General features: G+C 32.7%; 6 protein-coding genes across 7 annotated transcripts in view; 1 reads left to right on the forward strand and 5 right to left on the reverse strand.

The window, feature by feature from the left end:
* Positions 1-1,405: 1,405 nt before the first annotated feature.
* LOC110710617 lies at positions 1,406-2,277 on the forward strand. Its single transcript, XM_021888943.1, has 2 exons — positions 1,406-1,651; positions 1,795-2,277. The coding sequence occupies exons 1-2, from the start codon at positions 1,406-1,408 to the stop codon at positions 2,275-2,277; spliced, it is 729 nt and encodes a 242-aa protein (XP_021744635.1).
* Positions 2,278-18,353: 16,076 nt separating this feature from the next.
* LOC110710537 (hydroxymethylglutaryl-CoA lyase, mitochondrial-like) lies at positions 18,354-26,526 on the reverse strand. The gene is made up of 9 exons (XM_021888860.1): positions 26,402-26,526; positions 25,071-25,388; positions 24,189-24,351; positions 23,882-24,061; positions 23,578-23,658; positions 23,326-23,489; positions 20,075-20,211; positions 18,988-19,103; positions 18,354-18,720 (listed from the first exon to the last, which is right to left on the reverse strand). Exons 2-9 carry the CDS (start codon positions 25,301-25,303, stop codon positions 18,472-18,474), a joined length of 1,323 nt encoding a protein of 440 aa, XP_021744552.1. The 5' UTR covers positions 25,304-25,388; positions 26,402-26,526; the 3' UTR covers positions 18,354-18,471.
* Positions 26,527-27,136: 610 nt separating this feature from the next.
* Positions 27,137-36,845, reverse strand: LOC110710511. Its single transcript, XM_021888831.1, has 6 exons — positions 35,748-36,845; positions 35,135-35,227; positions 34,706-34,939; positions 34,402-34,504; positions 29,694-29,923; positions 27,137-27,943 (listed from the first exon to the last, which is right to left on the reverse strand). The coding sequence occupies exons 1-6, from the start codon at positions 36,068-36,070 to the stop codon at positions 27,733-27,735; spliced, it is 1,194 nt and encodes a 397-aa protein (XP_021744523.1). The 5' UTR covers positions 36,071-36,845; the 3' UTR covers positions 27,137-27,732.
* Positions 36,846-38,982: 2,137 nt separating this feature from the next.
* LOC110710674 (CDPK-related kinase 7-like) lies at positions 38,983-45,111 on the reverse strand. The gene is made up of 11 exons (XM_021889002.1): positions 43,735-45,111; positions 42,927-43,057; positions 42,375-42,416; positions 42,174-42,282; positions 41,661-41,739; positions 41,283-41,579; positions 41,047-41,162; positions 40,820-40,927; positions 40,486-40,548; positions 40,211-40,378; positions 38,983-39,668 (listed from the first exon to the last, which is right to left on the reverse strand). Exons 1-11 carry the CDS (start codon positions 44,212-44,214, stop codon positions 39,531-39,533), a joined length of 1,731 nt encoding a protein of 576 aa, XP_021744694.1. The 5' UTR covers positions 44,215-45,111; the 3' UTR covers positions 38,983-39,530.
* Positions 45,112-56,690: 11,579 nt separating this feature from the next.
* Positions 56,691-65,450, reverse strand: LOC110710652 (dol-P-Glc:Glc(2)Man(9)GlcNAc(2)-PP-Dol alpha-1,2-glucosyltransferase-like). Of its 2 annotated transcripts, XM_021888977.1 has the most exons (8): positions 63,238-65,450; positions 63,026-63,114; positions 61,647-61,980; positions 61,282-61,558; positions 58,243-58,380; positions 57,904-58,108; positions 57,230-57,372; positions 56,691-57,054 (listed from the first exon to the last, which is right to left on the reverse strand). In XM_021888977.1, exons 1-8 carry the CDS (start codon positions 63,325-63,327, stop codon positions 56,795-56,797), a joined length of 1,536 nt encoding a protein of 511 aa, XP_021744669.1. In that variant the 5' UTR covers positions 63,328-65,450; the 3' UTR covers positions 56,691-56,794. The 2 variants fall into 2 exon arrangements, with proteins under 2 accessions (XP_021744669.1, XP_021744670.1); XM_021888978.1 differs by lacking the exon at positions 63,238-65,450 and having other exon boundaries at positions 61,647-61,939; positions 63,026-63,109.
* A 3,757-nt stretch (positions 65,451-69,207) lies between these two features.
* The window catches only part of LOC110710653 (transcription factor bHLH106-like), a 3,476-nt gene continuing 594 nt past the window's right edge, over positions 69,208-72,089 (reverse strand). The window contains exon 2 of the mRNA XM_021888979.1: positions 69,208-69,982. Within this exon, the coding sequence (XP_021744671.1) occupies positions 69,479-69,982 (504 nt within the window). The 3' untranslated portion in view covers positions 69,208-69,478. The remainder of the gene's footprint in view (positions 69,983-72,089) is intronic.

Consider the following 72,089-nt stretch of genomic DNA (forward strand, 5'->3'; position numbering starts at 1 on the left):
TGTTCTAATTCTTAAATCAGATGTTCTAAACATATTACTCACACAAATGTTCTAAATTATTACTCATATGTTCAGAATTTTAGTTTGAGTCACATGTTCTAAATTTTAACTCGCATGTTCTAAATTTTTACTCACATGTTCTAAATTTTAAATCAGTTCTCATATAAGTATGAATTCTCACATATGAACCTATTCTTACTGGATCCCTCATATATATATATATATATATATATATATATATATATATATATATATATATATATATATATATATATATATATATATATATATATATATATATATATATATATATATATATATATATATATATATGAGAACTAAGGTGAATAATAGAAACTAAGAACCAATCTCAGCCATTGATCACACTCAATCTGATGTCTCATGTTTCACCCGCATTCATTAATGGCATTTTCATAATTTTGCGGTTTTTGTAACTTTTTTCCAGTTTTTTAACTTTTAAGGCAATTTCATTTACTTTATGACTGATTTCATTTACTTTTACTAACTTTTTATTTACTTTTTAGAAATAAAACTGGAAAACACTTTGCAAAATTGAAATATTACGAAAATGTCATTAATGACACAGGAAGCATGTGAGTCATCCAATTAACCTGATTTAAGGGCCTAGATTAGTTCATAGTTCTTATTATAGCCTTGGTTCTCATTATAACTTGGTCTATATATATGTAGGAATTAACCTGATTTAAGGGTCTAGATTAGTTCCTAGTAAAAAATGTAGGAATTACTAGCTAGTGTAGTACTCTAATCAAGTAATTAGTACTCCGTAATACTTAAAATGACATGATCGACCGTTGCTTAAATTGTTTAAGCCACTCAGTCTATTAAATTATTTGAATCATTATCAAGATTATTAGCGTAGGTATTTGACTAATGTGCACATGAATACATGATAGATATGACCAAAGAATGCAGGTGGGCTAGGTTTCCAGCGAACATTGCCTCTTAACAAGGCATTCATTGCAAAGTTAGGGTGGAAAATTATCTCCGAACCTAATAGTCTATGGGTTAAAATCATTAGAGATAAATATCTATGTAATAAATCCTTCTTGAATGCACTCCAAATGTTAAAGATTCTCATATTTGGAGGAAAATCCTTGCCCAACGGGAAATTTTAAGAAAAGGAATTCGATGGAAGGTTGTAAATGGAATGGATATATACTTTTGGATTGATAATTGGGTAACCAACCAAAGCTTACTTGAACTACTTTGTATGGATCCTAATCAAGTTGAGTTAGACACAAAAGTTTCGGACTTCATTCTACCCAACAAACAATGGGATAGACATAAGCTATGATACTTTCTCCCAGACAATATCGTTTCTCAAATATTAGGAATTCCATTACCCAACAACACGATGCTAGATATGCCGGTGTGGGGTCTTACTTCGTCTGGCACATTTACAGTTGAATCCGCCACATGGCTTGCCCATAATCTTGACCTTGATGATAAATGGGAAAATCTTTGGATATGGAAATTAGATATCCCCCCTAAGCTCCAAATCTTCTTGTGGCAAATTCTTCATAATAGTCTAAGCGTTCGAGATACACTTTACAAAAGAAATGTAATTCCTTTTAGTGATTGTGGTCTATGTAATGTTCATAGTGAAACAGTGAACCATCTCTTTCTCTCTTGCATTCATTCTAAAGATGTTTGGAACCATACCTTAGTTAGGAATTGGTTGGATAGTAGAGTTCCCAACATTGATTTAGTTGAAGCACTTTTATGCTTAAAAAAACACAAACTATCTATTAGGAAATTTATCTTCCTTATTTGGAGTATTGGAAAGAGCGAAATTCTATAATTTTCAGCCAAGAATCCTTTGATATTCCTAGAATTTTCCACCGAGCGCAATTTGCGTTCAATGAGTGGCACTACAGAATTCTCACCGATACCTTTTCTTCATCGGGATCTCCTATTCGGAGATCCTCATCTTCTCCTTATCATTCTTCAACAAACACCATCATGGTTTTCTGGGAGGCCCCACCAACAAATTTCTACAAACTCAATTTTGACGGTTCAATACTCAACAAGTCAGCAGCAGCAGGGATTCTCATCAGAGACAGTAGTGGGGCAGTTTTAGGAGCTCGCGCTTTCAACCTCGGCACCACCAAGGTTTTCATAATAGAGGCCATCGCTCTTCATAAAGGCATTCTTCTAGCTCTTGAGCGTGGGATCAAAAATATCATAATTGAAGGTGATAATCTTTTGGTAATCAACTCCGTTAATGGCATCTAGTCAACACCATGGCAAATTGATTATATTATTAAAGACATTTGTTCACTTCTAAGCAATTTTGATAACTGGAGCATTCGTCACATCTTTCGGGAGGCAAATCAAGCAGCGGACTGGATAGCAAATGTTGGTCATTTAGTTAGTACGTAATAGTATGGATATAGTTCCTTGTAATAATTCTTCTTTATTTCCCATCCTTTCTTCCGACGCATTAGGAATTCCCCTCGTGAGGAGGGTTTCCTAATGTTTACTTTTTTCTTACCATTGTAAAAAAAAAAAAAAAAAAAAAAAAATTGTTGCTGGATAGTTCTTTAACCTATATTATACACCAACATAATATAAATTGTTACTTACATAAATTATATGTGAATATAATTATAATATAAAACATTGTTTAGACTTTAGAAGATTCGTCAAATTTATCTTTGATTTCTTAGGAAATTAATTCCAATATTGCAATAGTATTTATAAATATTGTTTAGGTTGATGAAGGATAATTGCATGGTTAATATCCTCAGAGTAATTCTTGATAAGGTTTAATTTTGTGTAGAGTTTTTTCGAACTTAAATTTATACCACACCTAGCTATATTTTGTTTAACTCGATCGATCTACTATATTTCAACATGGTCCAAAGCCCAAAGCCTTGGTTTGACCGAGTTATCGTCCTTAAATGTGGGCTAACACATACAATTCATTGTCTCTGCTGAATTGATTGCAATTTTTCAGTCATCTAACCCGACCTGATCCATGACCAATCCTCTTGGAGGATAATTTATTTCTTGACTGTATGGGAGCTGAGGCATCTTTGAGGTAAAAAGGAGAATGTGGGTAGAAAAAAAGTAGTAGTCGTCCATAACATTATGGCTATTCATTTCCATACAAGTTGCACCACTACTAAAAAAGGGCATTACTCAATTCAACTTTGTTTATTTAGGAGGAGGTGGAACGATGGACTTTCCTATATATTTCCATTCTATTTACTACTGTTTAAATGCATACATACTATACTATAAGGTGGTCCTAAATAAAAAGGGAATATGCTTCTTTAAGACCACTATTTTGTAGAGATTTCCTGAGTTCAAACCATTATCCACAACCAATTTTGTACCCACATTGACTGGATGTTGCTGAACCTTAATGAATCACTTCCTCCGTGTTATTATAGTTGACACGTTTTGACTTTCGTCACTATTTATATAAGCTACTTTAAATTCATTTCATTATTTATTACTTAAGAAATAGATTATTTCAAGTTATACGTTGATAGCAAATGCGCCTAACAGAAATGTGTCAATTGATATGAAACACAGGACTTGAGATATTTATTATTACATGCTCAATTAAATTCTTCTTTGTTACTCATTAATTAACAAGTTTATTAAAATTGTAAACATGGCATTAGAAGGGAAAAGGCTAAGGTTAATTAAATGATTAGATCTCTCAAAAAATTATTAGAAAATTTAAATGATTAGATTATACATAATGAGATATCTATGAAATGTATTCGAGACTTCGATGAGAAGTAATAAATGACTCAATATGTCAATATTTCAAACGACATATTATTACAAATGAAAAAAGATTAATTAAAAGGTTAGATTGATCTCTTGAAAAGATTAATAAAATTATTAAAAAATTAGTGATAAATACAATATGTAAATGAAATTATATTATGAAATGTAATTCATGACTAGCTTTAAAGTGAGAAAGTAATAAGTGGGTCAAAATGTTCGTATCACATCGATCTTAAGACTTGCAAAACAGTAAAAAAATAAAATAAAATTTCATATTCATATTTCCTTTTAAAGGCATTAAGAAAAAGTAAACAAAAACACCATCATTTCTCTTAAGAAAAATCACCGCCCCATGGTGCAAAATCTTACTAAATTCCACTTCTTTTACGTCCCCACCAATTCTTAAGTATTTTAGCAATTTCACTAATTTTCTTTTGGAAATTTTGCAATTATAATTACTTTTTTGTAAGAAATCTTCATATTCAAGATCAATGTGAAATAAATTCTATGGTATCATTCGATCTTTATATTATAACTCATTACGTGTACATAAATAATTATGATTAATTATGTATATTGCCACAACAATTTCTTAGATGTAGTTTTTGGAATTAGTACATACGTGTGGTCATTATTGGACTGAATTTCATTTGCACCAATTGCACCAAAAAATAATAATGTGCATAGTCAAAAAAGGATATATTCATGATCAAGTGCACATCATAGTTTATGATAGAGTGGTCGTGTTTTTGCTAATTAAAGTAAAAACAAGTGATATATAGTAAATATAAATGACTTTAACTTAAATTAAACATTAATAACATTAATCAACACGTGATGACTGAATTCCATATATATCAATCGCACCAAAAAAAATCATCTATGTAGTCAAGAAAGGATATATTCATGATCAAGTGCACATCATCGTTCATGATAGCAGAGAGGCCAGGTCATGCTAATACTAATTAAATTGAAAGAAGTGATATATAATAAATATAAACGACATTAACTTTGTTGGGAGTAATGCAAGTCGAAAGATTCAAGTCGATCGATTGTATTAAGCTATTTGATGATAAGCCTCTTATCCTGCTTTGCCCTGGCAGGGCGGACTTCCTAACAAACTTAAATAAAACATTAATAACATTAATCAACACGTAATGACTTTATCACGCATTACGTACAAATAGCCTAGGCCATAACTTTATGTATAAGAAATGCATGTTTGCCGTGTTATATACTTCATAAGTTCATAACCATTTAACAACAAAAAGATTTATGATAGAGTATGCATTCATAAGGAGATAATGTTTTGACTAATCAAACTTAGTCGACTTTTAGCCAAATAGTATCATTTTTTGTTTCAAGTTGTAACAATTTCAACTGTTAAAGATTTAAAGTAATTGCTTTAACTACTAAATGACATATGAGATACCAAAGTCAAAAGTTCATGCTATTATAAGATGTCTGGTGAGTCGTTCTATTTTATTTTTGGTTTAATGCAATGAAAGAGTGAAGACAGAATTATATTCCCACCCTTCTAAAAATAAATTCACACTGTTTGTTTTTTTTGGGTGCAAATTTGACACTGTTTGTAATTGTAAGGTAAAGCTTTGAATTTTATTTGCACTATTAAATTAAAAGAAAAAGAGCATTGAATTTCCTGAAATTTGAAAAATAAAATAAAATAGTGAAAGAAAGACAATAATTTTATTATTTTAAGACAAAGATTTTAGTGAAGCAGTTGTATGTAGTAGTAATGAAGTACGAGTATAGTAATGAATTCTTTTAGACAATAAGATAAAACAATTCATTTCCTTCTTTTTCTCACCCTTATTATTAAACCTGATTTTTTGCAACTTTTTGAGGAAATAAAGGTTAAGCTCCTTTTAGGCAATGTTCCCTTTTGGATTATCCACTATTAAGCATGATTATTATTTTTAATTATTGGTACTCTAAATAAAACAATATTCCCTTAGACTTTAAGCCACGTTAGCCACCCAAGCCTAGTTAGCTCCAAAAAGAGCACCCTCGCCCATCAAAGAAATGTTATTTTTTTCCATTCCTTTTTTACCACTATCTCCGTCACTTAGGGCCTATTCTGATTGACTGAATTGGACTAAATTTATTGGAGCTGAACTGAATAATTTATGAGAGAAGGAAATTAAGAATTGAACTGAATATTTTATGAGAGAAGAAAATTATGAACTGAACTGAACTTATTGGAGCTAAACTAAATTGAATTGAAAAAAAATCTAAAGAGAATAGACCCTTAATATAGATAACATCTGTTATTTTTATCAAGTATTGAGATAATAAGTTACTAAAAGTCAAACTGATTCTTTAACCAACCTTAGAGTCATCCTCATATATAAGAGATACAAACGTGTGGTATGGATACCTGATCACTTAGGGTGTGTTTAATTCACCTGATTTTCATTGATGTGAAGTTATCTTAATTTATTTGAACTTATCTAAATTTATCCGAACTTATTAAACCTTATTAAATTTATTTTAGTTGTAATTTGTACTTGGATAACCACTTATTAAACCTGAACTGAACTTATCTGAACTTATTACACCTAAAATAAGTTAAAATAAAGTGAACATAACACACCCTAGTTTCCAATCTCCTTCTAACAAACATGTGTTGTTGGAAAAAAAAATCGCCTATGCAATTCAACTTGGATTTAGTAAGAATATTGATGTATGTTAATACAGAGGTAGGAGGAGAACAAGTTTGTCATTTAACTAATTTTTCTTCTAATATTTAGATAGTTGCATTCAAAACTATTGAATTTATTTCAATTAGTTAAAAGTAACTACGGAGTACTTAAAATGAGAACTTTGACGTACTTCTCAACTTTATCGAGAGATTGATAATCTCCCAACAAATGTAGAGCCCGAAGAGCAAAATAAACTGTAAATGTAAGATGGGTTGAAAAGTACCTTGACGTTTTAGACAAGATAACCACAACCCCCCCCCCCCTTTCCAAAATTTTGTGTAGAATTTTATTCCTCTAAACCTACCCTAATTCGAGTAAATTCAATCTATAATTGATCAAATCTTTATTACTTTCCCAATTTTTTTTTGAAAAAAAAATCTTTACTTTCTTCGTTCCAAAATATCTTGGACGTTGAGACGGGCACATAGTTTAAGAAAACTTTGAGAGAGACAATTTAATACATTTGTTTAATGTGAAAAAATTTCTTTTGATTTTTTATGCATTTGAAATTGTTTTCCAAAAAAAAAGGGCTACGGAAGAGTAAAGGAAAATAATTTTTAATTAATTTTCCCATACTATATTTAGTAATGTATCAAAAATTTTAAGTTGGACGAAAATGAAAAAGTATCAATTATTCTAAAACGGGGGAGTATCATCTACGGAGTACTCTGTATTATATGTTGGTTTATATCTAAGCTAAAACATGTCATTTTCAAACAACAATGAAAGCAAATTAGTACAATTACCTCAATGTAAATGCATTATATCAAAAGATGCTTATGTTAAAACCAAGAATATACAAGTCATAATGATTATAATAATCTTAATTATAGTACATAAATTTTACAAAAAAAGAAAGAAGATGTTGACCAACTAACCCCTAAGTCATAAACCCCAAAAAAGCAATGAAAAACCCCTCCTATTAAATGAATAAAAATGATTGACCTCACATGAACCAAGTTTTCAACAATTGAACCACCACTTAAACCTATTTTTTTAGCCCACCAACAACAACACCCAACAAAAAATAGCTCCTCCCCCTTTCTACATGTTATAATTATAATACTCCCACTCCACCTCCCAAAGTTAGAAATAACTTTCAACTCTCACTCAAAGTACCACCATTTTCTCTCTCCTCTCTTTTGTTTTCCCAAAAAAAAAAAAAAAAAAAAAAAAAAATCAGAATTCAGAACCAAAAGAAGTTTCCAACAACAGCCTTCATTTAAAATTGTAAGATGCACCAAAACCTATGTATTTTCAATTTTGACTCTTTCTCCTCCAATTGACTCCTTACAATCTTCTCTTCTTCTTCTACTAAAAGTTCCCAAAACCCCAAAACTTTTTCCCCCCTCTCTAACATTAATGTAAACCAACCCCAAACAAACCAAACCAAACCAAACTGCAAAAATACGATTATTATTATTATTATTTTCTCTTTCACAAGAAAAACAAATCAAAACCCCGTTTCCGAGTTTCGAAACCGGGATACCCCTTTATGAGAGTTTCCGTGCGCGGTACATACATAAAATCAACCTTCCACTCGTACTCGCACACTTATGGTTTAGGGAAAAAATAACCAAGTATGGGAGGTCATCGCAGTAGAATGAGAAAACAACAACTAGCATGTTTATCGTTGTTATTACTCATAATATTGATCTTCAAAACTCCTACATTTGCTTTCGGGTATGGTAGATTCAACAGATTCAAATCCGGGCCTTCTTCGTCTTCTCCTCAAGTCATCGATTTTCATGGAAAACAACATAAAGCTCAACAAAGTAATAATGATAAAAATGGTGGTGATGATATTTTTGGAGCTGATAAGAGAAAAGTTCATACAGGTCCAAATCCACTTCATAATAGATAAGTTTAGTTTTTTTATTTTTATTTTTATAATTAGTTGAAAAAAAAGAAGGAAAAAACAAAATTATGATATTTTGAAACTAAATTTCCTGATTATGTTAATTAGGAGTGTATATGAAAATTTTGATCTTTTGTTGATGAGAAGTTTGCTTTTTTTGGAAATTTTATATAGTATTTATTTGTTTAAAAATTTGAGATATGGATGAAATTATATTTTTCAGAGAATAATTGTGATCATTAATATGGAATTAATGACATTAATAATGGGTTGTTGGTGTAATGAATATTTTGTCTCTCTTTTTATTTTATTTTTTATTTTTATTTTTTTTCAGGTTGGTTGTTGTGAGTGTGAGTAGAAGTATAATCTTTTCTAGCTAAACATAGCTACTAATGTTGAAATTAAAGGATGATTAATATATATATTAAAAAAAATAAAATAAAATTACGAGTATCATTTTTCAATCTCTTTTGATTATTGTTTTCTCATTGTTTTATGCATGCATACTTAAATAGTTTGTTAACTAGGATTTAAAGGTTTTATACTCGTACTAGAATAGCTATACATTTAATAACACCAAGCGATGCGTGCTTTTTTATGCTATCTTGACAATTCTAGCGAAATAGAACTAACCATATCTCACATGACTATATTTATTGAATAGATTAACGTATTAACAAATGTTATCTCTGTGATGTTCTCGAATTCATGAAAACATAATTCATAAATTAATTGTGAAATCTGTAATGTAAACTGTGCTTCTTCTTCTCATTAATTGTGGAATCAATAAATTGTCAGAAACTACAGGATAGATGTCTCCTCGCATAAATTTAGATGAAAGGAAGAAAAACTTTAAAAATGGAGGTGTATTTCAAAAGTAATGATTCAAAAACAGGAAATTAAAATAAAAAGTTGATGATATCATGAAATAAAGTTATGTAACAGTAATAATATAATTATTACAGATAAACATTGATGTAAAACAATTAGCATATAATCTGATATTATTCCAACATCTTAAGTCAATAATTAAGTGGAAATAATCAAGCCAGCTATATATTCTTTTTTTTTTTCAAATAAAAGAATAATAATCTTTCTTTTTTGAGGTTTATTTCCATTTTAATGGGTTAATTAAATTACTTAAATGAGGTGACAGTCATTTTTAAGCAAGTAAAAAAATCTAAAGTGTTAGTAAAAAAGTGTAAAAACAAAGAGATGAAAACAGAGATGATATTATTAAAGAACCGAAAAAGTAATAAAGGAAATAAACTTTTGAAAAACTGAATCCAAAAGTAGGATCCAAGTATTATAAATGGAAACAAAAAATATTTGCCTTCATAGATGAAACTTTAGCTACACGGCATATCAATTGGTAGATGCTTCATCTTTCGGCCATATATATTTTCATTCTTTTATACTCGTATCGACTTGTTCAATTTACTACGGAGTATAATTATTGTTCGTGTTTGTTTGATTTACATAAAATTAATATACAACACGTGAAACTTAAATTAGGGTCTTTTTTGATTTACTGAGCTGAACTGAATTGTTTATGAGAGAAGAAAATTGGGAACTAAACTGAACTGAGCTGAAATTAAGTTGAAGAGAACAGACCCTTAATGTCAAACAATCGACTGAATACTGCAAAGTCTTTTACTCGTCAATTGTTAGTACACACGCATGATTTTTTGTACCAATGAAAATATACAAGCAAAGTTTGTAGAGTCACTTTTTAAAAGTGGAGAAAGTATTTATGTTGGTAAGGGCGTCTTAATTTTGGATTTCCCAATCTATAGGGCAAAAAACAACTTTGGTCATGATCACTAGGACCACTATTCTAAATGAATGCCCTTTGCTTTTATTACTCCAACAACCCACCGATTATAGGATTTAGAGAGGTCTACGTATAAATGTATAAGAATGTAGGTTTACGCCCATACTTTTAAGGAATGTATGCCTTTAATGTTGAGTTTTATCACGTGATTAATTAAATCAATTAATCTAATTATAAAAAAGAACAGATAATAATTAAAAACAAGTCAAAAGGCAAGTTCATGATTCTACTAAAATTTATGCAATTTTAATTAATATTCTCTCTTTTAAAAAAAAATAGTCAATTGATGTTCTTAACATTGATGAAAAGGCCAGGAAAAAGTAGTTTTTATGTTGCCAATTATGTCAATTGAGCTCTGTAGAGTAAAGATTGTTTTACAGCTTTTATTCTGGCTAACACTATCTCATAATTTAATTGGCACTAGAAATGTTTACGTGTTTCACGAAATATATATATATCAAACTTGTAAAGAAAAATAATGATAAAAAGTCATTTGTATTTTTAAAAAAAGAAACAAAAGAATCCATAAAATTTGAGGATTAAAAAGGTTTGAAGGGTTGAGCAAGTAAGAAAGTTATTTTCTCCTCTATACATTATTTCATCCATGCATTTACTACTGTTTTATATCGTTTTGATAAAGATTAATTCTTTAACATGTAATCGTAGGTGAGACCAGCCTCATTTGATCGATATATAGGTAAAATATAAAACGCTTAGCAAATTAGTTGCGAATAATTACATTATAGATACCTTCCAACAACGTGATATTCTCAACAACATAACCCATCACCTTAAAACCAATTGGTCACACTAAAATATTGTGGTAGAAATCAATCTCATATCACTAGTGGAAAAAAAAAAAAGCAAAATGACACTGGTTCAAAATGGCTTAAAGGCATCGGTTTTGAATGGTTAGTTGAACCGGTGCCTAACTGCTTGGTGCTATACAGTTCATAGAGGCACCGGTATTGTATTAAAGGTTTAAAGGCACATTTTGTGGCACTTTAGGGACAGAGGGAGTACTTCATAAGTTTTAGCGATCTAACAAAGACGGGTTGTTATCTAAATCTCAAACTTTAGCTTATAATATCCATGTGTTTCTAGCCTAAATTTCGTTGACAGAATATTGAGGACGCTGTTGTCATATGATTCCACAAGAGCAGGCAGCTAAGTAGACAAATCCAAAAACTTCCAACCATTCCAAACTCATGATATATATTCTTGAGCAACACATTTCTTGTAAACTTATATAGAAGCAGAAACCAGAAAATATTGAAGCATATGACATCAACAAACTTACACAAAACTGAAATTTTTATAGCAAAATAGGAGGCAAATAACCTACATATCTCCAAAAAAAATTTACATCTGACAAAATGACAATATTTTTTTATACAAAGGGTCCACAACCTTCGAATAAGAGCCAGCTCTCAGAAGTCACCTATCAGAAACCAGTGATAGCAACTTATAGTATGGTATGGATGTCTAGGAGTTATGTTTATTGTTTGGTAGAAATAGAAATTTGCAGGACAATCGTGTGCTCTTGTGTTACTATCATCCTTTAGAAGTTTTATTGTGTGTGCTAGGAGTGACAGACCCGTCACGGCGACTAGATTAATTCGTCAACCTTTAAGGTTATGCACTAGCGTTACGTACTGTCACACTATATAAGTCTTATCGCGCATGTGAGGAGTGATAGACCCAACACAGTGATGAGTTGATTAATTCGTCGACCTTTAAGGTTAAATAAAATGTACATGACTACATGTTTTATGCTTTGATTGGCATGATGATAAGCATATAAAAATCACTCGACAATATGTTACATCGTAGTAAACATTGACAATATATTACATCGTAGTAAACATTAGTAGTAGCTTATGGCGTGATTAAAATTATAGTATGTGTGGACCCAAATCACCCAATAAGGGGTGAAAACATGATTGATGAATCCATTTCAATAACAACTGAATCGAAATTTTATTCTCAAATTAGATGAAGGGCCTGTTCTCTTACGTTGAAATTCAGTTCAGTTCAGTTTAGTTCAACTCCTAATTTTCTTCTCTTATAAAATATACATTTCAGTTCAGTTCAGTTTAGTTCAGTTCAACTCAGTTCAGTTCAGTTCAGCTCAATTCAGTTCATTCAGCTGAGTTCAGTCAATGAGAACAGGCCCGAAAGTTACTAATTTCAACAAAGTTTAAAGTAGACTCCTAAACCTAAACGAAAGTTGAATATTATCAAACTCGTAAAGAAAATGACCAACATTAACAATTCAATCGACGGAACATAAATGGATATTACTAGTATGTAGGGCATGTGGAAAAGTTGTAGTTGGGGGTAAAAATCCAGAGGACATGCAAAAAAATCCAAATAAAATAAAAGTGCCCTAGTCCCTAAGCAATTCAAAGAAGTAATAAGTCAGAGCCATACTCTGTATCTACCACAAATCAGAGAAAAAAGACATATATAGTGTTACATCAGAACACATAATTTTCATTTAAAGCTTGCAGAACCCTATTTAATTCTTTACATTTATTTCTCAATCAAGGGAGCAAATGTTCTGTTGACAGATGCTCATTAAGAAAACTATCTCCAATGAGGCCTATTTTTTTACATTAAACATGATTATCAGCAACTTTATTAGGAAAAAAAATTAAAAAAAAATTCAAACCGATTCTATGTGCGTGGACAATGTTTTGAGAAGTATGTTTTATTCCGATGCAAAAATGTAAATAATCTGTGCAATAATTATATTCGTAAACAGTTCCTTGTTATGGTTCAGATCATTTAAATTTAGCATAATTGCGTAAGTTCCTTGCAACACTAAGATTCATGCATGTCCATTGAATTTTAGCATATTCTTATACCAAGTGCATATATGGCTATATCTAAGTCAAGAATAACCCAAGAAAATTGAACTAATTTAAATTTTTATTAATATAAATTTTTACAAAGTGCTGGTAATACGTGTATATAATTAGAAAACAAAAAATGACAAATACTATACAATTAATTTTAAGGCTACACGTAAAAAGATAATAAAAAAGCTAGAAAATATTAAACAATAATAAAATCGATCAACACCTGATTTATTTACAGGCTTATCATAACCGTTAAACAGAACACTCGTTACAAAATGTAATTATAGAACCTTAAACATAAATTGTAAAAAACGTGTTTGTTAACTTCATGAAACCAAATTCAATGACTCATCATAATTCATAATAAAGGAGAATGTGAATTTAATAAATTAGATAGAGTGGTTATATAATTACAATAATTAATTAGAAATAGAATAAAGGTCCGACCAAGTTGTAAATGCAAATAAATCAAGGCATTGAATGATAGTGAAATGAATATAATCCACAAAACCTAGTTTTGTCTCCTGAAGATAGCCAGCAAGCATCACTGCTTTTTACCCGACCAAACAACTAGCTAACCTTACTACTTCTTCTTCTTTTTTTTTAAAGGAATTTTTTTATTTTAGTATTATTTTCCCTTTAATTACTATCTCTGCCTTCTGACTGTTGCATGGAAGCCTTTAAGCTGTTCTATGCACAAATTCTAACAAATTAAATGCCCTTACATACATAAATAAAATAATGGTCTTGTATATTACTCCCTCCGTCGCTAAATTATATTCCTACTTCTCTCTATTATGTGAGGAATAAATGCTATAAATAGGAATGTAATTTAGGGATAGAGGGAGTACTCCGTATATGGTATCGTATGTACTCCCAACGGATATACGAAGTATGTATATAGTACAAAAGAAGCTAAAAGTGAAAACATTAAACATGAATCAATACTTAAATTATTATAATTTTATGCTTGTTACTTTACGTGGAAATATATTTATATCTCATACGAAATATATAAATCCCTTTGGGCAACCTATAGTATATGGCTAAACATGCGATTCAACTCGGTTATTTAAATGTTCTACTATTACTTGACATGTTTTTTACTGCACAACTTTGATCATTAATATATATTGATTTGAACCCAAAAAGAACAAAACGTATTATAATATACTACAATACATATTGATATGAATCCAAAAAGAACAAAAACATCGCATAATAAAATATATTTTTTTCCTTCTTATTTTCATTTTTTTAAAACAGTAAGATATGTGAATGATGTCAAAACCCCCGCAAAACAGCTAAAAAAGCGAAGGTGGTATTATATTGGCTACAAGGGCTACAACTGGTTAAACAATGATAAAATAATGAATGGTGTCTTACTTTGAGAATTACATAGAAAGAAAACAATGGCCTAATGAAGACAGACATACGTTTAAAGTATGAATAAACTATTTAGTGAAAACAATGGCCTTTGATTGCTGTTAAACTACTACGGAATACAAGTATATTGGAAGTTGAAGAAGTTGTTATTACAAATTGATTTAATCCAAACCGACCAAACCATCACTATTGCGTTATATTATGTGAAATTTTACACATAAAAGTGCAACATCAATCTCCACGCCTTTGGATAAAGGATGGTCCAATATACTTGCTAATAATATTAAGTAACCCTTGAAGATATGGGGTCAATTGGGAGATGATATATTTTCTAAAATATTACTCCATCCGTCCCCAAAACTACGACCATTTTGGGTTAATTTTACGGTTATTATGAAATTAAATAAAAATAAATAAAAACTTATTGAAAAGATAAATTTACACGAGGTTTGTAAAAAAATAGAGAGATAAAGTGTTAAAAAAAATGAAAACGCAAAATTTTATATGAAGAAGCTAACTTTGCACAAATATTGTTGTAAATTGATAGGTATTTTAATTTAATACAAATGGGTCAATCATTTTGGGACTAAAATTAGGCCAAAAGGGTCGAAGTTTTGAGGACGGAAAGAGTACTTGTATTGAGTTTAATAATGTTAAATTAATTAGAAATTCATAATCATTTTCCATGTTGTTCAATGGTATCTTTAGGCTATAGTTGCATTAAACAAATTGTAGTTAACAAGAATATAGGGAACATCAAACGACATCAAGATTTTTTTTTAATCAAGGACATCAAAATTTTGTATTATTGAGCTTTTGAAATGGGAACTGAGTTACAACTACTCCCTCCGCTTTTAAATACTTGCTCCATTTCTTTTGGACACGCATGCCAATGCTAAGCTTTGATCACTAATATCTTTAATTATCAGTAAGTAAATATTTTAACAATTGAAAATATATTCATTGAGTTGATTGAATCCTTTCTAAACCATTGTTCCTGTAAAAATAGATAAATAAATCTCCGTACTCCGTATAAAACAAGGGGGGTATATTTAGCAGTTTCATGAGGTACGGAATGAGTGAAAAAAACTTCAATGAGGTTAAAATCAAGAAGCAATCAGGTTGATAAGCAAAGTAAAAGTAGAAAGTGAAACTTTATAGCAAAGACTTTACATGCATACAAGATCAAATCTACAGTCAAATTCAAATCAGAAAGACTAGCCTCGAATCTCGATAGTTTATACTTGGGATTTGGTAATGTAAGAGTAACAGATTTGAAGCTCAACCAAAAGTTACTACTTTATCATATTCTACACTTCAAATATTGCATACCACAATGTATCTCGAATTCCACCATCTTTTTCTGTTTTTGGCATGTACGGAGTAGTTTTTATTAATAACTTATGGTTTAATCTGGGTTTTGATCGTATTAGGAAAATGATTACGATCTATAATGTCGTGTTCTTTTACACAATTGTTATTGTATGTATAGACCACATACAACAATTGTATGAGTAGCCTTTACCCAGCATACATAGGTTAGACACGAGTACATAAGATTTAACAATTTGTCTAGATATGTGGGAAGAAGTTCGATTTAATTACAAAGTTGACAACAAGGGTAATGAATACAAAAGGTTTTACTCCTGAATGTTGTAATAAGGTTGGATTTGAGACCATTTGAAGCCTACATGTCATTGTCGATGAGACTTAATTGACACAAAGGTATTAACGTAGTAGCTAGGGATTAAAGATCGATTTTCATATCGAGAGTATTATAGTCTTTTTTGGGGAGGTTTTAGAGCATTTCGATTTCAAAATTATTCAAGGAAAAATATGGACATACTGCCAAAATTTTACACTCACTTAATTTCACTGGTTACTGAAGTATATTCCAATTATTTTGCTTCAGAAGAATAAGATTACTTTCTTATTTCAGGAGTTAGAATCTTCAAAGTACTTCGTATTTCATATCATAAAGGTAGTTTGTTTCAAACTTAATATGGCTAAGAATCCATTATTGGGGTAGAACATCAATTTCAATAACACTGGTTTGCTTACTTCTTTTGGCTGGTTTTGTTGTTCTTTGTTGGCTTCTTGTTCGTGTGTTTATCTGGCTGTTAAGTTGTTCTCTTTTGCTCCTTCGGATTTACGTTTCTCTAATATAAAATAAAAAAAATATAATAGGCTACGGAGTAATATGTTAGCCATTTAACAACTATAAAATTCACTAAAATATCTTAAAATAGGTGAATTCAATCAATCAAAGCCTTAATCCCATAAGTGGGGTCGGCTACATAAACCAAAAATAATTATTTTGTATAGTCATCCACAAAAATCTTCCTCCTCCCAGAAAGACTTGCGTGGACCTGGTCCACAATAATATTATTGTGAACCTGAGGTTTATACATACGCAACTGACAATATATTGAACATAGTGACCCTTAGTTTTTCCATTTAACATAGTAACCTTTATTAAAAACTAGTATAACGTTGAATATTATTGTGAACTTAAAGTGCAACGTTATGACACTAATTTTAACATAATGACCTTTATTATTCATATTAACCAGTATATAAAATATTTCATTAAAAAAATTAACCTCTTATAGCCTATATATTACCAAAATCACTTTTATTTCAACCTTTTTTCTATTATAGTGACCCTTTTTTTACTAATAAAACAACCATAATTTCCTTAATGTTAGTGGTCCACAATAAATTAGTGTGAACCAGGTCCATTAAAGAATATATATCCTCCTCCTCCTCCATCATTTATCATCAAATGCCTCATGCTCATGCAAATCCATATACCCTAAAATGGGTGAATTATATATTTAAATGGAGTTCATTGCTCAAAAGAGATAAGTAATCGACTTTTGAATTATTTTATCTAGTGTTAGGTAGCTAACACTTAACCATTTAGCTTCACTCATCTACAAAGTACTCTATATAGAATTTTGGTTAATGCTTTGCTCTCTATACTCTGTCGATCATTCCATTAATTCTCATTTCCAATGTCGATGTGAATAATTTTAGGAATCTCCAGTTCATGGACTAATAATACAAAGTATTACTCGCATCTCAGTAGCTACAACAAACTAATTCCTGGCATTAACTAAACAAGCAATAACTTAGTGCTTTTTCTTCATGCAATTCCATTTTCAACGGAACCAATAATAAAGAATAATTGGCTCATCAAAGCAGTATTGGTTATTGGAAATACTAATACTCCATAACTTAATAAGACAGTCATTGTATTCTGCACTAAAAAACAGATTACTAGCTACCACTCAACTGTTATCATATCGTCCTATGCCTAAGGTTGCGTACATCCAACTCCATATCCGACTCTTGATGGGAACCCTAAAGACTACAGAGGGCATTGACTTAAGGGTCAGACCAATTTCTCGAAAAATGCTGAATATGTCCCAAATACTAATGATGCTTCAGAAGGATTTACATCAGCAAAATCTTCTACCATTTCTCACTGTTTCGACTTTCCCAGGTCCTTGGTATACTTGGATGAAATATAAGTATATAACATAAAATCTAGGATGAGGCTACTCCTCATTAGCTAGTTTGGGATATGGTTGTTACTCTAGCTCCTCTCTTGGTTTTTCCCAATACAGCTTGCATTCAAAATGGATAGCAGATTTTGAACTTAGTTTTATTATCTATGTAAAGCACAGCATATTTTCATGGAAATCAGTAACTTCAAAACCGGGAAAATAGGATGCCTATTCTTCCTACAAAGGGTGTTTCCTCCCAATCAAACATAGCTTTCATTGCATTTTATGACTCCAAAACCTCCCTACGTTCTATAAAGAACGGCAATGTCATTGTTACTGAAAACAGAATGAAAATGCAGTATGGGATATGAACAGTCAACCGGAGACTTCACGAAACACAGCACAGCAATAATAGCATGGATATATACCACATAGTTATGTATGATCCAGAGAGCAAGTCAGAAAAGATGAATAATAGTTTTACAAACAGGAATTTGTGCGTATCTTACAGCTTAGATGCATGAGCAAGTGTTTTACTCAAAGCAGTAGCAGCCTTTGAACCAGATGCACGGCTGAGATGCTTGCAGATGAAATCTCCAGCAACCAAAAGCTTTTGTAAGTCAACATGAGTCTCTACTCCAAGTCCATTCAACATATACACAACATCTTCAGTGGCTACATTACCAGATGCACCCTTGGCATATGGACAGCCACCGAGACCAGCGATAGATGAGTCCACAGCACTGATACCCATCTACAAAGAAAAAAAATGAGTTTCTTGATAGGGGTTCAAGAAATTGCACAGCTAATGCCACTATGTTCACCAAGAGTTTTCTAAATGCACGACATGACATGATAAGTTGACAACTATTTAGTTTCAAAGCAACTATGTGGGGTACGGGAGGGGGGTATAGCAGCATTAAAAAAAAATGAGATGTTAGCGCTTAGATACTTCTTAAGTACGTAGTACAATTTATATGGTTCCTAACAACAAACTAAAATACGTCAATGAATTTCTTACTTGGAGAGAGAGGAGAATATTTGAAAGAGCTTGTCCGTATGTGTCATGAAAATGGACAGCAAGCTTCTCAACTGGGACAACATCGATAACAGCTTCAAGCATTGGAATAACAGTACCTGAAATAGAAAGAAGAAAAGATTAGCAAAATGATGCCTTAAATAAAGATAAGCAAACAGAGGATGAAATAAGAGTTAGATAGAAAATGGCACGCCAGTGGATATCACAAGTCATTGTTACATACTTACATACACAACCAGAACAGCATCACCTTCAAGAAAAACAGTGTTCAAAAAAGTTTCTACTAACAGATTTGCTGGTTTTTCAGTTTCTTTATAGAATGAAATGGTTTGACAAAACATTCTAGAGGCCAAAAACCATCTAAATGACAATTTTTCTTAATTATTATTAAGGGTAACAAATACACCGGCATGTTTCAAATGCTAACTTCAGATTTGGTAGACAAACAATGAATCTGACCAAAAACACATCTAAGCTATCTGCATGAAAATGGTAATCCCTTTTTCTCACAATGCCTCCTTTTCAGGCTAAATTCTCTTTTCATGTTCTCATAACAGTGAGATAGTGAAATAAAAGGCGCTTTGGTTGAGCATTTGGCCAGTATAATTCTCAAAGAGGTATGATTCAGGAATATTATAAGAGGTTAAAAGTAATTTCCACATTAGTCTCATAACATCTCAAGTATACCAGTCCACTCCCTGATCACAATAGAATTAGACATCTGGAGTTTATAGGTGATCGATAATTACTGTAGGTGATCTGTACTTGAGAACTGAGAAGTGATAATAGATAATGGACTTTATTGGAAAACTTTGAAAAAAATATGAACTTGATTGACAGATTCATCAAAAACACTTTGAGAATTGCTTGGTAGTCAGTACCCATTCTCTTATAAACTCCAAATGTCTAAGATGCTGACAGATCAGACTACATCGCTGTAATGAAGGAGACAAGTTCTACAAACAAATCACATAAACCACAATTTCAAACCATGATGATTGATGACACAAAATATTTGATACGTGATTGAGCAAAAATCATCAAAGTGGACCTCCATATTGAAGGTTACCTGGAGTCCCAACTCCTATGGTATCACCAAGAGAGATCTCGTAACAGCCCATATTAGATACCTCTCTAGCAACATATGCTACTTGAGAGGGTGAGACTGCTCCTTCAACTGGGCACCCCACAACACATGATATATATCTGTGAGAAGATTTTCAACCGTTAGCACCATCCTAAATTAAAATACAAATAAACCCATGAAGCTATTACCAAAATACATGTTAGACAATTTTTTCATTCTAGATAGGAGAACATTTTCTTAGACAGAAAAGTATTGCAACTACATAAAATAGAGAGCTATAAACATTTCAGATTCTCAATCATCGGAGACCATCAAACGTTCTCAACCACAATCACAGGAAAATCACATACCCCGCTACAGCTTAATTTGTTTTACCGCAATTCAATATTATAGAGCACGAACATACCAAACTATGCATCTATCTTATAGAGCATGAACATACCAAACTATGCATCTATCTTATAATCAATAGTACAACAAAAAGTATGCAGGCCCACATTGCAATATCCAGAACCAATAGTTCTCTGTAAGATACACAATCAAAAGTGAAGTAAAGACAACACTGAGGTTGAAAATCTCTTTCACTCTTAACTTCTTAAGGATATCAGATGAAGAAGGATGCATATACCTGATATAGATGTTCAACAGGTTATCTTTTGCTGTTTATATTCGCTTTTTTTTTTCCTAAAGTACTTCAAAATTTTGAAGGGCATGACCAAAAGTCATAGCTTTAAAAATATGCAACGAACTAGCGTGGTGCGTATAAATTAAATGAACGGAAGGTTGTTTTGGATAGATAAAGCTTAAAGCTTGCGTACATCGTTAATGGCTTTAGGCCATCACTCTCCAAGAACTCTCTAAAATAATAACATTCTGCCTACTGTTTCCTTCTCTCCTTTTCCTATTTATACTAAGGCTAACAACTACAAACCTAATAATACTAGACTACCCATACTGCCCATACTACAATTGATAACTACTAACATACTAAACTACCCATAATACCCTCCCCTAAGTCAGTTCATTACAAAATACTACACAGGAAAACAGATTCCAGAGACGGAAATCTTTAATACAAGAATCAACCCTAGAAACAGCTCTAGCTACTCACATGCATACACAAAATGCAATGATAAATAGAACTATTGTTTGCACAATAGCCATCGTTGCAATCTTGAGATGATTTACAATATACAAAAAGACAGTGACTGTTTCCTATGCTATGATTTAAAAATAAGATCAAAGGGAGGAAGCTTTGGCACACAAATACGTCACATCCAATGAAGTAAGAAAACTTAAATGAACATAGGCAGGAAGGTAAGAGCAATTGCAAGATTTAAAACAGAATTACTTTATACTAGTTTTGTACCCCGGCGATGCCCGGGTAGTTTATGGATTTTTAAGATAAAATTAAATTTTAAACTGAAAATAGAATTCTAAATTAACTTTTTTTCTACAAAGTCAATCTATGTTATTTTGATAAATTGTATAGAAATAAACAATATTCGCCTTGTCTTAAGTGATAAAACAACAATTATATATTCAAATTCTAGTCTTGATTAACGAAAGAGTACTATGTGAATTAATTAGTAGAAAGTTTATTTAAAGTGATCAAACAACACTAATTAATCAATTAATCAAGTCCGTAATACAAAGTCAATCTTACTAAATTTGATAAAAAAAAAAGTTAGTTTAGAATTCTATTTGAAAAGAATTTTAGGATACAGTTGTAAGTTTTTTTTTTTTTTTTTTTTTTGATAAATACCAATATTTCAGAGGTACAAATTGAATTATAATTTTATTCAAAAAAATTATTAGACTATAATTCACAAAAATTATCATATAAACTTATTTTTTTTATCATAATACTTTTTGGATAGAGGATATCATCCCACCAATTGAGGATATAAAAAATCTACATTTTTTCAGTCTGGACTGACAAAATATTTCGTCAGTCCGAATTGACACAATACCTTCTCAATACATAATTGTAATGCATGTGTACCAAACTTATCACATTACCCCGGCCATGTCATAAATTTAATTTGATGTTGATCAAATAAAAAAGTTTAGGAATAATCGAGATATCAAAGGTTTATGATCATTACATACTTTACCTTTTAGATCATATGTTACCCTTCATTTACTTTTAGTTTTTATCAACATAATAAAACACGTGTAAAAAAAAATCATATTCTATCGGACACTCCATTCCATAATGTGGTCACAAACTTTAAAATAAATCGGGTATAATGGATATTGTAGATTCATTGTTAAGTCTGTTGTCCTAAAATGATTAAAAGTTACACTTAAGATCAAAAAAAGTTAGCATCATATTATTATAAATTCATCCATTTAATAAAGACTGACAATCATTTTTTAGCATCATTTTTTCCCTAAAAAAATTGTAACACTACTTAATAAACAATTCCTAATTACCTCTCGATTTCTAGAGATCTCGGGATCGGTTCTCACCCCACCTTTGTGACTTTCTAAACACACACACAAAAAAAAAAAAAAAAAAAAAAACTACCCAAATTGGTGCACTCTTTAAAGACATGGATTTTGCTAGATATGTGCAAATATAAGTTGACTCTTGCCATTGTGTATAGTAAGCTTATGTCCTAAATGTACCTTACTTCCATTGTTATTTCATTTGCCTTAACCTGACAATGAAAAACTCGATCCAATTCTAGGTAATTAAGGTAAATTTTTTGTCTTTAATATTTCATAGTATTGAATTGAGATTTTTTGTTTTTTTTTTTTAAGGGAAGTATTGAATTGAGATTTAATTATGAAATATGTTATTGAATGTTTGTCAAAAGAAATTGTACGATACTTGACGAAAAATTAAAACGCTAAATGATGTTGTCTTGTGGCCTAATTATAAATTTATTATTTGGTATTTTATCGAAAATATAACTCTAAACTAATAATCTTATTCTAAAATTCTACCCTAGTTTGATTGAAAATAGAATTCTTACCTAATTTTTTATCTTATGAAATCTAGCTAAGGTGGCGCGACACTTAAACGGTTTTTTATCATATGAAGTCTATTTAAATCTATCCAAGGTGGCGCGACACTTGGCATTACACTTGGCGAAAAGTTAGAATGCCAAGTGTCGCTATTTCGTGACCTGGCTAAAAGTTTAGCTTTATATATTAGTTATATGATGCTTAGTGACACAATAGTTTTCCAGAAAATTATAATTAATCAGAACTGCAATACGCACCCACGGACAGGTAAAGAAAGCTTTTCTGCAGCACTAGCAACATCACGGTATCGGATCAGACTCTCTTCAACAGTACAATTGATATTTGATTTTGAAAAGGACTCTGAAGCTGAAGCAAACACTGCTACTTCCTTGGCACCTGCTGCAACAGCTGCTTCTAGACCCTATTTAATTGGGATCATGAAATATCAATGTCAACCACAAGTGTCTCATCTCACTGAGATTTGCATGCACAACTGGAACAGAGGTTACCTTAAGATTAGGGGTTAATACAGGAAATTTACTGCCTTGTAAATTTTGGACAGCTTGCATTACTAACTTTGCGTCTGCTAGCTGTATCAAAGAAGTATACAATGATGAAACTGCAGTTCAGATTCCAGGGAGGAGTTTTGTATAAGATCACAGAACTGAACCCCCACCCCCCCCCCCCTCTCTCCCAACACCACCCATGGCCAGAGGCCCAGAGAATAGGAAGAACTGAAGTGCAAATCAAGTAAGAAACCCTTATAAGCAATTACTACAAATCTACAATAGTGGATCTTGAGAAATATCTTACCTGAGGAACCCATTTTGGTGACACGAAACTAGTGGCCTCAACAACAGGCAGACCGGAAGATGCAAGCATCTTTATCAACTCAATTTTCACATCAGTAGGTACTATATTTTTCTCATTTTGCAGGCCATCCCTGGGACCAACTTCTACAATCTTCACATATTTGGGTATCCTCTCCAGCAGCTGCACTGAAATAGAGTACATGTTAAGCAATAACAGAAAATAAAGAAAATATATCTCAAGGAGGTCCAATTAAGCATAAGCTTATTCTTAGAGTATCTAACAGTGTACAAACTTAGATTCTACATACCTTGTTCTCACCATTGCCCTGGGAACTGTAGTGATGAGTTTGTAAAGAACAAGCACCATTAGGACTCACAGCTGCTCTGTGTTTCCCATATACAAAAGCGGATGAGCTCAACGCACCGTCAACTGCATTTCTCCGTGATACATATGGTCTTACTATTTTACCACTGGAAGCGATGGGATAAAAAGTAAGTTAGAATATTTTGGAAATAACAGTCTCTAAAAAGAAATAATAATAATAAATAAATAAATAAAACTCAGAATAGCTTCTGGTCCCTTGCGATGCACGGGATGCTAGTTAATACAAGTAGACAAATTAAATCAAACTCTAATTACATAAAGTTATCTGTGCTAATGTGCTATTGAGGAATTGCGGAATTTATGTCATAAAAGACTTCATTTCTGCTATAGAGGATTTTCTTCGGTGGAACAGACCACAACTTTCTATCAAACAGGTTATCTGTTCAGTTCTTGGCATGCTATATGCTAGTCATTTGCTTTTATTCTTTTCAAGTCAGAACATAAGACAGCTCAATGAGTCAAGTCATCAACTAATGAAGAATAGAAAGAAAAGAAAATGTATGTTCTCACTCTTAATAAATCCTACTGAACAGAATCAGAATGAGAATTTTCTTTCTATAGTTTACCAACAATATCTTGACTTCTTACTACGTGATGGAAAACAATTTAGGGAATTGAGAATAGAAAAATACATGTGTATCAAACTACCAACTTATGGTAATGGAACCAATTTCTAGGAAAAATTATTACCATCTTTCATAATATAAATATTAAAAAAGAAAAATTCCAATGTTTGGGTGCTTAAACACACACAATACTACTCTATCCAAATATATTGAACATTTAATATAGCTTGTGTACTCACTTGTCAGCCATCGGAAGCTGCTGACCCTTCCATCTATTGCTATATGTTACATCGGCAGCTGCATCTTTCCTAGATACACAGCCTACTGTTGACAAGCCCCCTGATAAAACACCATCTATGCTTTCCCCCTTCTGAACACTGAATTGATCCTCCACGCTCATCACAAATGATGAATGGAAAGACGAAAAAGCCCTCCTCACCAAAGGTCTATTACGAACCTTTGATAAAAACATTGCAGATATAGCGACAAAAAAAGAAAACCAAACTGAATGCTGTATCAACAACCCTTCTCAAATGTATCAACACCTTTCATCATCCCTGAAGCCAAAATCAAAATGCCCATATGACAAAGATGAGCAGAATATTACAAATTTATGATTATGACCAATTCACTAAAACAACCTATCATCCTTGATATAAGACATAAGTTAGCCAGTTATAGCTGCTTCGCAATCACACTTCATTTTAACATCCACCAAATAATCATATAGAATGTATTAGTATCTAAACACAACCGGCAGACCACCATCAATGGTTGGAAAAGTTCTTATACACTGAAGAGCCTAAATTTGAAAGTTATGCTTTTGTTCTTCTTCTAAATCTTTCAGTCTTTCCATGTAATCAATATTTCCCCACCAACCCCAATTATCCTTCTACTAACAAGAAAAGCAGATTGTACAAGACCGTAAGTCATGCGTGCTCCCGTGTCACCAAAAGGATTGTGTGAAATAAGTAACATTAGAGTCCGCATTCAGCAATTTAATCACCAAAAGTCATCAGCAAAAATGGAAAATCTTTTTTTTTTTTTTTTTTTTTTTTTTTGTGTGATCAAAATCAAGTTCTACTCCTACTGAAAATCTTACTCCATAATTTTATCAAAATCACTCGATAATTCTACTAAAAGTATGGTTATGATTTATTAGTATCAAATAGTACTTGATAATTTTCATTTGCACCAAAATCTCTTCCGCTAAATACTCAATCCTCCCTGGAATTAGTCACTAATCAAAATAAATTCAGATTTTCATTGTCTAAATAGTTCATAAATTCATCACGAAAATATACTTGTATAACATTCTAATTTTATAATTGTGCACTTTCACAATCAAATCAATTTCAATAATTCTAAACAAAATCAAATTTAATTAGGAATTCTATGCAATTCAAACACAAATTAAACCTGGAGTAAGCATGTTTAACAAATAATACGAGTAATGAATTGTATCAAAATATAATCATTCTGTAATTTTGCTAATTACCCCCACACCCTAAAATAAAACTAAATAAATAATATCGAAAAAATTAAATTATAATAGAAAGAGAGAAATTACCCAGTTTCTAGAATTGCGCAAATATCACAAAGATTGAAGCTTTTGGAGAAATCAAACAAAAGGTTGAAGAATTGAAGATCAAGGCAGAGCGCGCTGAAGAAAAAATAAATTGCGGGTCAAATACTACAACATTGATCAAATTTATGCTTCAAGTAAATGGGAGCAATGGGCGGGCCAACCCGACTAATGTCGGGTCATTACGGGCCAGACTAATGTTTGATATGGCTAGGTCTCATAGAGCTGGTCAGATGGAACGGGTTGATCCACCTGGCAAACCATTAGTCCACGTTTCTTAATAACCCTAAATTTTATTAACGCATGTAAAAACTTACTTGAAATAAGCGTTCGGTAGGGCTTGAGCTCGTGACCTTAAATTTACGAGGTGAGTTCCTCCAACAACTCCACCAAGCTTGCTTGATTGTGGGAATGAGAATTAGAGGATAGGATTGACAATAAGGTGTTTAAAAATGTATAGGGTGAGCAATTCATCATACAAGTGTTTAGTATGACCTAAATTAGGTTGGGTAAATCCATTGGTAATTACTAAGTATGTAATAAAAAGTTGTTAATGTGTCACCTTAGGTTAAAAAGTCAAATTGCAATAAGTTTTACTGTCAATTAATCAATTTGTTTATTAAAAAAAAAAAAAACCTATCCCATGCTAGTTAATCTTAACTGAGTTTAACCAAGTACAAACTACAAAGTACGCATATTGATGGTGAAAATCCAATAAAATGGGTCAAACTACTAGTATTATAAATAGTTATCCAAAAAGTCTGATCTCCCCCTATATTGCCAACTTCTTTTTAACAAGCAATCAACTTAAATGATCCTCTTCACACCAAAAAAAAACTGTCCACAGCCCACAAGTGACGCGAAGAGAAGAACCAAATAGCATAAAGAGCAATTTGCTCAACAGCATAACAGATTGGTATTTGCCTCAATACACATGAAATACACCACTTCTAATTCTCTTCTTTACATGATGTCCTCCCGTTTTTTTTCCGAGCTCTTTGTTGAAAATGTTGATGATGGGCAATGGTTGCTAAGTTAGGGACAATGAACCCACCAGCTGGAGGTTTTTACATCCACTGTCTAAAACTCTAAAATCTACATAAGCTAAAAATTTACAACGCCATCACATATTGACACTAGACACATCCAAACTTCTAGAAGTGGAAACTTAAGAGCCCATTTGATAACTCTTCCTTCTCATTTGCATAGATTTATCCGTTGTCATGCACATGGCTGCGGCCCAGCAGCTTAGTTGGAGAAAGTCCTTATAGTCACAATGTCCATTCCAGGTAATACTGAGATCAATTCCTGTATCTTCAGCAATCCTCACTGACAACTTTCAACCATCCACCGGTATTTTTCTTTGGGTCATCACAAAGACTGAGATCTGAATCTTCACTCTTAAAGGTTTGGATGACAGTTTTTGCTCCCATCATAATGAGCCTCTCTATCATAAACAACTGATAGTTATTCTCTATCACAGGATCAACGATCCAACTGTAGTTTGATGAATATGCCAATTTGTACCTGCAAAAACCAAAGAACAAAATAGATAATCTTCCAAAATAAACGCAGAGTCGCTTTTTTAAAAAGGCAAAGAGATACTACATCTTAAGCACACTCTTTATTAATTAAAAAATAAATTAAATTAAAAACTTACGACCTTACGTTCAGTGATACAGAACAAAATTATAATTCTACATTTCTACTATACTAAACCAAGTAATTTGACATGTCTATATATAGAAAGTGCTAATACTAGAGATCTTTACTAAATGAGAATGAAACCTTTCACTTGGCTCCTTTTGGCTAAAAGAAAACGTTTTCTTCTTTGGGTAAACAATTTGTACCTTACTAGAAAAGTTATACATAAAAGGAAAATGGAAGTGGAAACGAAAATTAATGGGACAAGAGTCTTTTCTTTTAAAACTTTGTTTTCTTTTTTTTTTTTGGGGGGGGGGGGTAAAGAGTGGGGGGGGGGTAAAGAGTGGGGGGGGGGGGTAAAGAGTGGGGAGGGGAAACCTCCATAAGGAAAATGCTTTTTATCATAGGGAGAACTATTTTCCACCAATGGGAAAAATTTGCCGCTCTTTCAAAGACCAAACCCTCTCTAATCAAAAAGTTTATAACTGTCTTATAAACCTCTTGCACTAATCTCCACACACACACACACACACACACACAAGAGGAAAAAAAAAAAAAAGAGGGCGGAAGGGGTTGGTAGGTGGAACAACATTTACACCAAATATGTCATTAGAGGTGGTACTAGATAAAATCTTATCATAACCGAACAATACAAACTAACAACTTGGATTTCAGTCTTCTACTCTCAGTCTCATAGAAAACCACTTGCTACTAGGACTTGGGATTAGTTTGTCTGATTTCATCCACAATGAGTTGGTAATCACCAATATTATAAAAGAAATAGGAACGTCAATTATTATTTACTGGGGGAACGGGATTGTTTTTCAATAATAAAATCCATTACATGCTGACAGGATTAGGCAGGTTAACTTTAATCTGATAGGATGTGTTGGTATTTCGCATACTACCTATATTAACAAAGGTTTTGAAGCATGCTACCCTACATAATCACATAATACTATTATTTAACAAAATAAACAGACCAGATTAATGTGACAGAGGGAACAGACAGTAGCCCCGCCACTCCCAAATTTGCAAAGATTCCAAGCTTCCATAATTCACACTGGAAATCCTCAAAAGCATAAGTAGATTTTTAAGCTTTCTATCCATATAATTTCCTATCTCTCTCCTCCCATCTCCCTTTTCTTTCAATTCTTTTCCTTCATCAAGTTGGTCAAACACATAGGCTAACAAATTTTGTTAACTGCAAAACTGTAGATGTAAAAAAGAATGTGAAAAATCAGGCTGGTTAAGAGCTCTACAGGATCTCTATATTTTCCCTACGTGAAGTTTTGCAAGGTGCCATGACCATAGCAAAATGGCAATTGAGCTCAGGAAAGGGAAACCATGATGGTTAAATAAATAAATACTCATGTCAAATTAGAAATTGTAAACCACAAAGAAACTAGATTTTTCCAAAAAAAAAAAAAAAAAAAAAAAAAAAAAAAAACAACAACAACAAAGAAACTAGACTTCTCATACAAACAAAATGGTGTAAAAGGATCAATTAAAATAATCCATGCATTCCATAGAGCCCAATTATTATACTGGAGATTGAAGATTTAAAAACCATTATCTTTCAATCCACACAAGATAAGCCAGAACTCTATTGGAGAAAGCTAACGAAGGTTACCTGACACCAAGAGGTGAAAAAAATCCAGGCTCCCCCTCATTTGATGCAATGAAAAGGGTTCGTCCTGGTGGGATCCATTTTGCTATTCTTTTAAGAATACACTCTGGCTTTGTATCCCTCTCAACATGAGGATGTCGACTCCTCACAACACCAAACCTATCTTTCCTTGTTTTTAATATATCACCCCGACGGACATGCATAGCATCATAGTCACCAAGCATTGCTTTTACCTGTATTTTTCAAATGACAAGGAGTGATGGCTCCCAATTTTAAACAAATTTCCACAAATGACAAGTATAATTATTGCATAAATCCAAGGTCAAAACAGATAACTTGAATACTTTTTCATATAAAATGACACACATTTTATTATTAATGTAGAAAGATGACACAACATAACGTAGTCATATTCTTAATACTAGTATGTGATATAAAATGAAAAAATATTTGGTGTTCATCAAACGCAGACATGCACTTATGAGATTATAGAAAACCTTCTATATCCAAAATGTTAAACTAGTTCCTTCTTTCATTAGGCATCAAGATCATTTATATATAGCCTAAAGAACAGCTCTTTCCACAGTTCTCAGTGATGGACAATTAGACACTTCTGAGTTCTGACACAACTCTTTAAATTGTTATTTGACACTCGAATTTAAAAGCTAACTTGAATCTCAAAATCTTCAAACCAGTTTGTAATCAACTTTAAAAGGGAACAAAAGGGGTGGTGCCTTGTTTGATAATACAACACAAGAAAATAATTTTATATCTGCCATATACTATTGTTAAGTCATTTTCTTTCCTTACTTGAGTTATAATGGTGAATGTTTGTTGTATCTCACTTTTCTCTCCCCAGGGGCTTTACTATTTGTTTTGTAGGAAATACTATAATGCTTGAAAATGAAAAATGAGGCTATTTAAAACTGGATGTTAGTGCATTGTTGTTGCAGCACAATTAAGGTGGCATATAGTCAATTGATGACTAACTTGCAACGGGGCAGCTCTTATCCCCAAGTTGGCTTATATCAGTTGGGAGGAAGTTGCAACCCTTGCAAGGATCTCAAGAACATGCAAGTATTAATGGAGTTGTCTTTGGAGTCGCGAATATTAAGCTTAGTCAGCCAAAGACATGACTTATGGATCAAGCTTCGAGTAGTTTGCATAAACATCGCCAATGAGCAACACATTTAGTGTGTAAATTAAAGGTAACCATGACCTATTCACTACCTGAGTGATGCAGCGAATGCACCCAGTCCATGAAGCTCAACATCAGCCATGGCACTGGCATATAACTACAGCCCAACCAACCTACTCCATGAGCTGTGAATAGCTTGATTTCTGTGGGCCTATCCAATCTGGTGGCCTACTTGTGTAGTTGTTAGCCAGTTACAAGGAGGTTTAGGACATCAAGATCTTCATAATACCTTCTGCATATAGATAGACGTTGTTTCGGACTTTGTTAGGAGTTAGGACTTCTTTATACTACGGTTTTGCATGATATTCAGCAGCAAGAGGATAGATATTAAAGAGCTCAAGACCTTAATTTGGATCAGCATGACCATCAATTACAAATTTAAGTTAAAATTTACTTCCTTTTCTCACTAATTCAATGACTTCTTAGTTTTTACGTCTTTTTTTTTCATTTAGTTATTCCAGTCATGAGTGAAGAGATTAAGTGATGAGTCAAAAGGAAGCAGTACCATGGGGAAAGACCTCAAAATTAGTTTTTGGAAAATTTGTCCAGGACAACCTTTTAAAAGACAGTTTTTGTCTAGGACAACCTTTTAAATTTTTTTTAGCAAACGCAGACCCTATTATAATTTTTTTTGTTAACAACAACCAACCCCCACTTTCAGGCGTTGACCCACCGGAATCCGGCGTTGACCCTCACGTGACTTGCACGTGACCCTTATTTCTCCTAATTGCACCCCACCATCGTACCACCATCATCATTAGCCACCACCATCATCACCGACCACCATAAGAACCACCGCACCAGACCACCAACACCATGAACACCTTCAAAACCAGACCACCAACCCCAAGGCCACCATAAACACCTTCGACATCGCACCATTACAACCACCAATCTTCTTCATCTTCTTTACCGCCGCCACCACCACCACCACCACCAGCCGCATTATTCTTTGTCTCAATTAAGGATCTCTGATTGACACGAAAGAGAGAGAATTGGGTGTGCAATCTTAGAAAAAACAACGGATTTCGATCAGATCTAAAGCTAGGGTTGGTATTTTTGTGGTGGATTTCGATTTGATGCGGTCTACGGGGGAGGGTGAGTGAGGCCGGTAGGTTGAATTCCTGCCGTGAGGTGGCTTTTATTTGCTGCGAGGAGGGTGATTGTAGGGTGGGGTTTCGGGATTTGCTAATGCTTGGTGGTGGGGTTTTGGATCCAAATTTCGCTGGTGGTGTGGTTTCGGTGGTGGTGGGGTAGCGGATTTCGCTAATGGTGGGTTCAAGGTGGTGGTGGAGTTTATAGTTGTGGTGATGGTGGTGGCCTGGTGGGGGTGGTGGTTCGAGTGGAGTACAAACAGTGGTGAAGGGGTGTTAACGCCAGATTCTGGTGGGTCAACGCCTAAAAGTGGAGGTTGGTCGTCGTTAACAGAAAAAAATTATAATAGGGTCTGCCTTTGCCAAAAAAAATTTAAAAGGTTGTCCTAGACAAAAACTGTTTTTTAAAAGGTTGTCCTAGACAAATTTTCCCTTAGTTTTTAGAGAGAGGGAGGGAAAGAAATTCAAAATTCCTGTAAATCAGTGAGAGGGAGAATAGAGAAAATCATAAAGAAAAATGAGAAATTGGGATTTTTTTTTTTTTTTTTAATGTTAAATTTGGGAGGGATTTAATCCCCTTGCATGCTTCCCTAATTTAATTTCTTTTTTTTTTTCCAATTTATCAACAGAATCACTATCTCCAGTTTCCAGTTGATTACATCTTCCTCATGCCAATTCCTCATCATCAGTTTTTCTAAGAGCCAATAGGGTATTCATAAGTCCTATCTCAAAACACATTTAGAGTTCAAAACTTCAAACTAACTATGCACTGATACCACTAGTTCAATAAATTTCAAAAACGCAAAAAATCTCCTTCCTACTACGTAACGAAAGATGGATACATCATACATATTAACATAACTGAACCAAAACACTTGTGATGCCTAAAGCACTTCATCCTCTCCCTACATGAATACAAGTTGGACTATCTCAAAATATCCCTATGCAAACCTACTTCATAATATATTACTACCTTTTAAATCTGCACTAGCTAGACAGACATTCATCTCAATAAGCTATATACTACAATGAATTAAAACTTCATGTCATATCAGATGACTTCTCCGACTTTTGAACAGTCTCCCATCACCATCCCCATGTTCATTTGCATGGGTAAATGTTAACATGAATTACTGCCAGTCAAATGATTTTGGTCAACTAAGTTGTCCATGCCATGGAACACTGAAGAAAATACAGTTTGTAGAAAAAATCACCAAACAAATACGAAGGACACAAACAAAATAAATTCGAAGGAAAAGCTAAGAATTAGATTTTGGAGAGAGACAGAAAGGAATTCAAATTTCCTATAAATAGGGAAGAGATGAGAAAAGTGGAAATCAGAAAGAAAAATGAGAAATTGGTTTTGCTTTTAATTTGTTAGTTTCGAGAGGGAAACAAGCCCCATGAATGCTTCCCAACTTTAATTTTTGTATTTTTTTTTTCCAATTTATCAACAGAATTGCTATCTCCAGTTCCAGTTAATTACATCTTCCTCATGCGAGTCATGCCAATTTCTCATCATCATTTTCCCAAAAGAAACCACAGGGTATTAAAAACTCCTACCATCTCAAAACACATTTAGAGTTCAAAACTTCAAACTAACTATGCACTGATACCACTAGTTCAATTAATAGCAAAAGTGAAGAAATTCTCCTTCCTCCTACATAAAAAAGATGGATATATGATACATATAAACATACCTAAACCAAAACACTTGTGATGCTTAAAGCCCGCACAGAAGAGTCAAGACCAGGCTCCCTAATAGAATGTTCATTCTCTCCCAACATGAAACAAGTTGGACTATCTCAAAATGTCCCAATGCAAACCTACTGCATAACTTATTACTACCTCCTACATCTACACTAGCTAGACAGACATTCATCTCAATAAGCTATATATTACAATGAATTAAAACTTCATTTCATATTAGATGGCTTCTCCAACTTTTCAACATAGTCTCCCATCACCATCCCCATGTTCATTGCCACGAGTAAATGTTAACATGAATTACTGCCGGTCAAATTATTTACGTCAGTCAAGTTGGCCATGTCATGGAGGAGGGGGGGGGGGGGGAGCACTTCAACAGCATCAGAGTAAAAAATCTTGATATGCCATGCATAGCGCTCAATTCAATAATTTGGAGCATGAAAGTAAAAGGACAAAATCCTCCCAAAATTAGAAGAAAGCATGGCGATCAACAAGTTTTGATAAGATTTTCAGAGAAGGAAGATCATTTAACATTGGTTCAGACAAGCATAACAATCACTACAAAGAAGCAACACTTAAAATTTAACATATTTCAGTTCACAATGTTTGATCAAATTATAATTGCTTCAAAGCAATTAGATCACAATAAAGTTTTAACATAGCATGACCCTAGATAGTGAACAAGTTAGCTAAAAATGATACACATGCATACCTTATCTGCAGCATCTCTAAATCTCTTGGCTGCCATTGATGGAAGAAAAGTATATGGCAGCATGACTGAACTATGGTTTAACCTATCCTTGCATTCCACAAACCTGCATTTCTTCCAAGAAGCAATAATAACACAATTAAATTCCACATAGCTGCCAGCCCGCTAAAAAGGCAAATGCAGGAAAATGACAAGAAAGAACGACAAGAAGAATTCTTAAATTACAAATAAAGCTCAAAATATACAAACTAGCAATTGTTCCACATAGAAGCAATTCCGAATTTAAGTATTGGAGAAAATCATTTACCACGCGAGAGGGCTCGCAGTTCGATTTATCAGCAAGAGATTTGCATATTGAGGATCCTCCTTGAGATCCGCTCGGCTAACTCCTTTCACATGAGCCACACCTCTGCCCCCCAGTTTCATAGCAGTAGATAATACATGGTGCCAAACTTCTGAATTGTCTAGAATCACAGGTATCTTGGTGGATATAAGGTCCAAGTCGTACAAAGATTCCATTGCACAGGAGGTAGCGATCCACCTAGAAGACATCGCAAACGGATTTAGATTTGCATCAAGCAAGATTGGTTGCAGCTACCATCAAATCCTTTCCTTCTGGCTGCAAAAACAGGTCTTCCCATTTTTGAGACAATGAGGGAGGAAAATGAAGGTCTCAAAGCTAAATGTACAGAACCCTGAAATTCTGCAGGTAAAGTTATGCACCAAAGAAACTTACGCCTCATCTGAACTTGCTTGACTTGATTGATGCAATAGCCCTTTCTTGTTGTGAATTGGGTTAATACACATCCGAGCAGGCATCACAAAAGTCCTGCAGCATAAAATATGCACAAATCAAGCCATCAAAACAATCACAAAATGTTCAACAGGAAAATTAAAGATATGACACCTAGTTCATTTATAAAACATCCTAAATACATATCCCACAAGTAGAATGAAAAGAGAAATGAAAGGTAAGTAGAGTAAGCATAGGAAAAAAAAAAATCAATGACAATGAGTTTCCTCGACTTTGAGAAAGCTGAGAGTCGAAAAATTAGAACAGGAAGCAATAAGCAACACAATTTATTTAGCAACAATCAAATTACACTAATTCAGCAATCAACATACACTAATTCAGCAATCAATAAACAAGATAACACCCAACAAAAGTCTGAAACACATTCTCAATACAAAGAACAATAATCAGATCCCAACAATTCAAACTACAAAAAAAGGATCATGCATTTAATTCAACAACACCCAGAACTCAAAATCCCAAAAATCCTCAAACAAACCCAAAAAAAACCCTAATCCAGATCAAAATTCAATCAAAAAAATTCAAAAAATGATACCTTTGAAGAAACATGGCCTCTTCAAGGGCACATCGAAGGCTAGATTCCTGATGACCAAGACCAGCACAAGTATCACAATGTTTACCAGGGCAATCAACTCTGTAACCCCAGTACAAGAACTTGTGTTTACTATCAATGGAGATAGTTCCAGATTTGTTGAAAACATGGGGAGTGATTTTAGGAGAAGAGAAAGAAAACCCAGTTGTAGAAATGAAAGAAGAGAAGAGGAATAAGAATGCAATGCCTGTAATTGAAAGTGCAAGCAGTAAGATTGGTTTAGAGAGGTGTGATTTGGGTTTTGGTTGATTTTTAAGGTTTCCCATTTTTGGAGATTTTACAGGGGAGAGAGACAGTCAGTGATTGAGTGTTATAGAGTACTTGTTGCGTGAAACGAACAGTGTGAAAGATCACTGAATTTCTGGTTCGACCAATCGACCCTCGTTAATTTGGCACCAAAGTGGAAGAAGAAAAGTTAAAAATTGTTTTTTCTTTGGAAAAATTCACATGATTAATATATTCTACCCAAATTAATCTCAACTATGGATTATTATAGAATAATCCTAACTATGAAGAGTGTCTTCCGAAAATGATCCGGTGACTTGTAACCGGTTAAGTAGGTAAAGTTTTTTTTATATTTTTATTTTAAACATCACTCTCTCTCCTCCCCGTGCCCAGCTCCATAACCACCGGTCCACCACTCCTATTTTGCTCCCCTCCACCACCCAGCCACCTACGTATGTGCACCATTTTTTTGCTTGCCCTTAATGGCTCAATGTCTTCTTTGCTGCTCTCTCCTCTTAATGCCATTGTTGACCACTGTCGACCTCGGCTGCGATCACGACCTTCCCATTCTTTCCTTTCGGTGGGTGGTTTGAACAAATAACCACCATTTATCGCTTTCTTTGTTAGCCACAAAACACCGCACACCATATCTACACCACTGATCAGCGTATTGCCGTATTACTACTTTTACTCAACACGCACCGATCAAGTTCAGCTCCTCCGATCCCTCATATTTCCATTGCATTTTCATTCCCTTACTTCATCTTGCCCCTAATTTCTCTCCTCTTCATTAAAAAGTAATGATTGTTGTGTTTTTTCATTTAAAATCAATGGACAAACAACAATAATTTATATAATGAAAAATCATAAACGACAATGATAGTTTATATAAGTAGTATAGATAGGTTGTACAGTAGTTGTATGTTGTTGTATTGGAATTTTTCTCATTGCTGTCATGTTCAATCAACAATGTAAGCTCTTCTCTTTCTGTCTTCTTCCCTGAACTCAATAATTTAAAAAGGACAGGGTCGATTTTTTTTTTTTTTGTAAGATATATTATTGCAGATTGTTTTAAAAAAAAAAAGTATAAGCCAATCACAATATGCCACCTCATACAAACAACCGGTTTAATAAGTTTAAACAGGTCACAAATCAATTCTATAAGACACCTCCCATAGTTAGGGTTATTCTAGAATAACCCATAGTTGGGATTAATATGAGAAGACATCCAATAGTTGGGATTAATGGTATGAATTTTTCCTTTTTCTTTTATTTTTTTAATTAATCCGAATGAGCCAATATTACATTTACAGCATCTAATCTGTGTGGCTGGCCATAGTGTGTGGCCGACTGACACATGAATAAACCATTATTGGGTAACCTCTGACTTACTTGGCTATGTACATAATCCCTCAATTTTAACTACTCCGTAGAATAATTAGTGTGTCAATATCCCATTTGAAAGTAAAGATTGAATTGTGAAATATCTAGTTTAGTTGTTTTTGAGGATATGAATTTATTAAATTAATGTTTTTTAACTTATAAATCGACTATCGGTATCAGTTTGGTATCATTGTCAATAGGTTTTTTTTCCGTTCAATTTCTTTCTTTTATTTTGAAATAAACTTATAAACATAAATCGAGAATTTGTTTTCATTTTGACATCATCTAAAGAGGTTTATTTAAATTAACATTGATGCCAAAATTATAACCGAAGCACTATGAACGAATTCTCTATGGACTCCATCCATGCATGTTATTTGCCCTAATAACATTTTTTTCTTAAGATTTCGACCAAACTTAACCCTCACTGTTTTACCAAACTCAACCCTCACAGTTTTACCAGGCTTTATAGTTTTACCAAGCTAAATACTTCTAGAATCAAAGGCATTTAAGTCTCTTACCAAGTCAATCAAGTTTTACTAGTTGAAAATTGAATTTGGTAGGTCATAGGCCATGTATTTGATACATATAAATGGACATTCATTTTATAGTTGAGTAGATGAAAATCAAGGTAGTGTCTTAAAAATTTTCAATTTTCAAAATCATATTGGAGCTGGTTGACGTCAAAAAATCAACCTAAGAGTGCAAATTCTGAACCATCAATGAAATTTGGTGGAATTGGTGGGTAACTCATCTTGTAATTTTTAGGGCACAAGTTAAAGTTACCAACTACAATTGCTTGGGAGTAAGGGGATTCTTGTGCCTCTTCCACTTTTACTCTCAAACTTTGACCTACGTTAGCGGGGTGGTTTAACCTATGAGATGTGTTGGTTAGTCGGGTCCTTCATCTTACCTCCCCCCCAAAAAAAAAAAAAAAAAATTAAAGCTATGAAATTAACAGTCTAACCCTGTAAATAAGCTAAGGGTTTGTTCTGATTGACTGAACTGAGCTGAACTGAACTAAACTTATTAGAGTTGAACTGAACTGAACTTATTAGAGTTGAACTAAACGTCTGAACTAAACTGAAAATAATCGTATGAGAACATGCCCTAACTTGTTGTCCAATCTGTCCATCCACCATGCTGGATTATTTGTGCATAATTTACGTGAATGATAGCTAAATTAGTCCAAATCCAATTAAAGCCCAACCCAGTACAAAGAAAAATCCTAATCCAAATTCATTCAAATAAATTATAAATTCAAGTCTGAATCCAAACAAAGCTAGATCCAACGGCATTACTGAACTTATTCCCATATTAATATTCTTAATTGCTCTTCCAACATGTCCCATTTTATTCTTGACGTTACTCTTTGCTTGTGACATAATAAAGTATAATCTTTGCCATCTTATAGTTGTTAGGTTCAATAAACAAAGGATGAATCCAATTTGAAATCTATTGTGTATCTAAAACAAGAGTAGTTGAAACCAAACAATACATAATATATCATCAAATATCGTAATATAAGAATTGAAATCAGCTTGATGTTGTTCACTGTTGAGGCGACGACTAAATAAATGAGGACAATTCATGATGAAGTTATGTATATCAGTATAAGCAAAATACAATAGCAAGTCTCATTACATAATATGCCATGGATCATCTTCGGCTTATACTTCGGTCAGTCCATATTGCTACTGACTTGATCAGGCACAATTTTTTCCCCTAATTATTGAGAAAAACGTATGCATAGAGTACACAGGATGTACCTAAAAAATAACAAAACCTTGATTTTCGCTTCCAGCAGTTCACTACTCTAAAAATCTAAATTTCCATCTGTACATTTCTCTACCTTTTACGTTCCAGCACCAGCAAACACTATCCTAAGACGAAACATTTATATGATTTTGAAGGAAGCAAAGAAAAGAAAAGAAAAAGACTGAAATAATGCAGGAGCTTTCGGAGGCTCATTAGTTGTCAGATATAAGGGTTAACATTAATGTGCAGCTAAGCTTCCATGAATAGGAACCTTTCATCTGAAGAAAAGATGGTTTGCTGTGAGGAAATTTACCCGCTGAGTATTAAGAAACTCAGACCATAGAAGTTTTCTTACACCAGTTATGCCTTCTGAAATGTGCGAGAAGAGACTCCATGTAGAAGTCTAACAAACCCGAGAAAACTAAGCTTTCCATCAGAATGTCTAATCCAATCTTGAAGAACCACGTGCACGGGTACTGATGGACCAAGTCCAAGCTCCTGTTGGAATAAATAACGACATTCAGAAAAACACGAAAAAATAAAGCAAATAGTTCCTCTAGAATTCACGTCATAATTAGCTCAAAGTAGGTACACTTCTATGAAGGGTTTCATGTTTCCTAACTAGTCTATACTCAACATATAGTAAGCCGCACACAGAACAGCATAAAATGGGAAAAGATTCATATAAAAAAAAACAGTATAATGCTTTCAACTAACCAAATGACTTAAAGTTATTCACGCTCATTGTTCAAGTAATTTCTAAATATGATTGGTAAGCTTAATTCAAAATAAACTAGTTTAAGTAGGAATTTTTTTTCAAACTAAAAGTTTGTAACCTTAGTATTTACAGCTACAAGCCATACAATCATCTGGGGAAAGTACTACTAATATGATCCTAAAAGTTGCGTCAACTCAGTGGAAAGGCAACTACTATGCATGGATTAAACTCATCAAAGCACCAGACTATCATACTATTCTTAGCTAAAGCTGTTTCAAAAAGTTTCCCATGTAATGAAAGAAACGGCAAAAAAATTACATACCGAGGCCAGTTCTTCAATCATTATTGGTCTGTTACCATCCTTCTCAAACAGCTCATAAGCACGCCGTGCATGTTGCTCCCAGGTTTCCATTGCTTCTAGTTGATGCACACTTATGGCTGCGGCGCAAAATTCTTCAAAATCCATCTTTCTGTACTGGATTGAACTAACCTGCATAGCACATTAGCTACTTCACGTCATTTAATTCTTCGGAGGCAAAATCAATCAGCGTCCAAAAAGAGCACAAGAAGATACAGATGAATGGAAAAGGCACAAACCAGGTTGACATATTCAATAACTCGGGAATCCTTCATAGCATCTGTAGCATTCCTCAATACAGCCTATAAAATTAACAGCAATGTTAGGAAGACTTTAGAGCAAGGAAGCTAGAAGTGTGCTTGGATGAGAGGATTTAAAGAGAATAAAAAGGAGGGAGTACGGGTCCATATTCCATTATTTCAGTACGATATGGGAAGAGAAGGAGAGGGAAGGATGTAATTTTGATCCCTTTTTTAACAAACCAAACCCTTCCCTTCCCTCTTAATCTATCCGCTAACCCAACACTATTGATATACAAACACACCATAAAGTAATAGTTGGCGTGAAACTTACTGCCTTAAAATTTTGCATTGATATGTAGCCATTTTTGCTTGGAGATAGCATCTGAAACTGTTCCTTCATATAAGCTAGTTGAGGCACAGTTAACGTCTTTGCAAGAGCCTGTCAACAGCAAGCACTGTTATTAGATTTACAACAAAAGGAGTCTTGAGGAAATTTGTATCACAAGATCCATACTAAAGTTCCACTAACAAGAGGAAAAATCAAATGTATTAGCCTACCCCAAGAGCTGCTTTCCGCAAAGAAGATGAGCATATGTAAGCTCTTACAAGCCTGTACACTATCATATCCTGGGGGATCTTATCGTCCTGGTGATAACCAGAAAGCCATGGATGACCTAGACAAAAATAAGCAAAAGTATTTTAGCAATAGAATCGCTAGCAGTTAAGCCTAGAAAAGACAGAAACAGTACAAAAAAAAAATTATCTCTAGACAACAAATTTTTTTTAGAACTTACTAAGTGCCTGAGCAGCAGTTAATCGCTTTCGGTAATCCTTGTTTAATAATCTTTTGACAAAGTCAATTGCCTCTGGTGATAAAGAAGGCCAAGGGGCTTCATCAAAACTAGGGTCAGCCTTCAAGACAGCCCGGAATATTCCAGATTCTGTGCGAGACCAGAAGGGACGGCTTCCACATAGTAGAATATAAGCAATTACCCCAATGCTCCACATATCTGCCTCAGTCCCATAGGCTCTGTGGAGAACTTCAGGAGCTACATAATAAGCACTTCCTACGATATCATTTAATCTCTCATCTGCAAGAATATAGACAAGCATTAAGGGCCTATTCACACTGCAAGAAAGATGTGCAATTGTGCATCAAGTAGTGGAGTTACCTGGCTTTACATAGTCCGACAATCCGAAGTCAATAGCCTTAAGAGGGGCATTCTCATCTTTGGATGTAAATAGAAAATTCTGGATGAAGGATCAAGGATCAGGGTGAAAGATAAATGTTAAATTAAATCACGAGGATAATTAAATCAAATTACCCGATAAACATATACAGAAAAAGATATCCTTCAGAAACAAAATCAGAAAGGGAGGGGGGGGGACAAAATTGCTGAAGGTTGCAAATACTTCCACCATTACTCAAATTTTGTTGACTTAATTACTGTCCATAGTTCATTTCATTTGTCACTTAATTTGCCAACGCACTATTACTTGTTTAACTCCCAATGCAATAACTAATATATCTTTTGTCTCTGTGCATAACCTTAAAAGACAATTATTAAAGAATGGCAGGAGCAGTAAATAGCAATCAGAAATCATTGAAGAGAGAGCAACCGCCTAGGAAAGCAAAAGAACACTGTTATTTAGTGATTCTAGGGCAACAGCCATGAGTCAATTACCTCGGGCTTGAGGTCTCGGTGAACTACACCTTGAAGATGACAGTAGGCAGTAACACTCAAAATCTGGACCATGACAGCCTTTGCGTCTTCTTCAGAGAATTTTCCGCCTCTGATGATTATAAGCCAAATTTAGCCAATTATACTTCTAATAATACACAATAGTGAAGGTTCAAGGTTTGATGGCTTGTCAATAGTCAATACCTCGAAAGTATGCGGTCCAACAATTCTCCACCTTGACACAGCCTACAAGATTCAATAAAGGACACGGTGAGCATAATTTTGCACACACAATATGTACAGTAGCATTCGTATGCATTAAGTATATCAGAGTTGATGGACAAGGGAATGAAAAAATTCTAGGAGAGGGGCCGATAAAGAGAATAATGCAAAGAAAACCCATATCATTGGCATCAGACCCAGCAGCTTACACGACCCACTTGGGTAAAAACAGAATCCACAACTAAACACATCAATTATTCAAAGGACCATAGAAAGCAACATTCTCCAATCAAGTAAAACAGAATCCAATTTTGTATCACATCATATCCTTGGGATTATGCTAAACTATAGATGATTTTTCATTATTCGCCATGACTAGTTGATAGCACCACCACGCGTTTAAACCATATCATTGGTAGTAAGAACGCAGCCAAATTGAATTGTGTGTGTGTGTGTCCAAGAAAGAGTATAACATGACACGTTCTCGAATAGAGATAGGAGAGTGTATGATATTGAGAGCTAAAATTAACTTACTCCATCACAACATATACATTGTCATCATCTTCATAAGACTCATAGAACTGCACAAGATTCTTATGGCCAGTAAGTGCTCGTAATATTTTGACTTCTCTTCTGACATCTTCGATTGCAATAGCTGTAGTCATCTGCCAAGAATTGGACAAGTATTATTCATTAGTCCAAATATACCACTTTACACAAGGCCTTAAACAGTTTCACTCTCAAAAGACAAATTTTACTAATATCAATAAAAGGTAACTTAATCATGATATATGAGCTGTTAATGGTTGAATCAACTTAAGGCCCCATATCGTATTATAATTGTACCAATTAACAATAGTGGAGTATTCGTGCAATTGCTACAAAGCGCGAAATCATGATAGCAGGGCCCTTACTTCTCCTTTTACCCAAACTGTCTTCAGTATAAATTCCATCAAACAAGAAAATCTCAAGAAGAGCTACTGATCACACAAGAATTCAGAATCTTTTAAAACAACTATGCAAGTCATACAACACTAAAAATAAAGCAAAGGCATAAAAAGATGCCCATTAAATCATCAAACATCATCAGCATCCAACTATCCAACTACTACTAATATTTGACCAACCTAATTCAAAAGAACAGAACTACATTTACATCAGTAGCACCAAAGTGACCAAAATCAGAAGTCCAAAACACGGCGAATTAATGATTAACACAAGCAATTAGATCAATTCCTAGCTCCACATCAACTTCATATTGACACATAAACACACATATAGAAAAATATAACATGAAATAAGCAGCAAAAATGAATCAAAATTGGAATATTAAGAATACAACCTTTGCTTTGGGAATGACTTTGACAGCAACATCTAGCCCCTTCAAGCTACCTTTCTTCCCTTTACCATAACAAGTATACCCAAAATGGCCCCTCCCAACCTCTTCCCCAATCTCAAAATGATTAGCAAATTGTTTCGAAAACCCAAAATTTTTATCCAATCCAATGTCACACTCACTCCCTTCAGGGATTGAGGCCTCATTAGGCTTCACAGAACCATGTCTCCGGGCTAGCAAAGCCCGAATGTGCTTCGCCGGAGACGGTGGTGGAAAGGGGCGCTTAAAGAACCTAAGAGGGGTTGATGTTACACTTGAATTTGCTGGGGAGTTCTTAAAAGCACTTGGCAATGGACTTGGGCTGTAAAATGGGAATTTTGGGGTTTTCCCACTTCCACTGTTTTGGGGTTGAATTTCTCCATTAATTTCTCCATTTTCATACTGGGTTTCTGGGATTTTAATGGGTTTTGCATGACATAATCCCATTGAAATTGAATCACCACTAATTCAAACCCAGAAAAACAAGAAAAAAAGACCCAGATTTTTGCAGAAATCTACCCCCACAAAAATACAAAACTCTCAAAGAAGATAAAGAGGAAACATTATTGAACAAATAATTATCACTCTAACTTAGCCAATAAATCTGGGTACTAAAAAAAAACTAAAATTGAAGGGAAAACCCAGAAATTCAAAAGGGGTCAAAAATCAAGAAAAAGGGTTGAGAATTTTTAACCAAGATCAAATTTTTAGCACAATTGAAGTGAAAACTACTCAATTGAGAATAAAAAGGTAGAAACTTTATGATCAAACAAACAAATGCTAAACTAAGCAAAGAACAAAAGGAAGAATATGAGTGGAAAAGGAGAGAGAAAATTTGTGTTAAGCTGAGGGAAGAAGAGATATATACCAGAAAAATTTGAGCTTGGAAATTAGGAAAGAAAATAAAAAACCCAAATGAGTAAAAAAAAAAAAAGAAAAAAAATTAAGGAAAGGTAACAAAAGTAGTGGGAGGAGGTAAAGAGTAAAGATGCTTAGCAGTGGCAGCAAGAAAAAGGAAATAAAAGTGGAGGGAAGACAAGCAAGAGATGGGAAACAGGAAAGGGGAAGAACATGGGAATCCTTTTTTTTTTTTTTCTTTTCATTTAACTACTTTCTTGATTTTATTTTTATGTATTTATTTTCATTTTCATTTTCATTTTTATTTTATTTTTAATTTTATTATTTTAATTTTAATTTTAATTTTTTGGTGTGTGGGGTTGAGTATTCTCTAATCTCATTGGTATTATTGTCTAGAAGTCATTGTATTATGATGCAGGAGAAGTCATTGTATTATCTTCATTTATCCTTTGGTATTATGAAAGTTGAAGCTAGATTCTCCTCATCTAATTTAAGATATTAAAATTAATATTTATGAAGTCTACTTAATCTAAATCTTTCTAATTTGGTCTAATATGGTTTCTTGGTCAAGTTTAAATTTGTTTTATCTTTCTAATGTAGTTTATTTGTTGTTAGTCAATCTAATTTGATTTTACAAGAATAAATTGTACGGTGAAAGTAATAGAGCCTTAGAAAACAAAATTATGACATTAGTAGAAGTGAAATTAAGATTGTATTAGACTAGTATATATATATCTTTAAACAGAAAATTTAATCATGTACACAATAAATTCAATTCTTTTCACCACACATGGATTATATACATACAAATGCATGTATCAAATATGATTTTCCCTTTTTTTGTTCTTTCCCTGGGGTTCTATATAATTGGAATGCAAATGGATTATAATTATTTGGAAATTGTAAAAAATATAAACTAAAAAATTATAAATAAATTAATTAAAAAAAAAACAAGCACTTTATGGGGGAGGGACAAAATAGAAAATAATAGAGGAGGTGGGGCTTGTATTTGGATCCTTCCAGGCTGTCTTTTTGTGGGTTGAGTATGTGTTCCATTTTCATGTTGATACATATATTTTTATATCCCTTATTTTTGCAGGAAAGTGAGCTTAAAACTTGTCTTTGCCTTTGTGTTTGTGATTTTTGACTGGCTTTTATGCTCACTAATTCAAGTTTCATTTGCTTCTACTCTTATGTAGTGGTTATGTATGTTTCCTGCAACAAAAAAAATGGAAACTCTATTTATGTATGTTTCTCATTACAAGTATTATGTCTTTAAATAAACAAGCACTCAATCTGTAAGCAATAATACTTATGGTTTAAGAGTACTTTTACGAGCGAAAGTGGAGTATAATAAGATCTAGTGATCTTTAATTGTTTGAGAACGATTTAGGTATACGTTAGCAGGTGTAAAAGCCGCAAAGTGTAACAACTAAGAATAAGGAGGAAATATTTGAAAATCTTGCATTGTACTCCATAATTCCGTATCATGTATTAGAATTCAGTAACTCGTGTAACTTCCTTAATGATGCTAATAAAGTCTTTCAATCTTTCATGGGTTTTAGATTTACTCGTGTAACTTATAAACTAATTAAGTTAGATAACGTAATTTCTAACTTGGTTAATATAATTGGTTTGCCAATTTATTTTGGACCGTATTTGTTAGTTGTAACTTGTAAAAGATGAGAAAAGATGATCCTCTTCCTCAAGTACTCATGCTTATCGTACCTCAATATTGTGTGTGAACTTCAAATTCCATACGGTATTTTTTAACTCCCAAAAACATCCTTTTGGACCAGAAAATACCCAATAATAATTCAAATATATGTTTGTAATTATATGAGTAGTCAAATATTATCTAAATATTTTCCTCAAAAAAAAAATATTATCTAAATATACCCCCAATAATAAGCTAAATTACAACCCAATCTTAAAATTATTAATTATAGAAGATATTTATGTGCATTTTCTTAAAGATTTGCTGGTAGTATTCAGTTTTCAGCAATAATGTAACGTTGCATTTGACATCAATACATATATAGATAGGTACGGGTATATAAAAATGAATCACATGCAAAGCCCTATTTTTAAGTTTCTATTGATTCTTAACAATCATTAAGAGTTTATGACTGTGTGTTTGATGGATTGTTAGGTGGTCTTTCTACATAATTTAGATTCTTCCAACTACAAATGCATTTATTTATTTATTTATTTTGCTTATTATTATATTGGTTAGTATGTAATTGGATAGTGTCTACAACGTTATTTATTTATTGCATGCCAATGCTATTGAGTGAAAAAATACGTAATAAGCAAGTAAGCAACTAATTATGTGGTTAATCTTTGTTCCAATGAGTTTCGGGATATATGTCCACACCTTATTTTCATTAATTTTGAGTATACATGGTTAAGAATAGTCTTTAATTAATACAGAAAGAGACTTTGTATTAAGGGACGGAGGGAGTACTCTGTAACAAATTAAAGTCCTCATGTTACATTTATTTTGTTTTATTTTATTATTATTATTTTAGTCATATATATTTTGTTTCATTTTCTGTGTTTATTCTTTAAGTCATATATATCAATGCATAAATGATCATCAATACTTTTACAGCAAATTTAGTTTGTTGCACTCAACAAATTTTCAAGATTAGTTATATGAAATCATTAATAATGTCTTGTCAAAAAAAAAAATCATTAATAATGTAATTTTACATGGTTAAGAGTATCTCTTTTATTTTGTGGATCCGCGTATGTAAAACAATGGTTGCGCTTTTAATTATTTTATCTATGTCGTTTAATTTTAACAACTTGCAAATAAATGAGTAATGATTAATCCACAATTCCCCTGCCTTCTCCAATCCACCCCTTGGGACTTGGGGCTTCTAATCTTCTATACACACACAACAAATAAATAAATAAATAAGTCGTTTCATTATTAAAAATTTTGTTCAACAAAAAAAAAAGGGAATGTTGGGTGACCAAAAGATTAGTGCATATCTTATGCTTTGCCTTTTACCCTATATAAATAATATAAATACCCACATTTTTTTATCCATTTGTCGAATTGTAGGTTTTTTATTTTTATTTATTTTTTTAAATAATACCAAACTTTCAAGATTTTAATCATCACCTATATCATACATATAATTAAAAACTAGTGTGTGGTCTCAGCAATGTGTTAAGTTACTACTTTGAATATACGTAGTATATATATTTTGTTTAAATGGATAAGTAAAAGCTGACTTTATTGTTATTATTATTATTATTATTATTATTATTTGGAAATATTTTGGCTTTTACCATGGCTAGTTAAGACTTGACAAGTATCTATTAACTATTACTAAAACAAAATATTGCTGATATCATCTCTCATCAAAACTGTGTATGTGTCACTTTCTTATGAAATTTTTCCCGCCTAAAATCGTTGATGATGTCATTTTTTGTGATATTTTTTCTTAAAAGTTTGTAGTTTTTTTTTCTTTTGTGTGATACTTCCAAACAAACTAAGTAAGTTCTTTCAACAACTTTCATCTAGAAAATCGAAGTATAGTAAATTTGAATAGCAATTGTATTCCTTTCTATTGATTTAAAGATTTATCATTCCCTCTTCTCAGTTCTTTAACACTAAAATTCAAACGTCCAGAAATTTTCTAAAATATTCAAACTATGTTTTATTTTGAAGAAATCTCCTTCCAATAAATTTTTACCGTCCATTTCACCAAAAAAAAAAAAAAGTGCCTTTGAAACTAATTAACTTTTCGTCATACATAAATTAATTAACTAATATCACTTCTTTTATCACAATGGGTTGGGGATTTGTAAACATGCTTCATGTATATGGCCTCGATTCATCTAACCTAAATACTCTAATAGTGACTGAAACTTTGTCTACATGATTATACGTACATTATTACACCTAGTTGAAATGCTACATTAGGCTTAGCTAGTATATATCTCAAAATGTTTAAACAATTAAGTTTGAAATGGCTTGCTCCTTCGGTTGTGTTTGTTTATTTGGGGCCAAACATGTGAACCAAAACAAGAAAAGCATGCTTAAAGACCGAAAGAGACCTTGTAGTACTTCATATTTTATAAACTTAGGGCCTGTTCTCTTACGTTGAAATTCAGTTCAGTTTAGTTCAGTTCAGTTCATCTCAGTTCAGTTTAGCTCTGCTCCTAATTACCTTCTCTTATAAAATATTCATTTCATTTTAGTTCAGTTCAGTTCAGCTGAGTTCAGTCAATGAGAACATACCCTTATAGTGAGTAGTATAATATAAAATGGAAATATACGAGTATACCATACTCGCCCCCTTTTATTTACTTATTTTTATCTTCATATTTACTATTTATATATACGTGGTAAATGTATACTTTGATCATCTTTGATTATTTACTTAACTAGTTCATCCCAATTAAATTGACATACTTTCTATTTCATGGTATATTAATATTTTATCACCTCTCTTTCTGTACTACAAATATTTTATCTCACTTCACCTCTCATCGTTCAATTAAAAATTTCATCGACTAAGGGTATGTTCTCATTGACTGAACTCAGCTGTACCAAACTGAAGTGAACTGAACTGAACTGAATATTTTATAAGAGAAGGAAATTAGGAGTTGAACTGAACTGAACTGAATTTCAACGTAAGAGAACAGACCCTAACTCTTATTAATTATCACATCTATTTTTCTGTTTATATATACATAAATTACATAATAGATAAGCCAATGGCGACATTGTCGACATATCTCTTAAAACTCTATGCAAACCTTCCTACAACGTTGAGGATTATATATATATGAGTATAATATAAACATTGTAATGTGAATCTTATTATTTTTATTTCGGTTTAAATGCTTATTAAGTTTTTTTGCTAAACATGGTGACTAAAAATATATTTCTTGCTTAATAATTTTGAAATGCATTAAGAATTTTTTTACTTTTTTTTTTTTTTTAAGGAAGAACCTTAGCTTAAAATTGTGGAACCTCATTTGTTGGTCCACCAATTATCAAGTATCAAGTATACATGGTATATTAGGATATGTTAACAAGTCTCAATTTTTTCCTGAAAAATGCCAGAAAGTTTAACAATGACTTCTCATTATTAATATATTCCTCTTTTTAAATTTTATGGTTTGGGTGGAGCTTTGTGCAAAAAGAAATAAAGCTAAAAAAACAAAAAATTCTGATTCTTTGATACCCATCGTTCCTCCACTCGATTGATGCACAAAGGATTAAAGTTAATATAAACTAAAAGGTGTCCCAAAATGAAAAAAGGTCTAACATATGATATAATGTTTGATACAATAAAATAATAATAAGATATGTGGTATGAATGTATGATAATACTAGACCTAATTTAAAGACAAAATTAAGATAATATTAACCTCAAATTTCAAAATACTTACATTATTATTTATTTATTTATTTTCACAATGTTCATCCATGAACTATAATGCATATCTTTGACCATGTAACAATAATACTATATCCGTTACATATTATGTGCAACGATTAGACATTTTTTCTCTCTACTTCATGTCAAATCGTTGCAAATAATATGTAACGGCGATAGTATAACAAAACAATGTATTTTTATATTATCTATTATGATTAATCAAACAAAAACTTGTATAATTATTTTGAAGTTTGTATAGTAACATTCCATCAACACTAGATTATGTCATTGTCTTCTTGTAAATACATGTGGGATAGATAATGAGAAAAAGATCGATAGTGATGTGTTAGTGAAAAGACTGCTTAATGTTAGGAGTTAGGATACAAAATTCCACTTCATAAGAGTAAAATTTTACTCGGTAAATTTCTTAAAGTGTACAATAACAATAAGGTTGAGTGTTTGGAACTCTTTCTAATTCAATTAGCCCAACTACAACACACTTGTTGTGATTCAACACCTAAACATATATTAATCAACATTTATAACCTCCATTATTATCATTATTACAAACCATTTCCATATGTTTTTAATTTTTAATTTAAGCAATATATATTAGTGGATACTAGAAAAGGGTGGGTACGAATTTTATAATATGACTAGAAAATAAAATCAAGAAATCAAAAATAAAAATTATGGAAAATGAGCATGAAAGAACATGGGGTACAGATGTTTCCAAGACAATGCTAAGTTATCTTGACAAAAAGGACATTATCGACTATTTGGTGGTCAAATGTTGGTTAAGACCCTAAATTGATTTTTTTAATTATTAAAATGGGGAGAATCCTATGGTAATGAAAGCCCCAATCACGATGCATGGCCAGTTCATTCTTTTTTGACAGTTTTTTTTGCAGTCTTTTTTATTTTATTGATTTAAATTTTTAATACTTTTGTTTGAGGCATGTTTGGTGTCAGCGTTTGAGGTACCGATTAGTGTTTTCACCTGTATTTACCAAACACCAAACACTACTAGAAAATTTTTGAAAGCGTTTGGCTAGGCAACGATTCTAGTAAGATTAGCAATAGAGGTAGTGTTTAGATAGTTTTTTATCAAACGTTAAAAATAATAGCGTTTAAAAGTAGTGGGTAACGGTTGACAAATATTTTTATAACTTTTTATAAAAATATTTATATGAATTTTGATATATTTTAGTATTGCAACCGCTGCTTTTGCCAAACACTTATACTATCAATCGTTACCTTGACAGCTTAACTCTACCCACTACTCGTTACCTTAACAGTTACTCAATACTCGACCGCTAAAAGCTACCTGCTATCGCTACTTTTGCCGAACAGGACCTACGGTTCTAAGACTTAGGCCTTGTTTGGTACAGAGTAACTAGCTGATATCTGATTGTATTAACTATTTTGAATATTTAGTTATATTAGTTGGTCTGACTAACTAGTTATGTAAAAGTGTTTGATAAATACTTGTTAATTGTTAGCTGTTTTAGTGCATTAATAGCCAAAATCTAATTATTCAATAAGTTACTTTTAGAAAGCTTTTATAATGAGTTTTTTGAGCTTAAAATCTCTTTTAATATGCTATTTACCAAACACAAACACCTAAATTAGTTTTTTAAACTGGTCAAACATTTAGTAGGGTTTAATAAGCTAAAAGCTCTTTAAAAAGCTCTTTATCAAACAAGATCTTCGTTTGACTATCACGTATCACGTATGGCTATGCAAAATTTTAAATCTTTCACCAATAATAATAGTTGCAAATCATACATTGTGCTAATTCTTACTTCATACCTTGTATAGACTAAAGAGCATGAAAATCATCCAAACTTATGTATATGATTAATATGAATAGTGCAAAGTATATGTAACCAGATCAATTTTTTTTTTTTTTAAAAAAGAAAATAAATATGTGTAAGTGGGAGTATGATTTTCTGCCTTGAGCCCTTGGCTTTTGTCAGTTTTGTGTGTTCCCACATTATACAAAATCCTACCATCCTACGCAAAAATGCCTAACATTATGCACACTCTTTCACGTCTAAAAGCTGCTCTTTGTCATAACCCACATATACCTAAAAGGTTAATCTTTGGAATAATAATGGTGTGATTAGAGCAATATTATTTAGTGGGTGTACGCTAATTTTAGTAGGTAATTTATCGGTATTTGGGGATAATAATTCCAGATTTATGATCTGATAATTTTGTTTGTAATTGATTTTATGCAACTTTTATACACAACTTACCTTACCTCATAAATCATCATAGATCATACATAAACTAAGTTTTCATCAATCAAAATCTACCAATATTAAGGATCTTTTCACTTTAACTTAATTTCAGTTCAGTTCAATAAATGTGAACAGATCCTAAGTTATTTGCATGAGAATTAAGATTGTTCTAATTGGTTGGTGACCCTTTTTTCAAACTTGTGAGAAGGGTTCGATTCTCATCCTAAATAAGTGAGATTCCTAATTTCCCTTCTATTATAAGAGAATCCTAATATTTTATCATGGAGTATGAGCCAAAACTAGTTAATATTATCTACATTTTTACGATAACTTCAAAAATGTGAAATTCTTAGAGCCATACTACATAGATGACTAGATGAATTGGTAGTGTGACAAAGCCCTTTTTTTCTCCCATTCTTACGTTTTCCTTGGTTGTATATTGTATTATTAAGGCCAATTGTTAGGTAAGCCACTAGTAGTGGCCTGTTTAAGCTTAATTAATTAATCAATAATCAAGGCATAATAGGCAAAAGGACCATGATTTTGGGGTCATAAACCACCGCCATTATCAAAATATATTTTCCTTTAGCTCTAGACCAGTCTACCTTGATACATGGTTTATTTAATATTAAAAAAAAAATTTATACTTTAATTATCCTTCAAAAAGAAGTACAAGTATTATACTTCAATTATAAAAAGGGAAAAGAAAACAATGTTGGCCAATTATTCTTGGCAACATTGATCTTCTGACTCCTGTTACTGCCATAGGAATTAAAGTTAATTATACCTATTGGGATTAGAGATTCTCTACTAGTTAAAGTCCCTTTAATTATTCATCTCCAAAATTAGTTAGTACTAGTAATTCTTTTGGTTGTTTTTAACCTTTTACCATTTGGACTTTTACTAATAATCACACACTCTCTTTTAATCACGTTTAGTGATTTTTATAGTTTCACTGTTCTTTTTTTTTTTTTTTTTTTTTTATGTTTGAAATATTGTGCATTATTAGTGCTAGAATATATAATCTTATTCGTTGGGTTAATCATTAGTTTAAGATTTTGATTAAGTTGGTTTTTTTAATATGATATCTTGAACCAGCGTGACAAAAAAAAAATTAAGTGAAATATTCAGCAGTGGGTATGGTAGAATCCACCATGCTGCATTTACACTTCAAACCCAACGGACTATCATATGAGGGGGTGTGCTGGAATATATAACCATTAGTCTTTTATGCACGCGATACGTGCGAGGATTTTTTAATGCATGCTTTATTCTTAAAATGACTAGTGAAGCAGTTTTTGTGAAAACACCTTAGCTAAGGGGTGACAATGATAGATTTAACAATTATTATATCCAAATGAGTTTAATTAACTGAATTTTGAGGTACGAACATCATCAACATTAATATAAAAATAGTATTAAAAACCATTAATATATTGGCTGACCATAATTTAATTTAAAATAATTTTTGAAGAAATTTTACATCTTTCTTTCTCTTTCATTTGCTATTGAATTCAATTTGAAATGATTTTGATTTTAAAAATTAACTGGTTTTATTATATTGAAAATTTGTTTTTGAATATAATTTAAGCAATTGATTGTTAAAAAAATAATATCAATGATCAAATATGTGTGATGAGCATGAATATAAAAATAAAATAAAAAAAAAAAACCGAAAAAGGTGTATAGGAAAAATTATAGATATATGAGGTATTGTTAAAATTTACTAAAAGATAATTAAAGATTATGAGGTATTGTTAAAATTTACTAGAAGATAATTAAAGATAGTAATGATACATTATGTGTAAATCTTAAAAGTATAAAGTTAATAGCCCATTTTTACTCAATCTTCATCAATAAATTGTTTAATTGTGGAAAGCAACATATTCTAGAAGCATAACCTTTCCTTTTGGCCTTACTTTGAGAACAGTCTTGGAGGTTAAATGATTGTCAACTGAATTATGAAGACATTTAGTATACCATTTGGCTAAATTCTAAGCAAATATTGGACCTTTTCATCATTAGTCTTATACTAGGTTAAGTCCCGTGCCATGCACGGTAATAGTTAAACTTTATAACGAAAATTATAAAGAATGATGTTAAGTTAACAATAATTTACCAAAAAAAATATTTGTAACAAAATAAACGGTGTAGTCTTTAACTAAGGATATTGATGGTTAAAGTTGTGTATCGACAAATGTGCAAATCCAACTATAACATATAAAAAACGGAGGAGTATAATATAATAAAATAATTTTGTTTGGTTGTTTTTTTTTTTGAAAGAATTTTGTTTGGTTGTTCTTATAAACGTTATGCAAAATTTTATGATTTATACAAAGTATGCTACCAAAATATTTTTTTTTCTATTTTTAATTAAAATAAATTTTAAGTTGGAGGAAAAAAATTGAAACATTATAATAATCTTGGATAATGATATACAAAGTATTTCAATACCTTAATTTTAATCTATGTTACTATATTTGTAACTAAACGATTTCTTTTTTTTTTTTTTTGAAAAAAACTAACTAACTAAATGAGTCCTAGTATATAAAATATATATTAAAAAAAATAATAAAAAAAATAATTGAGTATGATTGAATTAAATGTGTTGTCAAAATGGAAATAAGTATTATTGTAGGTTAAAAATTGGAAGTCATTCAAATTTGGCAAAAAAAAAAAAAAAAAGAAAGAAAGAAAAAAAGGCGGGAAATTTTTTAATGACATCATGACAAGTGTCACTTTAGGTTCGCTTTTTGGTATAGGTTGATTGATTGATTAAATGTGTTGTCAAAATGGAAATAAGTATTATTGTAGGTTAAAAATTGAAAGTCATTCAAATTTGGCAAAAAAAAAAAAAAGAAAGAAAGAAAAAAATGCGGGAAATTTTTTAATGACATCATGACAAGTGTCACTTTAGGTTCGCTTTTAGTATAGGTTAATTGATTGATTTTTGCATCATAAGTTACTCATATACTTGTATCAATGACATTATAGCAATTCAACTACTGTATTATATTAAAGGGGTATTTAAAGATTAATCCAATGGATAATCTTTTCTTTAACAGATTATTAGACTCATTCTAAATACAATTATTGAAAACACACGGTGACAACATTTAGGTGGCCAGTGATTAGGAGTTGTTAGTTGTCTCACAAAGCATAGTTTATAATATTTTCCTTTACCTTCACGTGGGTCCACTAAAATGAATGAGTCATTTGGTTCAGGTAATAACATGAACTATTTGTCAATTTAGAAACAAAGGGAGTATTATTTGTGCGCCGTTGGTTTTTCCTTTGGAGTATATGCTTAAATTCAGTGTATAAACAATTCCGCAATTCAGTATTTAGTATAGTATTTCTTTAATATGGCCCATTAATTCTATAGGTTTAGCCCAACCTAGCTCTATGCTTCCATCCCAATGAGTAGGGTAGTTTGCTAGTCTCTCAAGCTTGTGATAATATCATCAAATGTGCTTTTGTAGGAAAAGAACACTATAAAGAAAGATTTGGATAACAAGCATCTCGTTCTCTTGTACGAGAAAGCAAAGATTTGATTCTTAACTCCATCATCTTGTCCATCCTTTTCCTCTAGTAAGAGATTAATTGTATGAAGATCATTACAAGATTATTAAAAGAGTAATATAAATTTAATAATCACAAAACAAGGGGAAAAAAAAACCCTTTAAGATGATTTTGCAAAAGCTATGTACATGAGAAAGACCATCAATTTATAGAAATCTCACTTATTTACGTTTACCAAAAGAAGAGAATAAAGTTAAGTAGTGCGATGAGATATAATTAACTTGGAATTCGAAAAAGTTAGTCACATGAGTTTAAATGCAACCTATGTTGCTCGATTTGTCCACTCGTGTGAATACATATACAAGTGTCTAATTCAGCTGTCTTGTTAAAATTTTTCATAATTTCGGCTTAAATTGAAGGGTCAAAGTATTCTGCTCATATTTGAGATTTTTGGATCCAGACTCAACACTTAAGGTAAAATGAAGAGTTCAAGTAACATAAGATGTATGATGCAACAACACCAATAAAGAATTAAGCAGATTTCCACGTACATTTTTAATACTGTATGACATAAGTTAATTTGAATTAGTTAGATTACCAAATTGTACGATACGGGTACTAGATGAATAACGGTTCACTAATCCTCACAAAATTTGGGTAATGAGGATATCCGATATAATCAGATGATTATGCATATAAAACACATTAATTAATTTATAGTAATACAATAATTTTACTTGAAAAGATAAATTTAGAATCCCCCTAAAATAGAAGAAAAGAAGCATCCGATTCTTGTGCTTCTTGCGCCCCTAACCAAAAGTCCCTGTCTATTTCCCCTCGTCAAGATGTCCTATAATTGTTAATTATTACTTCCACAGTAAGAATCCAATGAACAGAAATTCTTAAGATCCCCATAATTTTGACAAAGAATTATTATGAGAATCCAATGGTAACTATATTAATTAACAGTTAATACAATGCTAAGCTGTTTTTCTACCATATAAATCTTTGAACGCCAGATTCATGGCTCCACTGGAATGATCGAAACAAAAACATGTACATGGTGAAGCTGTTAATGACTACGTATAGAATCGCCATGAGAAGCCACTTATTAATATCGTCAATCCCACAATTAAGCATAAAAATAAAGAAGGGTATCGTGTAATATCTAAACTCAATTAGCGGGGTAGGCACAAGAACTGCTGCACAAGCCAAGAAATAGGCCAACACCCAGATTCTGCTCCGAGACTTTCCTGTTGACAGAAATGCAAAACAGAGTTCAGTTAATTGTTTGGAAGGGTAAGACAGATGAGCCTGCTGAACATAACCCTCAGCAGGTTTCGAAACTGAGTCCTGAGGCCTCGAGGTCATGAGGTAGGAAATTAGGAATGCCAAATTTAAGCTATATGGTTGATGTATGTTACTGACCTAATATGTACAAGATTGATAGCCATGAGTAAATGTAAAGTGGGACTAGAAAGTATTTCATCAACTGATGAACGTTGATGACCTTGCGCCATATATAAAATGGATAGTGTCGATTGTCTGCTAGAAGATAGGGGTGTGCTATACTGCAGTAATAAACCAAAATTTATCAGTTTAAGGAAATTGGAAACATAGTCCAATGATATACATATCAATCATCTACCAATATCAAGAGCTTGTGAATAATTAGACCACAATTGGCAAACCATAGGAGAACACAAACAGTTTTCCAAGGAGTAAAAATTATGAACTTGGCAAACCATAGAATGTTTAATGTTTTTTTGGCCTTGTGATGTTGCAAGTAGATATTGTTTATTGTTAATTATTTTGGCCTTAAAAATATTGGCATTGTAAATATATGTTGAATCTTTTCATATTATCAGATCTACAACCAAAAATAAAAAAAATAAAAATAAAACCCTTGACATGAATTTAAATGTAAAAACATGTTTACAAAAATTGCCTGCTCTATTTATAGTGTTCATAAGCAACTGACATAACAACAGTCTGAAACTGTCTAGACGCAAAAACACAAATACTAAGTACTGGTATAAAAGAAGCCTGTATCCATAGCATTTCATAAGCACATACAGATACAGATAGAATTCTTTGCTAACCTGAAAAAATGCACAGAAAGTAGACCGGCAGCAAAAATCACAAATCCCAGGAAAAAACTAAGCGGCCTTAGCTTCCAAAATGATCGCAGCAGAACGGAAGCATGACCCAAAGTGAAGTGGAAAGGAGCACTAAATAATGCAGAGACCATTGCAAAATACAATATTTGAGAAAAATGAGGGGACACAGCATGAGCTTCTTTTGCACCTGCAACACCAAGGAATGCAGAATAAAATACATATGCAACAGCAAAGTAAAAAGGCAGAGGGGCAGCACACAAAGACGAGGAAAACAGAAGTCAGAATTTAAGGCAAAGACACAGCCGAGCAAGATAGCATTACCGAGAACAACACTTCCATTCCAGTAAACAAAAGCAACAAAGGCTACCAGAACAAAAAGAAAGGGGCTAAAAGAAACCACAAGCTCCCATTTTGAATGCCATGCTTGTACAAGAATGTATTGGATCTCATCAAGCAATCCTGCAAACAAATTAGCACAAGAGAAGTTAGCAATTGCCAAGCTCTTGTATCTCTTATATTTAAATCATATGTTTTCAGAAAGTTAGTCAGATGAACCAAAAGATTTTGTTACATTAACAATTACACTGCGGTGAGAACACCTACAGCTCAAACACCCATGAACCCAAGTTACACAAATGCATGTAGGAGCTTTTCTATTGATTACTAAATAAACGATAACAATCCACCTTGAGGTAGAAACTGAGCTCATACTTCCTGTTAGATCATTGATTTATTAGTGTACTTATACTATAATTACCCCCCCCCCCACACACACACACAAAAAAAAAAGGCAGCTTGTAAGGGTGAAACCATTTAGCCACCTAGAGTTCCTGACTCCATCTACAAAGACAAATCCTACAATTTGGTGGCACTATAATTTGATATGGATAAGCAGTTACAAATGTATTATTAGAATTCAATCACCCAACCTCTTAAGTAGCAATTTGTAACCTACTTGGCGGTTGGCACCTGATCCAACAAACAATTTTCATCTTCATTACTCTCTATTCTCAAAATTCCTCATAACCATTCTCTCATCCTCAGAAACCTTTTGTTCAATTCCTACCCACCTCTTACCCCCACAGTCATCCATACAATCCATGCTGTATCCACATGCCCACCAGATGATAATCTCTCCAGAAATCAACAGTATCCTTGTATACTTGTCCTTCTGCATCATGGATATAATCAATAATGTATGGAATTTACACATTCCAAACAGGCTGACAACTCCAACACTTTGGTGAAGAATGTGATAGCATTGAAAGAAAAGCAAAGCAATAAACCACAATGGTAACAGATGATCTGTGTCAGGTCAATTATCCTCATAAACCAGCATCCTTAACCACCCCTTACAAGTATGAACCATCTTGTTTTTAAAGCAAAGACCAAATCTTTATAATAGAACTAATGGAGCTCAAACAGAGTAAAAAAGAACTATAGAATGAAAGCTTCTAATTTGATGGAAGCAACCCTCAATGAGACATCAGTCAGTCTAGAGTTCTAATATTATCCTACAGGGCTGTAGGAGAATCTGGAAATATCTTATATGCGAAGAAGATGAGACCTCAAGGAGTCTTACTTTCCAGTAGGAACTTAAGGAAATAGCTGGTACGCAGATGGCAATCAACGATGAGGTCACTGGAAAAAGTCACTAGTGAACCCGAGTACTGGAGTTGAGATGGGAGGCAGAAAAAAAGGGAATGGGAATTGTCAAACGATTGAATTATGTTGAGACAAGCAGCGAAAGAAGGGAAAGGCTTGGCCATGACAGAATACATCCAAATTGCTTTAACATATGTACTGTAATGTAATCCAATTAGTTACATCATCTAAGAGTGAAATAAAGACACATAAAGAGGAAGGAGGGAGGCCGTGATGACAGTTGACATAAAATGTTAAAACTGTTGTGTTGCTCCGTATAAAAGATTATCAACAGACTTCATCACAAAGCAATAGGAATTAGAAGAAGAACCAATTGATAACATCAAGCATAACAATATGGTAGCTCATCCATAGTCATTATTCATATGAATAACCATCTCTTGCACCTTTCACTGCCAATTTGTTAAGATTTAAGATCATACATTCATATGTAACGGGCTCGGGCGAACAAAGAGAAGAGTTCATTTCACAAACAAGGCCCTAGGAGGTTCCATAATAAAATCAATTGGTAATATTAGGAGTAATTACCTTATTAAGTGAAATTATCTTTCCTCTTTCTCCAAGAACACTCACTAGTAGGCTATAAGGAGTTTCAACACTCCTCTCATTTGTGAGTGTCCTCAGAAATTCAAAGCTAACTAGAAAAGTAATTAGAACAATAATCTTCTTTAGGGGCTGGAAATCTTATCAAGGTAATTCCTTACCAAGTAGTGATTAAAGTCCTACTTTAAAAAAGCATCTGGGCTGTAATATCATGTTAAATTTCACCTTAATACGTAACGAGCCTGAGATGAGACACTTCGGTCCACAAACAAGGCCCGAAGGGGTTCCGTAACCTTATATAGTGAAACCATCTCTCCCCTTACTATATTGTGAGACTCACAAGTAGACTATAATGTGTTTCACCCCAATGCAACATAATTTCAAAATAGCCACATAGTTGCACCAAACTCAATCTTGGGACTTTATAGAGATATAGGTAAGTCTCTTACGGTTCCAAACCGACTAATATGACCCTAGGGGACACCCTACGCATTCACTTTAATTTTGAATTTTTTTTTCCGATATTTGTCTAAAAGCATAGATTATAGCCTTCAATTTGGCCAATTTTCGACTTCTCCAAACCCAGAAAGGAAAGAGGTCGAAGTGCTTTCCCACGAGCCATTTGGGTGATTGGAACAATCGAAGTTGCCTTAAAACGGTCAATTTAGCCATTTACTTATACGACTCCCTTCATTAATTCAAAGCCACCATGAGTGATGCGACTGACAAGTGGTCATACATTGTTCCAAACAATATCATATAACCTCCGGGGTGCATTCCCTACAATACCACGAGTTTTTGACACATGGCCCGAAATCTCTGAAATTTGGGTCGAATTCACTTGCTGGAGAACATTTTTGACCCAACAAGATTATGGATCAAGTTGATTCGCAGTGTCCCCCCAAAGGGCCCCTGAGGAAGGCCTGGTTTCTTGCCTTTTCGAGGCCCTCAGCCAAGCCAATATGCAACCCTCAATCAGCAAAAATAAGTTTTTTTTTAGAGGATGAGGTGTTTTCATGCCTTTTCCTTCTACCCATGGTTCATTCCCCTTGCCCAGACTATGGCTGGCCATTCACTTGGGCATTGTGTCTTAGCCTTCTCATACTTGAGCATTTCTTAAGAACTGGAATATTAGAAAGATGCAGAGGTCACCTGAAAGATGAGATTGTAAAAAAGCAGACTCATCGTCACCAGTAGCTGAAAGGCGGGGAACATGTAGTGTGCTCTTCATCTTTCGCCTTCTTATTCCTGGTTTTGCTACAAAACCATCTGTAGGAGTTATTTGGTCCTTTTCACTAATAGACAAATTAGATTTCTGAATATCTACACTTAGCCTATTGGCCAGCAGCATATCAATCACACCACCACATGCAACAAAAAGCATCCATATGATGTTGGTTTGTCGAATGCATACAGCCAATGCCCCCAGCTTCATGAAAGAGCGTAAACAATATCATTAGTATACTTTCGTGCACGGAAAAAAAGAATCTTAAAATATGTTTGGATTAGGTCCTTACCAAAGCACTCAAAACATAATTCTTTTTCAGGGATGCTAGATACATAGCAAGGAAAACGACTAGTGATGCCACATCAGTGTAATAAAGATAAGTGAAGAACCAATGAAGAGGGTACAATGAAAGAACAATAGTGTAAACTGTTGCTTTTCTTCTGTCAAGTGCCGGTCTTAACTGTGCGATGATCTCATATATAAGAATGCTGCATATAACAGCCAATGCACCATTGACAGATCGAAGGATTGCAGTAGAACATAGATCTGTAAAGGATGAGATCCTCTGCAGCAAAAGCATGCCTGGAAACAAAGAAGCAATATGGGCAAGTGAAAGATAGTACCTGCAAAGGTTTTCAATTACAAAATCAACTCCACCTTCCATTCTTACACTAGGGCTCTAGATAACAATCCCACTTGATAAATTAAGTTTCGGCAATCCATATCAAGGAAATGTCTTGTCGTAGTTTGAATTAGTTACGAACAATGTGGAAATAACATAAAATTTAAGGGTAGACAGATTAAAGATAGGTTTATCTATGCGAAAGCCATAAATTATCGAGCAAGGCAGAATCATTCAGAAAGACTCCAGAGTAGAACACATTCTGGTCAAAGCTTCAGAAATGTACATCCCAACCACCCTTTCCTATCTATTAAAGCACCGAAAATGCCACCAACCTAGGCTACTTGCACAAACTGGTACATCTACTGGGGAAAATCACTGAAATTAATACTCCTCTATTACTGAAATTCAGGAATTAACAAAACAATTAACAATTTTTGGTCCGATTCAAATGTTTTGGATGAACAACTAAATAAGAAATGAAGCAAACTCTAACATATCCCCCTTTATTCGCAGAAATCGAAACATGTCTATATATATATATATATATATATATATATATATATATATATATATATATATATATATATATATATATATATATATATATATATATATATATATATATATATATATATATATATATATATATATATATCAATGAATGATACTTAACCCTTTTCCTTAATTCCCCATTTTAATATTCACACACAATAATACCTTCATATCATTGCATTTCAAAAGTAAAGCAATAGCTTGGTAAATCAACAAGCACCCATTACAGCTAATCAATTTCACTTTCAAGCTCCAAACAATCAACAAGATCAAAGCAACCAACATTAAGGCAGCAACTGTTGTTTTAGGGTATAAGAGCCACTAATTGCAATAATGTAGACGGGATTTGATCTCAAGTCTTGGGTACGAACCATGTCAGTCTCCTAAGTCCTAACACCCTAAGAATTTAACCAATTAAGCTAGTTCTCATCTACGAGTCAATGTATAAGAAATTAAATTAAAATTTAGAAGTGAACAAATGGTTGACATACAGGCCAGGAGGAGTAGTAATCATGGGATCCCAGCTCTTGAAATTGCCTTTACAATATTGTTGAACTTGTGGAATGTGAAATATTTCATCCTGTCAAATTCAATACCAAATCATTTTCATCAATAATAATTCAAAAAAGAAAAATTAAACTTTTTTTTTTTTAACAAAAATTAAGTGCAGAAAAACAGGAAAAAAAGGGGAAGATTGAATTACCATGTAAGCATCAGGAACAATTGAATTAACAAGAATAGAAATAGGGATAACCCACAAACTCACAATCAAACCCACAACTAATTTTCCCATTTCTAAACTGTTCAAGTATTAACAAGATTTCTTTTTTTTTTGCCCAGTAATTGTTCCTCTGCAAATCTGAAATTTTCCCTCGATGAAGAAGAAGAAATTGGGTGGGCTTTTTGTAAATCTACTGTTGAGAAATGTGGGCTATGACAATAGGATTTGCAGCAAAAAAGCCCAATTGCAAAGATGAATGGTTACCTATAAATCTATAGTTAAGTAGATGCAATCTTTTACATAATTAGTGCGCCTAGTGGACTATAACTAGTTTTATCCGATGAGCTCTTTTGCTTTGGCCTTATATCACAAGTTTTAGGGGGCGTTTGGTTGGGGGTAATAAACAAACGGAATGGGAATGAGAGGGTTTCATTCCCTTTGTTATTGTTTGTTTGCCACATTTTTCTATTCCCTTTACCCTTTTTATTTTTGGGTTCACCCATTTTCCCTCTACACTCATTCCCCACCCCCCTCCCCTTTTGTATTCCCATTCCCCTCATCACTACTACACCACCAACCACCACCTTGCTGCCCTACCCCACCGTCCAGCCACCTTGCTGCCTCTCCCCAGTCATCGCTTCTCCGCCGTCGCCATCGTCAGTCGACCACCTTGCTCCCCACTCATTCCCCACCGATCTCCCTCGACCACCTTGCTCCCTCTTCATCAGTCGCTGCCTTTGGTCGCACGTGGTTTGTCGCTCCTCCCTCCATCGTTGCCGGAGATCATCGGTCCAACCTTCTCCACCCCTCCCTTGCCTTGACCCTCGTCGTCTCTCCGTTCTCGAAAACCACCCCCTCCCAATCTCCCTTCAATGCCCAAATCACACTTCACCTCTTCGCCGGAACCCTAATTTCCTAAAAAATCATGGCTGGAAAATTGGCTCCCGATAAGCGCCACACCCCACAACGGTAATCCTTTTCTCTCGCTTCAATTCTTGTTGATTTTATCGATTGATTGATTAATTTGACTGCTAAATTTCAAATTTTGGAGGTGTTGCGGTTGTGCTGTGGTGGTGTGATTCTTGGGTGTTTTTTTTGAAAACAAACAACGTGCTAAAAAGAATGGGTTTTATTTCATTCTCTTTGATTACTTTTTTTCTTTTCATTGGGCGAACCAAACGGCCCCTTATTGTTGACTACATTAATGTGGGAAAATATGTAACTAATATTTTTAGGGATATAAATGTTCTCACACTATTCTTAAACGTTTGAAAAATAGGTAATTAATATTAAAGAGAGCAAATGAGTAATCAAATATTTTTAAGGGTATAAATGTCCGTACACTATTGATAAAAATTTGATTGAACATTTAAAAGGTAAGGATAAGGTGTTGTTGTTTGACTTGTTTCAGCTGAAAATGTAAATTTTGAGGATTGATTGTAAAGCAAATATGAAGTTGATGTCTTGGGCCTCTTGGCCCTAGGATAATATCCTCTTAAAATGGGTTGAATTGAGTTGGGCTAAACTAAATAATAATAATATTTTCTTCGGGTTTTTCTTTTTAACATCATGAGTGATTTAATGCTTATCAATACATTACTTTGACCTATTAATATCTTTAATTATACTTTTGTAAAAATTATAAAAAGTAGATTTCAATACAGCCCTAACTAGATCTCACATGACTATTTTTTCCTCACGGATAAATCATAAAAAGGTGGTCGATAAAAATTATGTGAATAGTGTAAAAATCATTATACAGTGCAATAAATGAAATACAAAGGAAGTAATAATAATTTGGGACACGAAATTCTCCATGGAACTAGGTAGAATGAATTGTTAGAGAGCTAGGTTGCCGAACTCAATGTCTTTGATTTATATCATTATTCCATGAAAGTAAGTTTACTAGTCTATTAGGGAAGCCATTGAATACTTGGAAGAACTTGTCAACAAAAAAAAAATTAGAAGAGACCTATTACATTTTAGAGGACGTAGATAATTTATTAATTGAGTAATTATTTGTCTTACAATCAGTGTTAACTACGCTGATGGTGATCCTTACGTTATTTTATTTTTATTAAATATATTTTTTTTCTTTTGTACAGTAGTTAGTAATTCAACCATGTATTTGATTGACTCGGCTAACTATAATCCATAGCAGTTTAAGGGTCTGTTCTCATTGACTGAACTCAGCTGAACTGAATTGAGCTGAACTGAACTGAAATGAATATTTTATAAGAGAAGGAAATTAGGAGCTGAACTGAGCTAAGATGAACTGAACTGGACTGATTTTCAACGTATGAGAACTGACCCTAATCTAATATTGATATTACTGAAGATCAACCCTAACTTATCCACCAGATACGACTAATTAGGAGGATAAGGCATAAGAAATAGTTAGATTTTTATTATTTTTGTTCGGACTGCCCATCACATGATATGACCAGAGGCACCACGGGCGACCTGCATGGTAACAATGCTAGCACTTTTACAAACCTAGCCCATTCAACATGTAGGCCATGACATGCCATGGAATACATACCGGTTGAACATTCCCATGACTAATTTGACTAATAGATGTGGGTCCATGGTCATGACCATCAGTAGAAACAAAAACAAAAACAAAAATGGAGCTTCAAGTACTTGGTAAAACAAATTCAACCATGAAATAATGGAATGGTATACTTTAGTGTAGTCGTGTAGTAGTAGTAGTCGCAGAATGTTCAATTTGATGACAAAAAACAAGTACACAGTAAAATAAGTGGTAGGAGTCAAAAAGAATGATTGGCGTGGGGAACAAGTATAAGCTGCAAACAGCACGCTATGTGCTATACGAATTCGACCGTTTTTTATTTTTATTTTGCTTTACAAGGATGCAAATACGGCGTACACCTTCTAGCTTACCATACAACTCTGGGGGACATGCACATCTCTCTATGCTATTGCTGACACCTCCCCTTCCTTGTTACATCATCCTACTCGTGAAACCTTGACGCATAGATCTTATGTATTTGACATGCAGAAGGAGGATGACATTTTTGTAAATTATGAGAAATTGGAGGATTGAAAATATGATTGCAAAAGGTATCACTACATGTATCACGGTACACAAAAGTACTATTTAGACAATTTATGCTTTAATTGTACATTATACATACATAATAATACACAAAAATGTATCATTGTATATTAAGAGAGCGAGAGAAAATGTACCATCGAACCCCAGATTGTCCTCCTATGTGCATGCCAAATACATAGCCTCTATGCGCCTAGATGCACTCATACGGAGTCACCTTCAATACTCGTATTACTATGGAGTACTCCTTTCGTTTCAAGTTATTTAAGACAATTTTTGTGACACAAAGTTTTAAAAACTTTTTTTTTTTAAAAAAGTGTAGTGGATTGATTTTATTAAAGTGTTTATATTAGGTCCTGTTCTTTTAAGTTTTTGGATAAGGTAGGGCAGGATAGAGAAAAACAGAACAAATATCAGCAGATTTTAGTATAACAAAATAGCTTTAAAGAACCAGGCCTACTTGGTATAATTTTTTTTTTTTTTTTTGACGGGTACTTTGTATAATATATTACATATATATAATATAGGTTTAATTAAACAAGTGGGATACAATGAGATTAGGTTGAGAATAATTTTTTTATTTTTTTAAAATAAAAAAAAGGTAAATCAGCAAATTAAAGTGAGTCGTTCAACTGAAGTACATGTATTGAGCATTATTTAACTTGTTTAATTTTTTTACACATATTTTTCTTACTTCCTCTGTTTTAAAATAATTATTTTACTCCGTAGTTCATATTCAATTTAATAATTTAATTAAAATGTGTTAAAAATCAAAATGTAGCTGATTCTATTTACGAGATTAAGGCTTTAATTGATTTATAAGGATCAAAATGTTGCAACTAAAAAGACGCATGTTATTGCATTATGGGTTAGTTAGTTGAATAAAACATAATTAGGGCATGTTCTCTTACGTTAAAATTCAGTTCAGTTCAGTTCAACTCGGCTCAGTTCAGTTCAGCTTCTAATTTCCTTCTCTTATAAAATATTTAGTTCAGCTCAATTCAGTTCAGTCAATGAGAACTGGCCCTTAGTGTGACAAATATTATGAATATGATTTCACATCACATCAATAATAAGACTAAGCAAATAGCATAGGGGGGTGCATTGTGCATAAATGCCAAACGCAAAAGGCGATTGGGGGATGGTGTTCACGTCTGAGTCGCACCCAACCAAAACGAGACTCACTTAGCCCCAATCTAATCAGTCTTTGTCGGCTCCTTTCATCATCAATATATAATCCCACTGCCTCCCCTTATTTCACGCCCTCTTCCTTTTTCTCCCACACTTGTCCTTTTTCTGCCTTTCTTCTATTCCCCTTCCTTTCTTTTCCCACCTCCCCCTAGGCCCCCACCACCCCTTTTTTTTTTTGTATTTTTTTTTACACGGAGTATTCATTAACTACACTGATTGCACATACATATTGGAGCGTTTGTTTAGAGAGATGGGAGATTATAAGTACTCCTTATTAGGGTCTGTTCTGATTTACTGAATTTATGAGCTAAGATAAACTGAAATGTTTATGAGAGAAAGAAATTAGAAACTGAACTAAGTTGAGCTGAAATGAATTGAAGTGAACTAAAATTAATCTGAACAGAACAATTATCAAGTGCAATATATATATAGCCATATGGGTATATGTGAATTGAAGAATGGGTACAAAACTTAGATTGTATTTATTTTTTGTTCCTATGCATTGAGAATATGAGAATTTTTTAGTTAGGGCGTGCACATTTATATATGGTCCAATGGAAGAGAGTGATATATATTGCGAGTCCTTGTGACACAAAATTATGAGACATATAGTAGTAATAGTGGTAGAAAAGAAGAAGAACAAGAAGTTGTGCTATGATAATTTTTTTTTTTAAAAAAAAGGGGTTGCAAATAGCATAATCTCAAAAACGAATTTTAACTTCATAAAATATATATTTCATACCTCTCTAGCAAGATTGCATGAAATTACAAAGAGACGAATCTAACAAAGAAGTCCATATTCATATGCTTTGCCTATAGAGAAACATATGATTTGTTGAAAAATGAATTATTTAACAAAACATTAGAACTGAGATAAAGTAGTTTTAATATAAGGATCTTGCTAACAAACGCCCCGGGGCGTTGGATAAATATTTAAAATATTGCCTAAAATAGTATTAATTTGATAAAGTATGACAAAATCACGCGTCGATCGGTGTAATTAATGTTCATTTTAGTTTAATTTTTCTAATTTTAGCTAGTTTATCCAACGCCTCCTAAACGTTCGTTAGCTTTTGCCTTAATATAATATGATAATACAAGTTTAAAGAATCACATCAATTCAAGGAATAGTAATAAAACCTAGACAAAAAAAATAAAAAATGCCGTGAGAACATTGAGATCAACCACATGTCAAGCACAAGGGTAACATTCTTCTTGTGATTACCGTTAATTTATCTTTACTGGGGTCAGTGATTACCACAATTCCTGTCTCTAGCAAAGTTTTCATACAAAAATACTATTCACCCTATTTTTAGTGGTTTTGTATGCAAAATTATTCTAAGATAAAAATTAGGTCATTTATATTACATAGAAACAATTATACGTGTAAGAAACCACCAAAATTCGTTGCATTAACATCCCTAGCTTGCCCTAATCTTTGTCCAAGCATTGATGGATCCCTATTTATGTGCTACTTTAAATGATTTCGGGTTAAAATCCTGTAAAACAAAAGATTCATATAACTATTATGACTAGTACAATAAAGAAAAATAATTCTCACTGAGACAATAAGACAATTATGAACAAAGGGAGTATAAAACGACTTTCATGGATTATCTTATGACATAGCTAGTGTAGCCTTCAAAACGATATGATACTATAATTGAAGTTGATAATACTGTAAATGAAGCGCTCGAAACACAAGAATTCTTGCATTCAAACTGTTTACAAATTACAACAATAATCTTGTACTCCATCTTATACCCCCTTAAACCCAAATAACAAGAAAACCACATAAATGGATACAAATTTAACACTTATATTAATACTACAAGCCCAAATAAACCAAACCCCAACACAAGATTAAGAAAATACATGCACATATACTGATATACACCCCACACATACTATAGCCAACCAACCAAGCATATCATCAAAAAAAACATATCCTTGCAGTTAGCATTCACCAGCAGTATCAAACACCCTACGCCTCCGCTTCAACCGTTCATCAGACCCCGATCGTTGAACAACTCCCTTCAACGCATCCCTCAGAAACACAGCACATTCATCGCTTTGCACACTATTATTATCCGCGCTAACAATAAACACACTTTGAATCCTACCACCAAGGGACGAAACCTCGGCCCGAAGAGTCTTTAAATTTAAAGAACTCAACACCCCATTAAGATCAGCAAATAGATCAGGCCTATCTTCACAACACAATGAGGCTTTCAATATAAGCTTGTTACTATTACTATTACTATTATTATTACTGTCACCATCTTCAATATCGCATTGATTATCATCTTCATTGTTGTTGTTATTGTTATGAATATAAACGGCAAACTCGTCGTTTTCGGACGGTATCATTAAGTTGTCTAGCTCATTAAGCTCCGAGGTTTGCCGTTTTAGCTCCAACACTCGCTGAACCACCTTGGAAAGGAGCGTTGCTTTGTCTGTCTGTTTTCCAAAAACAAAAAAAACACATATAAATTCAATAATAAACATAAATGAAATGTATAAATAAATTATTATAATTAATTAAAGAAAGAGAATTATTATTAATGAATGAAGTATATTCAAGAAAAGGGTACTAAAAAAGGTGAACAACTTTGTTCAAAGTCTGAACCCTAAGGTGTAAGAATATAAGATGAGCATGGTTGAAATTTTAGAAAAAGGAAAAAAAATTAAATAAAAATAAAGTGTGCATGTTTTTTTTGACTGACTCACTAAAATACTCAAAACCCAATAATAATAATAATAATAATAATAATAATAATAGGAATAAATAATTATATGTTCTCATTTCTTTTTCTTCACGCCGTGATGATGATGTTGGTACTTTAATTTTTTATTTTTTTTTTCAAAAAGGGTGGAAAATATTTATTTTTTGTAAATCAAAACTGGGACAATTGTTTTAATTTTTTGAATGGGAATGCAATACTGAGATGATCAGAAACAGAAGAATCTCTGCAAATTATAGAAGCTTATAATGGTAAAAAGATTTTCCATTAACTGAACCTTTAATGTAAACCCAAAAGGAGAAAAGGGAAAAATCACACAACAATTTTCAAAGTTATCATAAGTGCAGTATTAAGGATTACTCCACATTTTCTAAAAAAAAAAAAAAAAAAAAAAAAAAAAAAAAGGGATTTCTCCACATAAAGCTTTGTTTTAACTTTAAAGTTATAGAGAGGATAGATAACCTATTAGAGGTCTCCTCCTACATTCTACTCGCAATAATTTTACTTATCGACTTATGTTCACCTAAGTTCAATCCACAATTAAGATAAGAATGACTCCGTATCGTAATAAGTCATACTCAAACTAAATAAGAGTTCCCTAAAAAAAAAAATATCTTAATAAGAGTCACTGAGTTCAAATAATAGTTAGATATAACTATATAGAACGAACACAATCAACACATTGTAAATCTAAAATTAGAATATCCAAACTTCATCATATAGGGTGCTTTGATTAGGTTCTGTATTATGTTTTTTTCCCAGTCAAAATATACATTATTGGTTAAAATACATACTTAATTCTTATTTACTTGTACTGTTGTTCTAATCCATGTGTAGTAAAATTAATGAAAACAATTACACTCCATTTTTGAAAAAGTTCATGCTTTTAAAGCATTTACATTTTACATACTTCTATACACTCCTTAATATATTAACATTCGTCCTAAGTTTTAATCTCTTAAGCCTTTTCATCTAAAATCTATATTTTCTTTGTCACTCCACTCATAATACAATATACAATCAATATAAATTTACGAAGTACTGTAATATATTTAGAGCATCACTATTATTATAATTTTTTATTTATTTATTTATATCACAATTTATAATATCAATGCAATACAATTATACAAAGCTAAGTATTGAATTAAACCAGTATCTTACAATACCAATGCAATCGAAATAGATTTGGTTTCATTTACTCCTCACTTATAAAAAATGGTCAAAATGACAACCATTTTTAATTAGTTGATGTAGGAACTAGAATGGAATAACATTGACCGGTTAATATAGCCTGTGCTTGTCACTTGTTCACAATGATTTACTATCTCCGTTTCCTATTATTTGCAATAATTTGACATAAAGTATAGAAAAAATATATAATCGTTACAAATAATATAAAATAAAGGTAGTGTAAAGAAATATAAAATCCTCACTCCATTCCACAACTCCATATTGTATGTTCCATATTCACTTACTAACTTTAATTTTCTTATTTGATGTTCTAGCCAAATTCTTTTTTTCTTACTAATCAATCACATAAAATATCAAAATTATTTATTTTCCTTACCAAATTTTCAAAATTAATTAGTTACACAAAATTAATCAAACAAACATGACGTACACCAAACCAATCACAACACTCCCTAAATTCAAATGAACACATCATAAGGTCGGTGATAGAATAATCGAGTGACTTTTCAATCAATGAATTAATTTTACTAATCCATAGCTAAAAAGACACATTTTCCCCCAAAATACATACAATAATCATAAAACCCTAACATTTTTTATTTTATGACTTGGTAAATAAACAAGATGAG

The sequence above is a fragment of the Chenopodium quinoa genome, unplaced genomic scaffold (assembly GCF_001683475.1).
Source record: "Chenopodium quinoa cultivar QQ74 unplaced genomic scaffold, ASM168347v1, whole genome shotgun sequence".
NCBI lineage: Eukaryota > Viridiplantae > Streptophyta > Magnoliopsida > Caryophyllales > Amaranthaceae > Chenopodium > Chenopodium quinoa.

Coding starts and splice junctions, on each gene's coding strand:
- LOC110710617 (XM_021888943.1), top strand. CDS start 1,406: ATGCCGGTGTGGGGTCTTACTTCGTCTGGCACATTTACAGTTGAATCC. Junction 1,652..1,794: donor GTAATGTTCATAGTGAAACA/GTGAACCATCTC, acceptor ACTATCTATTAG/GAAATTTATCTTCCTTATTT.
- LOC110710537 (XM_021888860.1), bottom strand. CDS start 25,303: ATGTTTTTATCAAAGGTTCGTAATAGACCTTTGGTGAGGAGGGCTTTT. Junction 20,212..23,325: donor CTTTCTTTACCTGTCCGTGG/GTGCGTATTGCA, acceptor ATCTTCTCACAG/ATATATATCATGTGTTGTGG. Junction 18,721..18,987: donor ATATTCTCCTCTCTCTCCAA/GTAAGAAATTCA, acceptor TTTTCTTTGTAG/ATGGGTATCAGTGCTGTGGA.
- LOC110710511 (XM_021888831.1), bottom strand. CDS start 36,070: ATGGGAAACCTTAAAAATCAACCAAAACCCAAATCACACCTCTCTAAA. Junction 35,228..35,747: donor GAGGCCATGTTTCTTCAAAG/GTATCATTTTTT, acceptor TTTATGCTGCAG/GACTTTTGTGATGCCTGCTC. Junction 34,940..35,134: donor CAAGCAAGTTCAGATGAGGC/GTAAGTTTCTTT, acceptor GATGTCTTCTAG/GTGGATCGCTACCTCCTGTG.
- LOC110710674 (XM_021889002.1), bottom strand. CDS start 44,214: ATGGGATTATGTCATGCAAAACCCATTAAAATCCCAGAAACCCAGTAT. Junction 42,417..42,926: donor AATGTATATGTTGTGATGGA/GTAAGTTAATTT, acceptor TGAATCTTGTAG/GCTGTGTCAAGGTGGAGAAT. Junction 41,163..41,282: donor AACTGCTGCTCAGGCACTTA/GTAAGTTCTAAA, acceptor ATTTTTGTCTAG/GTCATCCATGGCTTTCTGGT.
- LOC110710652 (XM_021888977.1), bottom strand. CDS start 63,327: ATGGGAAAATTAGTTGTGGGTTTGATTGTGAGTTTGTGGGTTATCCCT. Junction 63,115..63,237: donor TTGTTCCTGATGCTTACATG/GTAATTCAATCT, acceptor TGAATTTGACAG/GATGAAATATTTCACATTCC. Junction 61,559..61,646: donor ATTATGTTTTGAGTGCTTTG/GTAAGGACCTAA, acceptor TCTTTCATGAAG/CTGGGGGCATTGGCTGTATG.